At 44.9% G+C, this 72,089-nt stretch overlaps 2 protein-coding genes across 3 annotated transcripts; both read left to right on the plus strand.

Moving 5' to 3' along the window:
* Positions 1-41,074: 41,074 nt before the first annotated feature.
* Positions 41,075-43,460, plus strand: LOC125547055 (E3 ubiquitin-protein ligase WAV3-like). The gene has a single exon (XM_087516977.1). It carries the CDS (start codon positions 41,834-41,836, stop codon positions 43,202-43,204), a length of 1,371 nt encoding a protein of 456 aa, XP_087373103.1. The 5' UTR covers positions 41,075-41,833; the 3' UTR covers positions 43,205-43,460.
* Positions 43,461-49,850: 6,390 nt separating this feature from the next.
* On the plus strand, positions 49,851-51,945 carry LOC125547056 (tyrosine decarboxylase 1-like). Of its 2 annotated transcripts, XM_087516978.1 has the most exons (2): positions 49,851-51,345; positions 51,901-51,945. In XM_087516978.1, the coding sequence occupies exons 1-2, from the start codon at positions 49,882-49,884 to the stop codon at positions 51,943-51,945; spliced, it is 1,509 nt and encodes a 502-aa protein (XP_087373104.1). In that variant the 5' UTR covers positions 49,851-49,881. The 2 variants fall into 2 exon arrangements, with proteins under 2 accessions (XP_087373104.1, XP_048567046.1); XM_048711089.2 differs by lacking the exon at positions 51,901-51,945 and having other exon boundaries at positions 49,851-51,412.
* Positions 51,946-72,089: the final 20,144 nt, after the last annotated feature.

Consider the following 72,089-nt stretch of genomic DNA (forward strand, 5'->3'; position numbering starts at 1 on the left):
CTGTCTGAGTCCAAGTCCAAGTTGCAGGCGGCCATCCCAAGATCGACCTAGTCCTCCTCTTGTCGGTTTAACCCACGTACGCCCATATCTTAAGTTGTTCCAAAAAAGTCTGGATATCACGCGGAGCAGTAATCAATTCTTGTTCTCTCATGCGGGTCATGTAGTAGCACTACGGTGCTTCATGTCATAGTATTTGCTGTCGGTGGATATGTCCAAAGAGTAAAAAAATTGATTTGGATGCTTTAGCACTAGCTTCTTCCCTTAAATAATTCCTTGATCTCTGTTTGAATACTCCACGTGAGGCAATTTCTGCAACGACTCACCATGTGATATCTTCACCCGGTTCAGTAGGGGCGCCATGTTTCCAAGTGTCGATTTGGCGACATAGTTTGATCAAATTCATGTTGGTCTCGGCCGATCATAGAACGGCGGGCGGCAGGAAAACTACAAACCGGGGTGGTCCCGCACCGGATTACCCTGTATGCTTCCATGCTGGCGCTTTTCATCTAACAAATCGCGAGCTTCTCGAACCTTGAAGAAGATCCCTTCAAGAACTCATCATCACCGTGTGCAGGCCCCACGGTGGGCACCAACTGTCGTGGAATTGTCACGGCAGATGTCCTAGTGTGAGGACTTAGTCATGAGGCCAACGCATCTTTGTAGTAGCTTGAGAGGGGTTGAGCGGAATCGACAGGCGCAACATAAGACAAGGATTTAGATAGCTTCGGGCCCTGGGAAACATCATCCGGAATAGCCCTACATGATGTTTGTGGCTAGGTCTCATTATGCTCATGAGGGAGTCGCCGTAAACCGGCTCTCCTAGTTATGTCTAGCCCTAGAGATTATTTCTTCTTTCTTGTCCCTATTTGGGGAGCCCTGCCCCTCGTTATATATGTTGAAGGGGCAGTTTACATGACTAGTCCTAGTTGGATTAGGATTACTCTATTACAAGTGGAGTCCTAGTCGTGCTTCCTTTGTAGGGGAATATTCCTTGTGCTTTCCTCATAAACCGGCCCACCATTAACATGAACCAGCCTTCTGGGCCTTGGGCCTTGTCATCCGTCTGACCCGTCCACCGGGTCACCAGTGTGTCATAATGTTCCGGCGGTTTTCTTGTAAACTGCCAGGTGATAACCCACAAGTATAGGGGATCGCGGCAGCTTTCGAGGGTAGAGTATTCAACCCAAATTTATTGATTCGACACAAGGGGAGCCAAAGAATATTCTCAAGTATTAGCAGTTGAGTTGTCAATTCAACCACACCTGGAAACTAAGTATCTGCAGCAAAGTGATTAGTAGCAAAGTAATATGATAGTGGTGGTAGCGGCAACAAAAGTAAAGACAACAAAATTAATGTTTTTGGTATTTTGTAGTGATTGTAACAGTAGCAGCGGAAAAGTAAATAAGCGTAAACCAGTATATGGAAAACTCGTAGGCACCGGATCAGTGATGGATAATTATGCCGGATGCGGTTCATCATGTAACAGACATAACATAGGGTGACATAGAACTAGCTCCAATTCATCAATGTAATGTAGGCATGTATTCTGTATATAGTCATACGTGCTTATGGAAAAGAACTTGCATGCCATCTTTTGTCCTACCCTCCCGTGGCAGCGGGGTCCTATTGGAAACTAAGGGATATTAAGGCCTCCTTTTAATAGAGAACCGGAACAAAGCATTAGCACATAGTGAATACATGAACTCCTCAAACTATGGTCATCACCGGGAGTGGTCCCGATTATTGTCACTTCGGGGTTGCCGGATCATAACACATAGTAGGTGACTATAGACTTGCAAGATAGGATCTAGAACTCACATACATTCATGAAAACATAATAGGTTCAAATCTGAAATCATGGCACTCGGGCCCTAGTGACAAGCATTAAGCATAGCAAAGTCATAGCAACATCAATCTCACAACATAATGGATACTAGGGATCAAACCCTAACAAAACTAACTCGATTACATGATAAATCTCATCCAACCCATCATCGTCCAGCAAGCCTACGATGGAATTACTCACGCACGACGGTGAGCATCATGAAATTGGTGATGGAGGATGGTTGATGATGATGACGGCGACGAATCCCCCTCTTCGGAGCCCCGAACGGACTCCAGATCAGCCCTCCCGAGAGGTTTTAGGGCTTGGCGGCGGCTCCGTATCATAAAACGTGATGATTTCTTCTCTCTGATTTTTTTTCTTATCGAAACTCAATATATAGAGGTGGAGTTGGAGTCGGAGATGCAACAGGGGGCCCACGAGGCAGGGGGCGCGCCCTAGGGGGGGCGCCCCCCACCCTCGTGAGAAGGGTGTGGGCCCCCTGGTCTTCATCTTTGGGGAGGATTTTTTATTGTTTTTTCTAAGATGTTCCGTGGAGTTTCAGGTCATTCCGAGAATATTTGTTTTCTGCACATAAAACAACACCATGGTAATTCTGCTGAAAACAGCGTCAGTCCGGGTTAGTTCCATTCAAATCATACAAGTTAGAGTCCAAAACATGGGCAAAAGTGTTTGGAAAAGTAGATACGACGGAGACGTATCAACTCCCCCAAGCTTAAACCCTTGCTTGTCCTTAAGCAATTCAGTTGACAAACTGAAAGAAAGAAAGAAAAACTTTTACAAACCCCGTTTGCTCTTGTTGTTGTAACTATGTCAAGCCAGCATTCAAGTTTTCAGCATAGATCATAACTTTTGCAATAATTCTCAAGTCTCACAATTACTCATATCAATAGCATAATCAACTAGCAAGTCATAATAATAAATCTCGGATGACAACACTTTCTCAAAACAATCATAATATGATATAACAAGATGGTATCTCGCTAGCCCTTTCTGAGACCGCAAAACATAAATGCAGAGCACCTTTAAAGATCAAGGACTGACTAGACATTGTAATTCATGGTAAAAGAGATCCAATCATAGTCATACCCAATATAAATTAATAGTGATGAATGCAAATGACGGCTGTGCTCTCCAGCTAGTGCTTTTTAATAAGAGGGTGATGACTCAACATAAAAGTAAATGGATAGGCCCTTCGCAGAGGGAAGCAGGGATTTGTAGAGGTGCTAGAGCTCGGTTTTGAAATAGAGATAAATTGTATTTTGAGCGGTACACTTTCATTGTCAACGTAACAACTAAGAGATGGCGATATCTTCCATGCTAAACACATTATAGGCGGTTCCCAAAAAGAATGGTAAAGTTTATACTCCCCCTCCACCAACAAGCATCAATCCATGGCTTGCTCGAAATAACGAGTGCCTCCAACATACATCAGGTCCCAGGGGGAGTTTTGTTTGCAATTAATTTTGATTTAGTTTGCATAAAGCATGGGACTGGGCATCCCGGTGACCAGCCATTTTCTCGTGAGTGAGGAGCGGAGTCCACTCCTCTTGAGAATAACCCGCCTAACACGGAAGATAAGGAAAACCTTTGTTGATACATGAGCTATTCGAGCATACAAAACAGAATGTTTATTTGAAGGTTTAGAGTTTGGCACATACAAATTTACTTGAAACGGCAGGTAGATACCGCATATTGGAAGATATGGTGGACTCATCTGGAATAACTTTGGGGTTTAAGGGATTGGATGCACAAGCAGTATTCCCGCTTAGTACAAGTGAAGGCTAGCAAAAGACTGGGAAGCGACCAACTAGAGAGCGACAACAGCCATGTACATGCATTAAAATTAATAAACATTGGATGCAAGCATGAGTAGGATATAATTCACCATGAGCATAAATATCGTGAAGGCTATGTTGATTTTGTTTCAACTACATGCATGAACATGTGCCAAGTCAAGTCACTTAAATCATTCAAAGGAGGATACCAGCCCATCATACCACATCATGATCATCTCAATAGCATGTTGGCATACAAGGTAAATCATTATAACTCATAGCTAATCAAGCATGGCACAAGCAACTATAATCTCTAATTGTCATTGCAAACATGTTTATTCATAATAAGCTGAATCAAGAACGACGGGCTCATCATATTTACAAAAACAAAAGAGGTCGAGTTCATACCAGCTTTTCTCATCTCAGTCATTCCATCATATATCATCATAATTGCCTTTCACTTGCACGACCGAACGGTGTGAGTAATAATAAGAGTGCACATGCATTGGACTGAGCTGGAATCTGCGAGCATTCAATAAACAGGAGAAGACAAGGAAATATGGGCTCTGGGTTAAATCAACAATAATGCATATAAGAGCCACTTGAACAATTTAATTATGGTCTTCTCCTACTGACCCCCAAAGAAAAGAAAAGAAATAAAACTATTTACACGGGAAAGCTCCCAACAAGCAAAAGAAGAACGGGAAACATTTTTGGGTTTTCTTTTTAATTATTACTACTACAGCAGAAAAATAAACTACTACTAATTTTTTTGGTTTTTTTAAGGTTTAACAAACACACAAGAAGAAAGCAGGAAAAATAAAATAAACTAGCATGGATATTACAGTGAAAAAGTATGAGCACCGACATCTAGCAATGAGTGTGTGTGAACATAAATATAATGTCGGTGAGAAATACGTACTCCCCCAAGCTTAGGCTTTTGGCCTAAGTTGGTCTATGGCCACGGCTGGCCTGGCGGATATCCATAATAATAGTTGTTAGGGTCGTACTGTGATGAGGAGGAATAGTTGGGATCATACTGATGTGCAGCGGTTATCGCCTGCTGAGCTGCAGCGTGGAGTCGGGCTGCCTCCGCTCTCCTCTCGTACTCTTCTGCCTCCTCTCTAGTAATAACATATCTTCCTTTTGTCTGTGAATCAAAGAAGGAAGGAGCAGGAAGAGTAATACGGAAAACACGTCGTTTATCAAAAATTAAGTGATATAAGAGAGGTGATTCAGGCCTCTCGACAAACTGGTGTGAAGCCATAGAGTTATAATCTAAATATGCAGGAGGCAACTCCATATCACCCTCATGAATGTCTATTTCAAGAAAATGAGCTAAGCGGGTTGCATAAATTCCTCCAAAGAAATCTCCATTATGTCTATTATGATGCAACCTACGAGCTACAATGGCTCCCATATGATAAGATTGGTCCCCTAACACAGCACTCCTAAGAATGCTAAGATCAGGGACACATATGTGACATGCTTCATCCTTAGCATTTATGCATCTACCGATAAAGAGAGCAAAATAATGTATAGCAGGAAAGTGAATGCTCCCTATGGTAGCCTGCATTATGTCTCTGGATTTCCCCACAGTTATACTAGCAAGAAAGTTTCTAAATTCAGATTTAGGGGGATCCCTAATACTGCCCCATGATGGAAGTTCGCAAGCAGAAGTGAAATCCTCTAAGTCCACGGTATAAGATTTATCATAAAGGTCAAACATGACTGAAGGATAATTACACGAAGATGAATACTCAAACCTCCTCACAAATGAACTTGTGAGATCATAATACTGGGGCATTTGTTAGCCTCAAAATCCTCAAGACCGGCATTGCGCAATTATGCTTTGAATTCTTCTTTAATTCCTGCATGGTCCATAAAATTTTCTGACGGCCATTCGCAAGGCCGTACTGGAGCGTCTTTTGGTGGATCCTCGTCAGCATCGCGCATAGCAATCCTGGGTCCTTGCTTCTTAGAGGAACCACCTTGGAACATCTTCCTAAACATATTGTTTTTCTCTGAAAAAATTCTGAAATTTTTAGTAACTTCAAACAAAAGTAAACCAACTTCAATTAAACTGATAGCAACTACTCCTACAAGTGCCTAGAGCCTATATCAAGCATGAGAACTACTTGGAACCATATAAATTTGACATGCAATCTCAAGAACATGGTCACCTATGCAGCACAAATTTGCAAATAATAAAGCACTGGAACAAAAACAAATTGGGCCAATGGAGGAGTCACATACCAAGGAACAATCTCCCCAAGCAGTTTTGCGAGAGGTGCTTTGAGCAAGGAGATCGAAAATCACAGCAAAAGTGGCTGGAACTCGTGCTTGAGTTGGTTTTTCGGATTTGTGTGAGATAGAGGAAGAAGATGGGTGCTGGGATAAGTGGAGGAGGGCCACCGTGGGCCCACGAGGCAGGGGGCGCGCCCACCACCCTCGTGACCAGGTGGCAGCTCCTCCCGCGGTAACTTTTGCACAGTAAATCCTCAAATATTCCAGAAAAAATCATATTAAATTGGCATGGCATTCTGAGGACTTTTATTTTCGGGATATTTTTATATTGCACGGGTAAGTCAGGAGACAGACAGAAAATACTATTTTTACTTTATTTAATATAAATAACAGAAAGTATAAAGAGGGTACAGAAGTTTGTGCTTCTAGTTTCATCCATCTCATGCTCATCAAAAAGAATCCACTAACAATGTTGATCAAGTCTTGTTAACAAACTCATTCCGATAATCATGAAACCGGAGAAATTTCGAATAACATTAAGTTACCTCAACGGGGATATGCACATGCCCTATAATAATAATATCATATTTCTTCTTGACAGTAGGAAGAGGAAATTCGAAACCTCCAAATATAATCGATGGATTTTTTCCAATAGAATTGATACTATGAACTTGAGGTTGTTTCCTCGGAAAGTGTACCGTATGCTCATTACCATTAACATGAAAAGTGACATTGCCTTTGTTGCAACCAATAACAGCCCCTGCAGTATTAAGAAAAGGTCTTCCAAGAATAATATACATACTATCATCCTTGGGAATATAAAGTATAACAAAGTCCGTTAAAATAGTAATGTTCGCAACCACAACAGGCACATCCTCACAAATACTGACAGGTATAGCGGTTGATTTATCAGCCATTTGCAAAGATATTTCAGTAGGTGTCAACTTATTCAAGTCAAGTCTACGATATAAAGAGAGAGGCATAACACTAACACCGGCTCCAAGATCACATAAAGCAGTTTTAATATAATTCTTTTTAATGGAGCAAGGTATAGTAGGTACTCCGGGGTCTCCAAGTTTCTTTGGTATTCCACCCTTAAAAGTGTAATTAGCAAGCATGGTGGAAATTTCAGCTTCCGGTATCTTTCTTTTATTAGTAATGATATCCTTCATATATTTAGCATAAGGATTTGTTTTGATCACATCAGTTAATCTCATACGCAAAAAGATAGGCCTAATCATTTCAGCAAAGCGCTCAAAATCCTCGTCATCCTTTTTCTTGGATGGTTTCGGAGGAAAAGGCATGGGTTTCTGAACCCAAGGTTCCCTTTCTTTACCATGTTTCCTAGCAACAAAGTCTCTTTTATCATAACGTTGATTCTTTGATTGTGGGTTATCAAGATCAATAGCAGGTTCAATTTCTACATCATTATCATTACTAGGCTGAGCATCATCATGAACATCATCATTAAAATTTTTACTAGGTTCATGTTCATTACCAGATTGTGTTTCAGCATCAGACATAGAAATATCATTTGGATTATCAGGTGGTTCAGCAATAGGTTCACTAGAAGTTTGCACAGTTCTATCATTTTTCTTCTTCTTCTTTTTAGAAGAACTAGGAACATCAATATTATTTCTTTGAGAATCTTGCTCGATTCTCTTAGGGTGGCCTTCAGGATACAAAGGTTCCTGAGTCATTCTACCAGTTCTAGTAGCCACTCTAACAGCATAATCATTTTTCTTTCTATTCATTTCATCAAGCACTTCTTTTTGAGCCTTAAGTACTTGTTCTACTTGAGTGGTAACCATAGAAGCATGTTTGCTAACAAGTTTAAGTTCACCTCTAATATCAGCCATATAATCACCCAAGCGTCTAATCATATAAGCATTTTCTTTTAATTGTCTACCAAAATAAGCATTGAAGTCGTCTTGCTTATACATAAAGTTATCAAACTCATCCAAGCATTGACTGGCAATTTTAGTAGGAGGGACTTCAGCTTTATCATATCTATAGAGAGAATTTACCTTTACTACCTGTGTTGGGATATCGGGATCAGGAGGTTCTTCAGTAAATAAATAATTGAGATCATAGGTTTCTTCAACAGGCGGTATATTAAGACCATGTATTTCTTCAATAGGAGGTAAATTCTTAACGTCTTCAGCTTTAATACCTTTTTCTTTCATAGATTTCTTTGCCTCTTGCATATCTTCGGGACTAAGAAATAGAACACCTCTATTCTTCGGAGTTGGTTTAGGAATAGGTTCAATAATTGGAGCAGGAGATGGCTCAGGAGGTGCCCAATTATTTTCATTTGTCAACATATTATTCAATAGAATTTCAGCTTCATCCTGTGTTCTTTCCCTGAAAAGAGAACCAGCACAACTATCCAGGTAATCTCTGGAAGCATCGGTTAGTCCATTATAAAATATATCAAGTATTTCAGGTTTCTTAAGAGGATGATCAGGCAAAGCATTAAGTAACTTGAGAATCCTCCCCCAAGCTTGTGGGAGACTCTCTTCTTTAATTTGCACAAAGTTGTATATTTCCCTCAAAGCAGCCTGTTTCTTATGAGCAGGGAAATATTTAGCAGAGAAGTAATAAATCATATCCTGGGGACTACGCACACAACCAGGATCAAGAGAATTAAACCATATCTTAGCATCACCCTTCAACGAGAACGGAGATATTTTGAGTATATAAAAGTAATGCGAACTCTCATCATTAGTGAACACGGCAGCTATATCATCTAACTTGGTAAGATGTGCCACAACAGTTTTAGATTCATAGCCATAAAACGGATCTGATTCAACCAAAGTAATTATATCAGGATCAACAGAGAATTCATAATACTTATCGGGAACACATATAGGTGAAGTAGCAAAAGCAGGGTCAGGTCTCATTTTATCTCTAAGTGATTCTTTGTTCCATTTAATTAATAACCTCTTAAGCTCATATCTATCTTTGCAAGCACAAATAGCAGCAGAAGATTCCATATCAAAAAGATAACCCTCGGGAATAATAGGCATATTTTCATCATCACTATCATCATCGTATTCAGATTCAATAATTTCTTTTTCTCTAGCCCTAGCAATTTGTTCATCAAGAAATGCACTAAGGGGCACAGTAGTATCAGGCATAGAAGCAGTTTCATCATAAGTATCATGCATAGCAGAAGTGGCATCATCAATAACATGCGACATATCAGAACGAATAGTAGAAGCAGATGCAGGTGTCGCAAACTTACTCATAACAGAAGGTGAATCAAGTGCAAAGCTAGATGGCAGTTCCTTACCTCCCCTCGTAGTTGAGGGATAGATCTTGGTTTTTGGATCTCTCAAGTTCTTCATAGTGATAAGCAGATATAACTCCCAAGTGACTCAAAGAATAGAGCTATGCTCCCCAGCAACGGCGCCAGAAAAAGGTCTTGATAACCCACAAGTATAGGGGATCGCGGCAGCTTTTGAGGGTAGAGTATTCAACCCAAATTTATTGATTCGACACAAGGGGAGCCAAAGAATATTCTCAAGTATTAGCAGCTGAGTTGTCAATTCAACCACACCTGGAAACTTAGTATCTGCAGCAAAGTGTTTAGTAGCAAAGTAATATGATAGTGGTGGTAGCGGCAACAAAAGTAAAGACAGCAAAATTAATGTTTTTGGTATTTTGTAGTGATTGTAACAGTAGCAGCAGAAAAGTAAATAATCGTAAACCAATATATGGAAAACTCGTAGGCACCGGATCAGTGATGGATAATTATGCCGGATGCGGTTCATCATGTAACAGTCATAACATAGGGTGACACAGAACTAGCTCCAATTCATCAATGTAATGTAGGCATGTATTCTGTATATAGTCATACGTGCTTATGGAAAAGAACTTGCATGACATCTTTTGTCCTACCCTCCCGTGGCAGCGGGGTCCTATTGGAAACTAAGGGATATTAAGGCCTCCTTTTAATAGAGAACCGGAACAAAGCATTAGCACATAGTGAATACATGAACTCCTCAAACTATGGTCATCACCGGGAGTGGTCCCGATTATTGTCACTTCGGGGTTGCTGGATCATAACACATAATAGGTGACTATAGACTTGCAAGATAGGATCAAGAACACACATATATTCATGAAAACATAATAGGTTCAGATCTGAAATCATGGCACTCGGGCCCTAGTGACAAGCATTAAGCATAGCAAAGTCATAGCAACATCAATCTCAGAACATAATGGATACTAGGGATCAAACCCTAACAAAACTAACTCGATTACGTGATAAATCTCATCCAACCCATCACCGTCCAGCAAGCCTACGATGGAATTACTCACGCACGATGGTGAGCATCATGAAATTGGTGATGGAGGATGGTTGATGATGACGACGGCGACGAATCCCCCTCTCCGAAGCCCCGAACGGACTCCAGATCAGCCCTCCCGAGAGGTTTTAGGGCTTGGCGGCGGCTCCGTATCGTAAAACGTGATGATTTCTTCTCTCTGATTTTTTTTCTCATTGAAACTCAATATATGGAGGTGGAGTTGGAGTCGGAGACGCAACAGGGGGCCCACGAGGTAGGGGGCGCCCTAGGGGGGCGCCCCCCACCCTCGTGAGAAGGGTGTGGGCCCCCTGGTCTTCATCTTTGGCGAGGATTTTTTATTATTTTTTCTAAGATGTTCCGTGGAGTTTCAGGTCATTCCAAGAATATTTGTTTTCTGCACATAAAACAACTCCATGGTAATTCTGCTGAAAACAGCGTCAGTCCAGGTTAGTTCCATTCAAATCATACAAGTTAGAGTCCAAAACAAGGGCAAAAGTGTTTGGAAAAGTAGATACGACGGAGACGTATCATCGGTTGAGCCACGAGGGGCCCACGAGGGGGGAGGGCGCGCCCCCTTGCCTCGTGTACTCCTCGCTTGTTTCTTGACGTCCACTCCAAGTCCTCTGGATCACGTTTGTTCCAAAACTCACGTTCCCAAAGGTTTCATTCCGTTTGGATTCCATTTGATATTCCTTTTCTGCGAAACACTGAAATAGGCAAAAAAAACAGCAATTTGCACTGGGCCTTGGGTTAATAGGTTAGTCCCAAAAATAATATAAAAGTTGAAAATAAAACCCATTAACATCCAAAATAGATAATATAATAGCATGGAACAATCAAAATTTATAGATACATTGGAGATGTATCAATCACCAACAACTCTCCCATCTTGGGGAGGGTAATCTCCATCAACATCTTCAACTGCACCATCTCCTCTCAAACCCTAGTTCATTTCTTGTGTTCAATCTCGTTACCGGAACTATAGATTCGTACTTGTGGGGGACTAGTAGTGTTGATTACATCTTGTAGTTGATTACTATATGGTTTATTTGGAGGAAGATTATATGTTCAGATCCAATATGCTATTTAATACCCCTCTGATCATGAGCATGTTTATCGTTTGTGAGTAGTTACCATTGTTCTTGAGGTCACGGGAGAAATCATGTTGCAAGTAATCATGTGAATTTGATATGTGTTCGATATTTTGATAGTATGTATGTTGTGATTCCCTTAGCGGTGTCATGTGAATGTCGACTACATGACACTTCACCATATTTGGGCCTAAGGGAATGCATTGTGGAGTAGCAATTAGATGATGGGTTGCGAGAGTGACAGAAGCTTAAACCCCAGTTTATGCGCTATTCCTTAGGGGACCGATTGGATCCAAAAGTTTAATGCTATGGTTAGAATTTATTCTTAATACTTTTCTCGTAGTTGCGGATGCTTGCGGGAGGGTTAATCATAAGTAGGAGGTTTGTTCAAGTAAGAACAACACCTAAGCACTGGTCCACCCACATATCAAATTATCAAAGTAGCGAACACGAATTAAACCAACATGATGAAAGTGACTAGATGAAATTCCCGTGTACCCTCAAGAACGCTTTGCTTATCATAAGAGATCGTTTTGGCCTGCCCTTTGCCTCAAAAGGATTGGGCTACTTTGCTGCAATTTTGTTACTACTATCATTACCTGCTCGTTACAAATTCTCTTGCTATCAAACTACTCTGCTACTTACAATTTCAGCACTTGCAGACATTACCTTAATGAAAACTACTTGTCATTTCCTTCTGCTCCTCGTTGGGTTCGACACTCTTACTTATCGAAAAGAGCTACAATTGATCCCCTATACTCGTGGGTCATCATGGCATGATAAAACTTGATTCTTTCGATTACTCATTATGGAAACCCATAATGGAAGACATCCTTCATTGCAAGGATTTTTATGAGCCAATTGCCAAAGACAAGTTGCCCACCAGTGTCATGGAAGAAGTGTTGGGGAGCGTAGTAATTTCAAAAAAATTCCTACGCACACGCAAGATCATGGTGATGCATAGCAACGAGAGGGGAGAGTATTGTCCACATACCCTCGTAGACCGAAAGCGGAAGCGTTAGCACAACGCGGTTGATGTAGTCGTACGTCTTCACGGTCTGACCGATCAAGTACCAAACGCACGGCACCTCCGAGTTCAGCACACGTTCATCCCGATGACGTCCCTCGAACTCCGATCCAGCCGAGTGTTGAGGGAGAGTTTCTTCAGCACGCCGGCGTGGTGACGATGATGATGTTCTACCGACGCAGGGCTTCGCCTAAGCACCGCTACAGTATTATTGAGGTGGACTATGGTGGAGGGGGGCACCGCACACGGCTAAAAGATCAAACGATCAATTGTTGTGGCTCTAGGGTGCCCCCTGCCCCCATATATAAAGGAGCAAGGGGGCGCGGCCGGCTAGGAGGGGCGCGCTAGGAGGAGTCCTACTCCCACCGGGAGTAGGACTCCCTCCCTTTTCCTTGTTGGATTAGGAGAAGAAGGGGAAAGAGGTGGAGGAGAAGAAGGAAAGGGGGGGCGCCGCCCCCCTCTCCTTGTCCTATTCGGACTAGGGGGAAGGGGTGCGCGGCCCTTGCCCTGGCCACCTCTCCTCTTCTCCACTAAGGCCCACTATGGCCCATTAACCCCCGAGGGGTTCCGGTAACCCCTCCGGTACTCCGGTAAAATCCCGATTTCACCCAGAACACTTCTGATATCCAAATATAGGCTTCCAATATATCAATCTTCATGTCTCGACCATTTCGAGACTCCTCGTCATGTCCGTGATCATATCCGGGACTCCGAACAACCTTCGGTACATCAAAACATATAAACTCATAATATAACTGTCATTGAAACGTTAAGCGTGCGGACCCTACGGGTTCGAGAACTATGTAGACATGACTGATACACGTCTTCGGTCAATAACCAATAGCAGAACCTGGATGCTCATATTGGCTCCCACATATTCTACGAAGATCTTTATCGGTCAAACCGCATAACAACATACATTGTTCCCTTTGTCATCGGCATGTTACTTGCCCGAGATTTGATCGTCGGTATCTCAATACCTAGTTCAATCTCATTACCGGCAAGTCTCTTTACTTGTTCTGTAATACATCATCTCGCAACTAACTCATTAGTTTCAATGCTTTCAAGGCTTAAGTGATGTGCATTACCGAGTGGGCCCAGAGATACCTCTCCGACAATCGGAGTGACAAATCCTAATCTCGAAATACTCCAACCCAACAAGTACCTTCGAAGACACCTGTAGAGCACCTTTATAATCACCCGGTTACATTGTGACATTTGGTAGCACACAAAGTGTTCCTCCGGTAAACGGGAGTTGCATAATCTCATAGTCATAGGAACATGTATAAGTCATGAAGAAAGCAATAGCAACATACTTAACGATCGAGTGCTAAGCTAATGGAATGGGTCAAGTCAATCACATCATTCTCCTAATGATGTGATCCCGTTAATCAAATGACAACTCATGTCAATGGCTAGGAAACATAACCATCTTTGATCAACGAGCTAGTCAAGTAGAGGCATACTAGTGACATTTTGTTTGTCTATGTATTCACACAAGTATTATGTTTTCGGTTAATACAATTCTAGCATGAATAATAAACATTTATCATGAAATAAGGAAACAAATAATAACTTTATTATTGCCTCTAGGGCATATTTCCTTCAGTCTCCCACTTGCACTAGAGTCAATAATCTAGATTACACAGTAATGAATCTAACACCCATGGAGCCTTGGTGCTGATCATGTTTTGCTTGTGAGAAAAGTTTAGTCTACGGGTCTTCCACATTCAGATCCGTATGTATCTTGCAAATTTCTATGTCTCCCACCTGGACTAGATCCCCGATGGAATTGAAGCGTCTCTTGATGTGCTTGGTTCTCTTGTGAAATCTGGATTCCTTCGCCAAGGCAATTGCACCAGTATTGTCACAAAAGATTTTCATTGGACCCGATGCACTAGGTATGACACCTAGATCGGATATGAACTCGTTCATCCAGACTCCTTCATTTGTTGCTTCCGAAGCAGCTATGTACTCCCCTTCACATGTAGATCCCGCCACGACGCTTTGTTTAGAACTGCACCAACTGGCAGTTCCACCGTTCAATGTAAACACGTATCCAGTTTGTGATTTAGAATCGTCCGGATCAGTGTCAAAGCTTGCATTGACGTAACCATTTACGACTAGCTCTTTGTCACCTCCATAAACGAGAAACATATCCTTAGTCCTTTTCGGGTATTTTAGGATGTTCTTGACCGTTGTCCAGTGATCCACTCCTAGATTACTTTGGTACCTCCCTGCTAGACTTATAGCAAGGCACACATCAGGTCTGGTACACAGCATTGCATACATGATAGAGCCTATGGCTGAAGCATAGGGAACATCTTTCATCTTCTCTCTATCTTCTGCAGTGGTCGGGCATTGAGTCTTACTCAACTTCACACCTTGTAACACAAGCAAGAACCCTTTCTTTGCTTGATCCATTTTGAACTTCTTCAAAACTTTGTCAAGGTATGTGCTTTGTGAAAGTCCAGTTAAGCGTCTTGATCTATATCTATAGATCTTGATGCCCAATATATAAGCAGCTTCACCGAGGTCTTTCATTGAAAAACTCTTATTCAAGTATCCCTTTATGCTATCCAGAAATTCTATATCATTTCCAATGAACAATATGTCATCCACATATAATATCAGAAATGCTACAGAGCTCCCACTCACATTCTTGTAAATACAGGCTTCTCCAGAAGTTTGTATAAAACCAAATGCTTTGATCACACTATCAAAGCGTTTATTCCAACTCCGAGAGGCTTGCACCAGTCCATTAATGGATCATTGGAGCTTGCATACTTTGTTAGCTCCCTTTGGATCAACAAAACCTTGTGGTTGCATCATATACAACTATTCTTCCAGAAAACCATTCAGGAACGCAGTTTTGACATCCATTTGCCAAATTTCATAATCATAAAATGCGGCAATTGCTAACATGATTTGGACAGACTTAAGCATCGCTACGGGTGAGAAAGTCTAATTGTAGTCAATCCCTTGAACTTGTCGAAGACCTTTTGCAACAAGTCAAGCTTTATAGACAGTAACATTATCGTCAGCGTCAGTCTTCTTCTTGAAGATCCATTTATTCTCAATGGCTTGCCGATCATCGGGCAAGTCAACCAAAGTCCACACTTTGTTCTCATACATGGATCCCATCTCAAATTTCATGGCCTCAAGCCATTTTGCGGAATCTGGGCTCACCATTGCTTCGTCATAGTTCGTAGGTTCGTTATGGTCTAGTAACATAAGCTCTAGAACAGGATTACCGTACCACTCTGGTGCGGATCTTACTCTGGTTGACCTACGAGGTTCAGTAACCACTTGATCTGAAGTTCCATGATCATCATCATTAACTTCCTCACTAATTGGTGTAGGTGTCACAGGAACCGGTTTCTATGATGAACTACTTTCCAATAAGGGAGCAGGTACTGTTACCTCATCAAGTTCTACTTTCGTCCCACTCACTTCTTTCAAGAGAAACTCCTTCTCTAGAAAAGATCCATTCTTAGCAACGGATGTCTTGCCTTCGGATCTGCGATAGAAGGTGTACCCAACAGTCTCCTTTGGGTATCCTATGAAGACACATTTCTCCGATTTGGGTTCGAGCTTATCAGGTTGAAGCTTTTTCACATAAGCATCGCAGCCCCAAACTTCAAGAAATGACAACTTTTGTTTCTTGCCAAACCACAGTTCATAAGGCGTCGTCTCAACGGATTTTGATGGTGCCCTATTTAATGTGAATGCAGTCGTCTCTAAAGCATAACCCCAAAACGATAGCGGCAAATCAGTAAGAGACATCATAGATCACACCATATCTAGTAAAGTACGATTACAACGTTCGGACACACCATTACACTATGGTGTTCCGGGTGGCATGAGTTGCGAAACTATTCCGCATTGTTTCAAATGTAGACCAAAATCGTAACTCAAATATTCTCCTCCATGATCTGATCACAGAAACTTTATTTTCTTGTTACGATGATTTTCAACTTCACTCTGAAATTCTTTGAACTTTTCAAATGTCTCAGACTTATGTTTCATTAAGTAGATATACCCATATCTGCTCAAATCATCTATGAAGGTGAGAAAATAATGATATCCGCCACGAGCCTCAATATTCATCGGACCACATACATCTGTATGTATGATTTCCAACAAATCTATTGCTCTCTCCATAGTTTCGGAGAACGGCGTTTTAGTCATCTTGCCCATGAGGCACGGTTCGCAAGTACCAAGTGATTCATAATCAAGTGGTTCCAAAAGTCCATCAGTATGGAGTTTCTTCATGCGTTTCACACCGATATGACCTAAACGACAGTGCCACAAATAAGTTGCACTATCATTATCAACTCTGCATCTTTTGGCTTCAACATTATGAATATGTGTATCACTACCATTGAGATTCAACAAAAATAGACCACTCTTCAAGGGTGCATGACCATAAAAGATATTACTCATATAAATAGAACAACCATTATTCTCTGATTTAAATGAATAACCGTCTCGCATCAAACAAGATCCAGATATAATGTTCATGTTCAACGCTGGCACCAAATAACAATTATTTAGGTCTAATACTAATCCCGAAGGTAGATGTAGAGGTAGCGTGCCAACGGCGATCACATCGACTTTGGAACCGTTTCCCACGCGCATCGTCACCTCGTCCTTGGCCAGTGTTCGCTTAATCCGTAGTCCCTGTTTTGAGTTGCAAATATTAGCAACATAACCAGTATCAAATACCCAGGTGCTACTGCGAGCTCTGGTAAGGTACACATCAATAACATGTATATCACATATACCTTTGTTCACCTTGACATCCTTCTTATCCGCCAAATACTTGGGGTAGTTCCGCTTCCAGTGACCAGTCTGCTTACAGTAGAAGCACTCAGTCTCAGGCTTAGGTCCAGACTTGGGTTTCTTCTCTTGAGCAGCAACTTGCTTGTTGTTCTTCTTGAAGTTCCCCTTCTTCCTCCCTTTGCCCCTTTTCTTGAAACTGGTGGTCTTATTGACCATCAACACTTGATGCTCCTTCTTGATTTCTACCTCTGCAGCCTTTAGAATTGCGAAAAGCTCGGGAATCGTATTATCCATCCCTTGCATGTTATAGTTCATCACGAAACTCTTGTAGCTTGGTGGCAGTGATTGAAGAATTCTGTCAATGACGCTATCATCCGGAAGATTAACTCCTAGTTGAATCAAGTGATTGCAGTACCCAGACATCTTGAGTATATGCTCACTGACAGAACTATTCTCCTTCATCTTGCAGCTGTAGAACTTATTGGAGACTTCATATCTCTCAATCTGGGCATTCTTTTGAAATATTAACTTCAATTCCTGGAACATCTCATATGCTCCATGACGTTCAAAACATCGTTGAAGTCCCGGTTCTAAGCCGTAAAGCATGGCACACTGAACTATCGAGTAGTCATCAACACGTGACTGCCAGGCATTCACAATGTCTGTAGTTGCTGGCGCAGGTGGTACACCTAGCGGTGCTTCTAGGACATAACTCTTCTGTGCAGCAATGAGGATAATCCTCAAGTTACGGACTCAGTCAGTGTAATTTCTACCATCATCTTTCAACTTTGCTTTCTCAAGGAACGCATTAAAATTCAACGGAACAATAGCACGGGCCATCTATCTAAAATCAACATAGACAAGCAAGATACTATCAGGTACTAAGTTCATGATAAATTTAAGTTCAATTAATCATATTACTTAAGAACTCCCACTTAGATAGACATCCCTCTAATCCTCTAAGTGATCACGTGATCCAAATCAACTAAACCATAACCGATCATCACGTGAAATGGAGTAGCTTTCAATGGTGAACATCACTATGTTGATCATATCTTCTATATGATTCACGCTCGACCTTTCGGTCTCAGTGTTCCGAGGCCATATCTGCATATGCTAGGCTCGTCAAGTTTAACCTGAGTATTATGCGTGTGCAAAACTGGCTTGCACCCGTTGTAGATGGACGTAGAGCTTATCACACCCGATCATCACGTGGTGTCTGGGCACAACGAACTTTGGCAACGGTGCATACTCAGGGAGAACACTTTTACCTTGAAATTTAGTGAGAGATCATCTTATAATGCTACCGTCAAACAAAGCAAGATAAGATGCATAAAAGATAAACATCACATGCAATCAATAAAAGTGATATGATATGGCCATCATCATCTTGTGCTTGTGATCTCCATCTCCGAAGCACCGTCATGATCACCATCGTCACCGGCGTGACACCTTGATCTCCATCGTAGCATCATTGTCGTCTCGCCAATCTTATGCTTCTACGACTATCGCTACCGCTTAGTGATAAAGTAAAGCATTACAAGGCGACTGCATTGCATACAATAAAGCGACAACCATATGGCTCCTGCCAGTTGCCGATAACTCGGTTATAAAACATGATCATCTCATACAATAAGATTTAGCATCATGTCTTGACCATATCACATCACAACATGCCCTGCAAAAATAAGTTAGACGTCCTCTACTTTGTTGTTGCAAGTTTTACGTGGCTGCTACTGGGCTTAGCAAGAACCGTTGTTACCTACGCATCAAAACCACAACGATAATTTGTCAAGTTGGTGTTGTTTTAACCTTCGCAAGGACCGGGCGTAGCCACACTCGGTTCAACTAAAGTTGGAGAAACTGACACCCGCCAGCCACCTGTGTGCAAAGCACGTCGGTAGAACCAGTCTCGCGTAAGCGTACGCGTAATGTCGGTCCGGGCCGCTTCATCCAACAATACCACCGAACCAAAGTATGACATGCTGGTAAGCAGTATGACTTATATCGCCCACAACTCACTTGTGTTCTAATCATGCATATAACATCAACGCATAAAACCTGGCTCTGATACCACTGTTGGGGAACGTAGTAATTTCAAAAAATTTCCTACGCACACGCAAGATCATGGTGATGCATAGCAATGAGAGGGGAGAGTATAGTCCACGTACCCTCGTAGACCGAAAGCGGAAGTGTTAGCACAACGCGGTTGATGTAGTCGTACGTCTTCACGGTCCGATCGATCAAGTACCGAACGCACGGCACCTCCGAGTTCAGCACACGTTCAGCCCAATGACATCCCTCGAACTCCGATCCAGCCGAGTGTTGAGGGAGAGTTTCGTCAGCACGACGGCGTGGTGACGATGATGATGTTCTACCGACGCAGGGCTTCGCCTAAGCACCGCTACAGTATTATCGAGGTGGACTATGGTGGAGGGGGCACCACACACGGCTAAAAGATCAAACGATCAATTGTTGTGTCTCTAGGGTGCCCCCTGCCCCCGTATATAAAGGAGCAAGGGGAGGTGCGGCCGGCCAGGAGGGGCGCGCTAGGAGGAGTCCTACTCCCACCGGGAGTAGGACTCCCTCCCTTTTCCTTGTTGGATTAGGAGAAGAAGGGGAAAGAGGTGGAGGAGAAGAAGGAAAGGGGGGGCGCCGCCCTCCTCTCCTTGTCCTATTCGGACTAGGGGGAGGGGCGCGCGGCCCTTGCCCTGGCCGCCTCTCCTCTTCTCCACTAAGGCCCACTATGGCCCATTAACCCCCGAGGGGTTCCGGTAACCCCTCCGGTACTCGGGTAAAATCCCGATTTCACCCGGAACACCTTCGATATCCAAATATAGGCTTCCAATATATCAATCTTCATGTCTCGACCATTTTGAGACTCCTCTTCATGTCCGTGATCACATTCGGGACTCCGAAAAACCTTCGGTACATCAAAACATATAAACTCGTAATATAACTGTCATCGAAACGTTAAGCGTGCGGACCCTACGGGTTCGAGAACTATGTAGACATGACCGAGACACGTCTTCAGTCAATAACCAATAGCGGAACCTAGATGCTCATATTGGCTCCCACATATTCTACAAAGATCTTTATCGGTCAAACCACATAACAACATACGTTGTTCCCGTTGTCATCGGTATGTTACTTGCCCGAGATTCGATCGTCGGTATCTCAATACCTAGTTCAATCTCGTTACTGGCAAGTCTCTTTACTCGTTCCGTAGTACATCATCCCGCAACTAACTCATTAGTTGCAATTATTGCAAGGCTTAAGTGATGTGCATTACCGAGTGGGACCAGAGATACCTCTCCGACAATCAGAGTGACAAATCCTAATCTCGAAATACGCCAACCCAACAAGTACCTTCGAAGACACCTATAGAGCACCTGTATAATCACCCATTTACGTTGTGACGTTTGGTAGAACATAAAGTGTTCCTCCGGTAGACGGGAGTTGCATAATCTCATAGTCATAGGAACATGTATAAGTCATGAAGAAAGCAATAGCAACATACTAAACGATCGAGTGCTAAGCTAATGGAATGGTTCAAGTCAATCACATCATTCTCCTAATGATGTGATCCCGTTAATCAAATCACAACTCATGTCAATGGCTAGGAAACATAACCATCTTTGATCAACGAGCTAGTCAAGTAGAGGCATACTAGTAACATTATGTTTGTCTATGTATTCACACAAGTATTATGTTTCTGGTTAATACAATTCTAGCATGAATAATAAACATTTATCATGATATAAGGAAATAAATAATAACTTTATTATTGCCTCTAGGGCATATTTCCTTCAAGAAGAATGGAGAGTGTTGCACAGAAATGCAGTACATATGATTTGGTTATACATCAACCAAAATGTATTTCACCATGTTGCAAATGATACAAGTGCGTATGAGATGTGGCAGAAGTCGAAGTCTATGTATAAGAGGAAGACATCAATGAACAAGGCCTCGATGATCAAAAGACTTGCAAAGCTTGAGTACCGAGATGGCACAAGTGCGATTAAGCACTTGAATGTCTTCCAATGCCATATAAATCAACTTTTAGCCATGAAGATAAACTTTGAGGATGAGGTGCAAGCATTGTTGCTACTGAGTTCCATGCCTCATAGTTGGAATACCCTTGTTCTATCGCTTAATCTTTCAGCTCTGGATGGGAAGCTGACTTTGGAGATGGTGAAGAACATTGCACTACTAGGAAAGGGGCTATAGATAGGATTGATACTAATGGCGCACCATGGAAGCAGTGCGCCACTACTATATACTAATGGCGCACCGGTTGGTGATGCGCCATTAGTGTGGAAGACACTAATGGCGCACCAGAAACAGGGTGCGCCACTAGTATTAATTTTTTTTCCATATTTCCATACAAACTAATGGCGCATCAGGTCGAAGTGCGCCATTACTAGTTCTAACTAGTAATGGCGCACCAGGCAGACAGTGCGCCATTACTGTAAAAAAAATTATTCTTTTTTTTGCAAAACTACTAATGGCGCACCGTTTCACAGTGCGCCATTACTAGTTTAAACTAGTAATGGTGCACTATTACCCGGTGTACCATTAGTATATATATTTATTTATTTTTTACTTTTTTGCAAAACTACTAATGGCGCACCACCTGCAGGTGCGCCATTAGTAACCAGGGTTACTAATGGCGCATTTGTTGGTGGTGCGCCATTAGTAACCTGGGACCCCAACAAGATATTTTGGACAGCCCCACACCTACCCACTCACTTTCCCCACTTCATTCCCTCCACCTCCTTCTCCAAGCTTTCGGCTGCCTCCTCCTCCTCACCTCATTTCCACCATAGATTCATCAAAATTAAGTGGTGAAATTACCTTTTTTTGATAGGTAAGTAAGGGGAAAGCTATCTTCATGATGTAGATCTACTTTTTTTCTCCCTAGCTCGCTCCAACAACGTGCACATGCACTTTTTGTGGCCTAGCTAGATCTATGTATGTTTGTGGTGTTGCATGTGTTTGTGGTGTTGCATATATGTTTGTGTTTGAAGGTACCGGTATTTGAAATGCGATAGTTGCCAATATTTTGCCGGAATGTTTTGATTCATTTCCGTTTCGGCGAGAATTTTGGCACTATGCATTCTTTTTGGTCCTATTTTTAGGGAAGGTCATGCCAAATTTTTTCTTGGTTCTAAAATATCGTTTTGCTCTACCCCGCAGGCGACCATGGTCCGCACGATGACTGAAGGCATCGTGAATAGGTTTTTGAGCTCCGCGAAGGCCGAGATGCTTCAAAAGAACGAGACAGAGATAAGATGTCCGTGTTGAAGATGCAAGTTGAAGAGCCTTATTGCGGACCCGGATTCCGGGCAGGTGCGGGACCACCTGCTCTTGTGTGGTTTCATGGATGGCTATCGGTGGCAAGGTGATGAAGATGATTATGAAGTCGTCCATGGGGGCCGGGAAAGAAATGAGGAAGGGCAACAAGACAAGTACCACCACAGCGAGGGCGGGCGAGAAGACGAAGAATCTCCAGGACATGATCACGACGGTGATGCTGTACACAGTCATCATGTAGAAGATGTCGTACATGATGATGAGGAAGATCAAGACGAAGGGCATGATCATGAAGATGAAGATGCCGGAGCAGACGACGATGGAGGCTGGGTGTAGGACCCTCATATTCAAGAGCTGCTTCTCAAGCAGACGGATAACGCAAGAGCTGCCGCCCGAGAGAAAGCCAAGCTGGATCAACTGGAGATAGACGCGGTTACTCCATTGTATGAAGGATGCAGGCCCGAGGATACCCGCCTAAAAGTAACGCTCATGGCTCTGGAGATGAAGGTAAAACACAAAATGACCGACGCATGCTTCGACGAGAACATGTCATTCTGGCACGAACGTCTTCCCAAGGGGAACAAGTGCCCGACCAGTTTTGAGGAGGTGAAGAAAATCGTGTGTCCTCTGGATTTATCGCACGTGAAATACCATGTGTGCATGAACAATTGTATCATTTATCGGGACGAGCACACGGAGTCTACCATATGTCCAGTGTGCGGCGTCACTCGATACAAGAAGAGGAAGAAAGCTCCTCGAAAATCGATGTGGTACTTTCCGATCACTCCTCGTCTGCAGCGGTATTTTGCGGACCCTAAGGTAGCAAAGCTCCTGCGTTGGCACGCGGATAGGGAGGAGAAGAAGCGAGAAGATGACGGAAATGATCCGGAGATAAATAAAAAAGACAAGATGCTGAGTCACCCTAAGGATGCGAGCCAGTAGCAAGCGTTGAACTTCGAATACCCAAAATTTGGGATGGATCCAAGGAACATCGTGCTGGGCGCAAGCACCGATGGAGTCAATCCGTTTGGCAGCCAGAGAAGCACACATAGCACCTGGCCTGTGTTTGTGTGGATGTACAACCTTCCCCCCTGGTTGTGCATGAAGAGGAAGTACATTCACATGAGTATGCTAATTGAAGGGCCGAAACAACCAGGGAACGACATCAATCTGTATCTGGGGCTGCTGAAGGAGGAGCTAGACACGCTGTGGAAAACGCCAGCCAATACGTGGGACGCCGCAGAGAAAGAATATTTCCCTATGAGAGCCGCACTGCTCACGACGGTGCACGACTATCTCGGTTACGGATATCTCGCGGGGCAGGTAGTCCACGGATTTTCTGGATGCGTAAGGTGCATGGATGACACAACGTATCGCCAGCTAGATAGAGATCCCGGGTCTTCGAAAACCGTGTTCATGGGACATCGAAGGTGGCTTCGCGATGATGACCCGTGGAGGAAACGCAAGGATCTGTTCGATGGTGAAACCGAACCCCGAAAACGCCCGTGTACGAGGAGCGGCGAGGAAATAGACGAGCTATTGAAAAATTGGAAAGACTGCCCACTACCGGGAAAGAAGCAAAAGGCGCCAGAGCCGGGAAAGAAGCGAAAGGCGCCAGAGCCGCTGCTGAAGGTATGGAAAACGAGGTCTGTTTTCTAGGACTTGTCGTACTGGAAGATTCACCGTGTGCCTCACAGCCTTGATGTCATGCATATCACAAAGAACGTGTGCGAGAGTCTGCTTGGTACCCTGCTAAACATGCCAGAGAGGACCAAAGATGGGCCGAAAGCAAGGGCAGACTTGAAATCAATGGGCATCAGGCAGGAGCTTCACGCTAATGATGATGATGATGATGATGATGATGATGATGATGATGATGATGATGATGATGATGATGAGGCGAAGCAGGACACAGAAAGTCGTTGCAAAGGCAAAAAGGCCAAGAAGACCGGAAATGACTACCCTCCCGCGTGCTTCACTCTAAGTCAGGAGGAGATCGAGCAGTTTTTCACCTGCCTCCTAGGAGTAAAACTTCCTTACGGTTACGCGGGGAAGATAAGCAGATACCTAGACCCAGCGAAGCAAAAGTTCAGCGGGATGAAGTCTCACGACTGTCATGTGCTGATGATGTAGATACTTCCAGTTGCAATCCGTGGGATCATGGACGCGCACGTCCGTGAAACGCTATTTGGCCTATGCAACTTTTTCGACGTCATCTCTCAGAAGTCGATTGGCGTGAGGCAACTCAGAAGGCTACAGGAAGAGATCGTGGTGATACTATGCGAGCTTGAGATGTACTTCCCGCCCGCATTCTTCGATGTTATGGTGCATCTGCTGGTCCATATCATGGAGGATATCATCCAACTCGGGCCGGCGTTCCTGCACAGCATGATGTCGTTCGAAAGGATGAATGGTGTCATCAAAGGATACGTTCGCAACATGTCACGTCCAGAGGGAAGTATAGCCAGGGGCTTTCTGACCGAAGAGTGCATCTCCTACTGCATGAATTATCTAGGCATCGAGAACCCCGTTGGTCTGCCCGTCAACAGGCACCTCGGCAGGCTCGCTGGATGGGGTCACCATGAGGGTCGCCGCGAAATGCATGTCGACTTCGAGGGTCGACTTGCTGACTTTGAAAGAGCAAACCTAGTCGCGCTACAACACATAGACGTGGTCGATCCTTGGGTGGTAGAGCACAAAACCTTTATTGAGAAGACGTACAATGACCGAGGCCAACAGAGGACGGACGGAGATATACTCAAAGAGCACAACTCATGTTTCACGCATTGGTTCAAGCAGAAGCTTCTGCCGTACCCTTTACATGAGGATTCTTCCGCGGAAGAACAACTCATATTCGCCTTGTCACAGGGCGCCGAGCACAACCTGATGACCTATGAGGCGTACGATATCAACGGCTACACATTCTACACCGAGGACAAGGACATGAAGAGCGATGGTTATCAGAACTCCGGGGTAACGATGGAATCCTACACCGGTAACGACAAGGACAGATACTACGGAAGGATCGAGGAGATCTGGGAGCTGAGCTACGCTGGAGAGAAGGTCCCGATGTTCCGTGTCAGATGGGCCAAGAGCGTCCTAAAAGAAGACCGGTATTTCACCACCATGGTTATACCCGAAGCCAAATCCAAGACCACGGGCGCAAACGTCACCGCGAAAAATGAGCCATGGGTACTGGCTTCCCAAGTGGACCAATGCTTCTTCATTACCGACCCGTCAAAGCCCAGTCGTGTTGTCGTGAGGATAGGCAAAAGGAAGATCATCGGAATGGATGGAGTAGCCAATGAGCAAGACTTCGACAAGTACGGCGACCCGAAGATCGAACATGACGACGACGATGAAGTAGCAGCACACACCACAAGAAGAAGTAGGACCACCCTACCTAAAGGACGTCCGTTCCACAGAAGAACTCCATTTGCGAAAAAGAAGGACAAGAAGATTGTGAACAGATAGCTAGCTAAGATCGATTGTATTTAAATCGTAGTCTTCATTTCTCGATTGTATTTCATGGGCACTTTTTGATATCATGAATATTTTCAAATTTCATGGGCACTTTTTGAATTCATGAGGACACTTGATCTCGATCCCCCTCCATCTCGATCTCGATTCCCCCTCCATCTCGATCTCGATCCCCCTCCATCTCGATCCCACCCGCACCCTCCCCCGCTAGCTCCACCGCCACCGACAACCCACCGCAACCCTCCCCCGCTCCACCGCCGCCGACGAGCACCCGGCCCCCCGCACCCTCCCCTGCTCCACCGCCGCCGCCGATGATATTTTCAAGTAACAAATTTGAACATATTTTTAAAAAAATTATTACTGTTTTTTTTAAAAAATATTACTGTTATGATTTAAACAAGTTTGAACATATTTAAACACAAATAAATATAAAAACAGCATTTAAAATGCATAAAAAATATTAGGGAGCCTGGGAATCGAACCCAGAAAAACAGGACCACCCTACCTAAAGGACGTCCGTTCCACAGAAGAACTCCATTTGCGAAAAAGAAGGGCAAGAAGATTATGAACAGATAGCTAGCTAAGATCGATTGTATTTAAATCGTAGTCTTCATTTCTCGATTGTATTTCATGGGCACTTTTTGATATCATGAATATTTTTAAATTTCATGGGCACTTTTTGAATTCATGAGGACACTTGATCTCGATCCCCCTCCATCTCGATCCCACCCGCACCCTCCCCCGCTAGCTCCACCGCCGCCGACAACCCACCGCAACCCTCCCCCGCTCCACCGCCGCCGACGAGCACCCGGCCCCCGGCACCCTCCCTTGCTCCACCGCCGCCGCCGATGATATTTTCAAGTAACAAATTTGAACATATTTTTTAAAAAATTATTACTGTTTTTATAAAAAAGTATTACTGTTATGATTTAAACAAGTTTGAACATATTTAAACACAAATAAATATAAAAACAGCATTTAAAATGCATAAAAAAATATTAGGGAGCCTGGGAATCGAACCCAGGACCTCCTAGTGTGTGTGCTAGGTGCTGACCAGTCGGGCTAGTGGGTGGGTTCTGTTGTAGATAGGATTAGGTTGTAGATATGGCTAGTGGGCTAGATTAAAACAAAATTCTAATGGCGCACCGAGGGATGGTGCGCCATTAGAATAGTCGTACTTATGGTGCACGAGGGGGTGGTGCGCCATTAGAAAGCTTCCCCCACACTAAATCCCCAATCTCTCTAATCTCTCCCCTGCCTCATCGATCTCACTCGCTGCCCCCCGTGTTCGCCGTCCCCCTCGCCGCCCCCTCGCCTCCTTCGCCATCCCCGAGCAGCGTGGCCAGTCCGGACCAGGGAGGAGTGCCCCGACGGGCTGGGAAGCTGCTGCTGCCAAGTGACTCTCGGGCCGGGAGGACCGCCGCCGCAGATCGAGGAGGACCGCCACCGTAGATCGAGGACTGCCGCATCGACCAACCTCCTTGCTCACGCCACCCGAACCCGCCCGCCTCTCCCTGATGCCGGCGCGCTAGCCAGCAGGTGAGTGAGGCGACCCTACCCCAATCCCATCTCCTCCCACCGGCAATCCCCATATCCTCGGCACCAGCCGGCGGCATGGTTCTTAGTGGAGCGCCACCGATGGTTCTTTATACAGATAGTGGAACTGCATGACCCATATTTGATTCTCATATTTGATTCCCTGAGATTGAACTGTACTAAGAATTTTTCCCATTGAAATTCAGTACTGTGAAATCTGAAGAAAATTTCAGTGACAAGTATCTTGTTGTCTCTTAATAAGAAATCTGAAGAGAATTGTATTGTGAAAGCATGGAACTACATTTTCTTTGTTTAGCTGTGTTGGATGGATGCCCATGGCCTCTTTTGCTTCATGCAACAATATTCCAGTGAATTTGGATTCATGCAACAATATGAAACATGTAAGAAGTCCATAATGATAGATGTAACATGTAAGAGGTCCTTAATTGATTAATGGATCTGTTAGTTTGATAGTTTTTTTAGTGTTGCACCTTTTCCTTCTACAACTTGCAGATGTGCACACAGTTTTTTGTGTTCAGTTTAGGAGTTGGTCCTTGGGAAGCATAAATAAAACATTATTGGCAAGTGCAGTCTTGTTACTCCTAGGTATCTACAAATGAGTAGATGAATATTTGTTACTCCAAGAATGTGAACACTTGGTCCATATTCATTTGCAGTGAACATACATTTTCACTGTTCTTATATTATTTGCTTGATGTCAGATTATGCTATGAGGATATTAGTCTAAGCCCAGTCTTGGATGCATTGTTTTATCCTGCAGTGGTTAAACCAGTTCTGAAAATTATCTAGTTTGACTTGTACTTGTCCAGCTATCATAATCTATTCTTTGACCATGGCAGTAGCTGGCATTTTGTTATGATAATTTCAGTATATATCTTACTGTCCTTTGCTGATCTCGTTGTATTTTCAATTCACAGGCAACTCTCCGACGAAGTCTCCTCCAGGTAATATATGTCTCATACTTTCTAAAGAGTACTAGTATACTGACTAAACTATCCACTTGCTATGCTTAGCTGCTCTGTTGTCTGAATCGTGACACTTTGCCAGCTGAAACTTTCCTATCACACTGTCGCTGCATTGCTCAACTAAAAACACAAATATTTGTAGTTTTTGCCTGTCATAATGCAACTAAGCATACTAGTCTCAACTAAGCATACTATTTTTTTGTAGTGAGACAGTAAGATAGTGAGACAGTAAGAAGGAAACTTCCCAGATTATGTAGAAAGAAAATACTTGGTTTGACAGCAAGTACCATGACATGAATCAAAAAACATATACGGTGGGAAAAATAAAATGGCAGAAACCTGGGAGGTTCTGGTTTGCTGTATCTCCACCAGTTTGGGTTGGTGAATGTGGATGATTTTTTTATCCTGTGAACTCATTGTACTGCTACAAGAATTTGGTGTCATCATGGTGTAATTTTGTTAACATTCTGGTTTTGTTAGATAGTGGCTACACTAATCTAGAGTGATCAATTTTCCTTCCCATTTGGTATCATCATGTTCAGTGTATACAGTTATAACATCATGTGGGTTTTTTAAGTCTGTTTACAGCTCATGTGGGTTTTAACATCATGTGGGTTGGTGAATGTGGATGATTTTTTTGTCCTGTGAACTTGAATGTTGCAACGATGTTTTCTTCAGAGGCTACTGTTAAAAACTTGAGCTACTATCTTGCAAAGATGATGATCATCTTGCTAGTTTGCTGGGTTTTGTCTCCGACCATTGTGTCGTGATGAATTTGCAGGTACCCCGAGTTGCCCTTGAGTTTGCCGGAATGTCGATTAACTTCTGTTCCGGCAAATTCGGGTACTCCATATGTCCTATTTTCAGCAAAGGTCATGCTAAAATTTTCCGTGAATTTTAGCATGACTTTGCTAAAAATAGGACATATGGGGTACTTGCGACTAATGCATGGGCCGGGGTATCTTAGTACTTAGTCAAGTAGGATCAACTGCCCTGCCATTCTTGCTGCATTAAACCATAGGTGGCAATAGAGCCAAGTTATTAGGCCCAACTTAGAATTCTCCTTAGCATCGATAAACCCTAGATGATAAACCCAACATAGGTGGCAATAGAGCCAAGTGATTAGTGCCAAGTGATTAGGCCCAACCTAGGGTGCCTCGGCATCGATAAACCCTAAATGATGAAAACTTAACTTGGCTGCCCCAGATGCCTCGGTGTCGATGAGAACCTAAATGATGTACGCTTAGGCTTTTAGGGTGCCTCGGCGTCGACAAACCCTAAATGATGAGACCATGATCTTGTTCCTTGACAATAACCAACTTTTTGACCAAACTTTTTTCCTATTTAGAGCGAAACATGGCCCACAACAATGAGGCCGGTGGTTCGGGCGGCAAGCAATTCTGGGAGTTGTCCCAGGAGATGGAGGAACAACCTCACCGCTATAAGGACGCCGCGGAAGATACCGATCCTGATTACACAACCCCTAGTGGCGTCGGGGATGACACCACTGATGGTGCCGCCGAGGATGCCACCACTGATGATGGTGGCGCACACACAGATGGCAGCCAACCGAAGAAGCAAAGGAAGGACTGACGCCTGAATGCGCTCCGCACCCTCAAGGAGGAATTCACTCAAGTGGACTCCGACGGGAATCCAACGGAGCCCAAACATATAGTCAAGGGGTACTCGGTTCAGCTCGGGTGCATTCTCCGGAGCACCGTCTCGATCAACACCGAGAACCTTAGGCATAAGGACCGAGGGAATTTGCGCAACCTCCTCTTCACGAAGCTGCACGAACGATACAAGTTCCCCGCCGAATTTGAAAACACACGCCTCTCAGGGAATAAAGTGAACAGTGCCGCCCTCACGAAGATGAGCACGGCCCTGTCTACTTGGAGAAGCGCGGTGAAGAGAATGATTGATAAAGGTGATAGTTATGAGAAGATCAAGGCGAAATATCCTTTGATGAGCGAAGATGAGTACAAGGAGTTCAAGATCAAGTGTGAGAGCAGTGCAACCTCCAAATCAAGTCAGTGGGGGAAAGAAATGCGGGAATTGAACTTAGGGGAACACAAACTCGGTCCCGGCGGTTACAGAGTGGCGGAGCCTATATGGGACAAGGAGGACGCGGAGCGTGCCGAGCAAGGCCTACCGCCCCGCTTCGAGAAATACAGCGGTGACAAGCAGACCAGGAACTATGTCAGGGCCCGGTACAAGGAGGACCCGATAACAAAGGAGCTTACCACGGATCCGAAGACCAGGGCGCTTGAGCTTCTTCTGGTAAGGAATACACCCCCGCGTAATTAGCTCCATATGGTTGCACTCTAATTAATCCCCAATATTTCTAAATGGTTCACGTTCCTTTCGCAAGACACTGAAAGCAGTAGCGCGGGGTCGTCTAAGAGCTCCCCTTTCGACACCCCTTTAAATAGGGCGTTGAACGTAATGAAAAACAAGGATAAGCTCACTAAGCCGACGTCAGCTGGTCGTGTGGCCGGCAAAGGCTTGTCCACAAAATGGGGGTCATACTATACCGATGGTGTGCGGAAGGAGAAAAAGACCAGCTCGGAAAGCCAGACGCGCGAGGTTGAAGAACTCAAGGCACAAGTGGCGCGGATTCCGGTGCTTGTCCAAGAGCAAGTGCAACAACAACTTGGAACGACGCTCAACACCATGGTGCCTACGTTGATTCATGGGCTGACGACGTGGATTGCGGGCGGCCAACAGGGGCCTCCCCCAGTTCCCAGCTTCACGGCCAGCAACTCGCACAGCACGCAGGCGGCGCCATTCGTGTCTCCGGCGGCGGCGCCATTCGTGTCTCCGGCGGAGGCGGTATTCGTGTCTCCGGCGCCAGCACGGGCATTGGAGCTTAATGCACCCGGGTGTACGCCGGCCGGCACCTCGCCAACAAGCGCCCCCCTCCGTCAGTTGCACGCCCGCCGTTGGCGGTGCCTCGACATTAGCTGAGCTCGACGGCATCACGGTAACTAAGCCTCTCGGCCGATGACTTCATCTCCTTGCCTTTGACTGGGCATCCCTGACGCCATGTACATGTTTTCGCAGGGCACCGCTGACGTTCCTTGCACTCTTCTGCACTTCGTGGGCGCCGAGTTGGTCGATGTCGCCAAGGGCAGAATCGTTCAACCGGGAAACCCCATGTTCCACAGTAATCCGATGCCACCCACAATGTATAGGGTTGAAGTGGTTCGGGTGCTGCCAGGCTGCGACGAGCTGTTACCTCCGATTCGACCCGCTGGGGCCGACGAAGAAGATGAGATGACCCTCAGCGCCTGCGTAAACTGGCCCCTGCTTTGGCCGAAGAGCCAGATTCGTTTGGGGGCGGGGGACACCACCCCACAGACAAGACCGCCAGTCGTGCCGGCGCCAAGCCATGGCAAGAACGCCGCAACGCTACCGGACCTGCCGGACATCCCTATGGCACAGGATCCGGACAGCCCTATGGCACAGGATCCGGACGGCGATGACAACGACGATGGTACATTTACCAACGTTGATAAGTACTTTGCCGAACATGGGTACACTGACGAGTTCTGCGGGCCTCTTTCTCAAGAACCCAACCAAGACCACCGCGATCTAGCTGGTACGGCGGAGAAATCCAATTGCAACAGGCGTCGTCTGGCATTCAGTTCTCAAGACACGCCTCCAGCTCCCGCCTTCACCGAGCCTCAGATAGCTGAGGTGCGAAATATTATCAGCCCCAACACGCTCAAGAAGGCGGTCTGTGAGCAGAACTCGGTCCCATTACAGGAGATCAAGAAGAAGGGACAGAAACGAAAGACTAACAAGGGCGCCGGTGCGAGCCAGCCGGCACCGAGTTTGATCCGTGCTCAGGATGGGCCACCTTCACCTAAGTATATCTCGAGGAGGGTGCATGTGGAGGGTAGGGCGATGCTACCGCCAAATATGCTGAATGCTGCAACCGGTGCTATGCGGAGTCTGCACGAAAGTGTTCTTTCTTTGGAGAAGAGGCGTCTCAGAGAGAAGGATGTGGCATAACCGGTTTTCGTGGCCAAGGTGCCAGAGGGCAAGGGCTTTGTGGATGGCGACATCGGGGGTACGATCGTCCTGCGGTTTGATGACATCTTTGCTATGTTTAACCTTCATCCGCTGCACTACACCTTCGTTCGGCTGTTTTCGCTGAGTATGGAGATGCGGATCATTAGAGACAAGACCCCGGACATCGTGATAGTCGACCCCTTCTACATGCGTGCCAAGCACTTGAGCAGCGCTGGGGACCGCCAAGTTGCAAGTTCACACCTCGAAGGCGTCATTCTGGCAAACCCAGATAAGGATAACTTCCTTGTGGCTTACTTTCCCGAGTAAGTCATCCCTTAACCGCCCCGTAACATATGATTTCTTAGATTTCGATCGTTCTTTTTTTTTCTAACATTCCGTGTTCTGTGCAGTGACACACATTGCACACTCATCCTCTTAAGCCCGAAATATTCCATGGCCACGTATTTCGACCCGAACCGTAACTCCAACATAGACTACACAAATGTCAAGAAAGTTCTTGATGATGTTCTCCCCGGCTACACCAAATCTGGAGGCACCTTCACCAGGGCAGTTCGTAAGTATAGCAAGCACATGTTCTCACACAATATGAAGTTTTGCTGTGTCAAGTAGCCGCTTGGCAGTCAGAAGGATGCCTACTATGCCCTCCATCACATGCGGGCGATCGTAAGGGACCATCATCAACTTCTGCTACCAGATAATCTCAAAGATTGGGCCGCGAGCTTGTCGGCAGTCCAGGACGCGGACCTCAGACAAGAATTCTTTCACATCCAGTCAGAGTTTGCGGACATCATCCATCAAGATGTCCTTCATACCTCGGGGCAGTTCTTCCTCAGATATCAACCGTCCAACAGTGAGATAGATGAAACGCTACAAATGCAGGGTGACAACGACCGCGATTTCATGACCATCACGACAGACGGCGGCTTCATCCACGCTCCTGTCCGATGAGTCGAGTCGAAAGTAGTGATGTGTAGTTCTGAAACATTGATTGGCTCATGTTGTAATTATACTTTAATGAATTCGTATATCTCTTTGGTTTGGACAGTCGTTCAACTTAGATGTAATCGATGCTATTTATTAGTAGGACCATGAATCGTGCTATTAATGTCTTGCTTTTCTCTTCCGATCCTTTTGTTGCATACTTACATATTGCTTATGTATTGTCTGTTGTTTGGCTTGTGCATAGAGATGCCGTCGTATGTCGTGTACAAGGGTAAGGTTCTCGGAGTCTACGACGACTGGGAGGAGTGTCGGAGACAGGTTCACCGTTTCAGCGGTAACAGTTACAAAGGGTACACCACTAGGGCGGAGGCCGAATGTAGATACGCCCGCTATCTAGCGGGAGAGAGGAGGGAGCGTTGGAGGAACCGGATGAAGACCAGTTTGATCGCGATGATGCTCATCGTGATGACCATAGCTCTCTTCTATGTGATGGTAGTTTAGATGATCGATATCGACTTGTAATGTGAAGGCAAACTCGATACTCGCGGTCTTGAGACTTGTAATGTTTTATCTTTGTTCGGTCTTTTGAATTCGGAGACTAATATGATGAATTGTATTCGGAGACTAATCTTCTATTGTATTTGATGAATCTGATGTTGCTGTGTGCTGCTGTCTATATTCTGTCCAATAATATATTTTGTAACCTGTGCAAAAATCAGAAAAGCAAAAAAAACCCTAATATTCATACTAATGGCGTACCACACAAGACACTAATGGCGCACTGTGATCATCACACTAATGGCGCATTAACTGCTGGTGCGCCATTAGAATGCCAAAGCACATGGGTACATATGGCCCCCTGGGAGGCATTCTAATGGCGCACTGCAGGCTATACTAATGGCGCACTACGTGGTGCACCATTAGAACACCAGATACTAATGGCGCACCGGTGGTGTGCCATTAGAATTTAATTCTAATGGCGTGATGCCAGTGGTGCACCGGTAGTGCGCCATTAGAAGGCAAATTTGGTGCGCCACTAGCATGCCTTTTCCTAGTAGTGTTGTGCTGAATGAAGAAGACAGAAAGAAGGAAAAAGATGATGCCCCTTCTTCAGATGCATATGTGGCTGAAACCCATGGGAAGAATGAGAACCGTGGATGCAGCAATACAAGATTTCAGCAAGGCATAAGTAAGTCCATGGGGAGATCAAAGTCAAAACAAAGAAAATATATTACTTGCTTTCATTGTGGCAGTTCAGGACACATAAAGAGCGAGTGTAGAAGTACAAAAGATAGCTTGCAGAGGGGAAACTTGCAAAGAAAACTAAGCAAAAGTCTGAGAGCGGCTCAACCATGACCGCAACAGATGAGGAATGTCTAGTCATTGAAGATGAAGCATAGTATAGTGTTGTTCATGATGATGCCATGAGTTCGGTTGTGGATTCAGGTGCGTCCTTCCACATTACATCAGACAAGAGTATTTCATATCTTACACTAATGGTGTTACTGGCCAAGTGAGGATGGGAAATAGTGGTTCATCAACAATTGTTGGCAAGGGCTTTATATGCATTGCAACACACAGGTTACAGATTGGTGCTCAACGATGTGAGGCATGTTCCCGACATAAGGATTAATTTATTGTCAGTGGGCAAGCTTGTGTAGGGGAACACGGCAGAAAACAAAATTTTCCGACCTACGCACCAGCCCAGGACCACTATGGAGATTGCATACATGGTTTGATCTTTTTCGTTACCGACTCGTAGCGCAGCGGGAAGTAGAGTCGATGACGATCGGCGGTGCAGATCCCCGCGGCTAGGATTTACAACCTCCCAACCACGAGGATGTATACCCTCATCTGCTCCTCGGACAGCCCTCCGGGAGGCGGTCGAACAGCCCCCCAGACGGTGTCGCGGACAGCCCTTCGGGAGGACCTTCGAAACTCGAACGGTCACTCGGACAGCCTTCGAAAGGACCTTCAAAACTCGGACGGTCACACGGACAGCCCTTCGGGAGGCACTCACGAACTAAGACCGAAACTAGGATCTCTCTACAGAGTTGCACACATACGGTGTCATCTATCCGGCAGGGCTTTGCCGTCCAGAACTAGTTCCTGTCGGAACCCAGACAGCCTTACGGCTCTAAGAAACTCTTTTCGTGGGAGGGAGAGAAGAAGCCAGATCATTGCATGGCACTTGTATGTGAGAAGGGATGAGGTTTGGGAAGCCCCCTCACCTCCTATTTATAGGGAAACCAAGGGGTAGTATGGGTATTCTGAAATACCAAAAGTGCCCCCACTTTATGTCACACACAAAGGGTATAAAAGGCATAAAGGGATGACAAGTGGAGCCCCATGGAGGAGCTGCACGCTCCAACGTCCCACCTTCATGGGGGCCCCCCAAAGGGGGTTCCTTGATCCCCAAGTCCTTCTAGAAGCCTTTTGGGAAAAGCCCCAAAAGGTGGCTTTCCATAAATATCCCAAAAAGTACTTTCACTATTCATGATGACATTTTTCAGCGTCCGTTCAAACTGAAAATATTTATGTGGGCTTAGAACATTTCCAGTACCCACCAAAATGATTTTCAACGTGTTCCGAAACAATTTCCGGTTTAGTGATTTTCATCTGCGAAAAGCATCTGAAGTGGTTCCGGCAGCTCCGGAGCATATCCGGTTATTATCCCGGAAAATTCTAGAAAGCTTCCAGAATGATTCTGGCACCCTCCAAGAATTATCAGGCATGTGCCGAAACCAATTTGACTTAATGGTATCCCCTGAAACAACTTTTTAGTTTCATCGAAACTCATCCGATGACCTCTCTCTGCGGAACCTTTTCCGCTGTCCGAAACTTTTCCGGTGTCCGAAACTTTTTCGATGATTTTCTCTCAGACTCCTTGTCTATTATTCAGCAGATAGATGACCCTTAAGCATGTGACCCTATTGGTTCGGTGAAGTATAGACATGACCCGGAACCCCTTCCGATCAATGATCAACATCGGAGCCGTGGACACCCATATTGACCCCTATACCCACACGAATAAATATTCGAGTGAACCTCCAGTTGCAGTGAGCTATTCCTGTTGCTTCGCGATATGTCACAAACACCCGAGGTGAGATCTATTGCATCCCCATGGACAAACAATTTGTCCACCATGCAAGTTACCTCGTTACCGGTTTTGTTCTCTTTTCTCGTTTCCGTGTTTCGGCATCCCAGTGATCAAATCACAATGTGTCTGGCCATACGATGATGGATACCGTAATACCGAGAGGGCCCGAGAATATATCTCCATCGTCGGAGGAGCAAATCCCAATCTTGAGCTATCAAGTTACTTGACACACTTTTCCATGAACCCGTAAGCCGCCGTAATAGCCACCCATTTACGGATGACGTTTAACAAACCCCAAAGTTCATGAAGCAAGCATGAAGAAACTCGATACTCTCATGGTCTAAGGAATCATGCAAACGTTAACCATCTCTGTGTTATGTACCATTAACTTGTGACGAATGAATCTTTTAGCATAACATCAATCCGGGTCGATTCAACACAAATGTTCTCTTAACATTGTGCCCTCAAGGTTGCTGGCATAGACATGCCCATGATCAGGAAAACAGAACCATCATGCAACACTTGAGCTAGTCTTAGAGGCCAGACTAGGAATACATTTTACCGTTTATTATTCCACATGTGCATATGAGTCTTCCTCTGAGCCTCGTGGTTATTGCAGACTCGAGAGCCATAGCAGTTATAGCATAGAACATAAACATAATTATGAACTCGGAGATAAATAATATCATTTATTATTGCCTCTAGGGCATATCTCCTACAGCTTGATGATATTAAACATCCTAATTATTTTGGTGAAGGAAAATGGAAGCTCACCAAAGGCTCCCTGATTGTGGCTCAAGGAAGTAGGAAATGTAATCTCTATGTGACTAAAACCAAGCTGTGCAATGAGGTGTTGAACATTGCTGAAAAAGAGACTTCGGTTGAATTGTGGCACAAGAAGCTTGGGATATGAGTGAGAAGGGTGTGCATGCTCTTGCTCGCATGGATTACCTCCCTGAGTTGAAAGGGATATCCTTGAAACCCTATGCACATTGTTTTGCTGGCAAACAACGTAGGGTTGCATTTTATACACTCCCTCCACATCATGCATAAAGTGTTCTTGATATTTTGCACACTGATGTTTGCTCCATCACTGAAAAATCCCATGGTGGAGCATTATGCTTTGTGAGTTTTATTGATGACCATTTCAGAAAGGTTTTTGTGTATGTGCTAAAACACAAAGACCAGATGCTTGAAGCCTTCAAAAAGTTCCATGCCAAAGTTGAGAGAGAAACTGGCAGGAAATTGAAGTGTGTGAGATAAGAAAATGATGGTGAATATCGAGGTCCTTTTGAAAGGTATTGTAGGAAGTTTGGCATCGAGCTTGAGAAGTGTCCAAGAAAGACACCTCGGCTCAATGTTCTTGCAGAGAGAATGAAAGGACACTCACAGAGAGGGTCATAGTTATGCTTTCTCATCCTCATTTACCTAATTCTTTTTGGGCTGAAGCATTGATGAGTGCTATGTATGTGGTTAACCTATCTCCCTCAGTTCCTCTTGCGGGTGATATTTCTCAAGGAGTTTGGTCGGGGAAGGAGGTATCATACAAGCATTTGAAGGTCCTTGGTTGCAGGGCAATTGTACATGTTCCAATGGACGAGAGATCCAAGCTTGATAGCAAGACAAAGTAGCGCATCTACCTCAACCAACCAAAGTGAAGAGTTCGGCTACAGGTTGTGGGATCCAGCCAATAGGAAGATTGTGCGGAGCTGAGATGTGGTGTTCATTGAAGATGAAACAATAAAAGATATTGGGAAACCAAAGAAACCAATGACCTACACACCTCAGATTGACATGGACCTGATCCGTCCTTCTCTCGTGCTTGACAATCATGGGGGAGATGATGACACTAGGGCAGTGAAGGTGCAACTGATCAAGGAAGTACAAGTCAAAGTGATGAGCAGCCATGAAGTGATGATAATGATGAAGTTGGTGATGATGATGCCAACGAAAATCCACATGATTCACCACCAATGCAATTAAAAAGGAGAAGTGAAAGAGATCACATTCCTTCTAAGTATCCAGCACATCAATATGTGTTGATGACTGATGTAGGTGAGCCCTCATGCTATGAGGAGGTAATGTCTGATGAGAACAAGAATGAATGGTCAAAAGCCATGCAGGATGAGATGAATTCCCTGTATGAGAATGATACTTTTGAGTTGGTGAATCTGCCAAAGGGCAAGAAAGCACTCAAGAACAAGTGGGTGTACAGAGTGAAGACCGAAGAAAATACCTCACGTCCAAGGTACAGGGCCAGATTGATTGTGAAAGGTTTCAGTCAGAAAAAGGGTATCTATTATGATGAGATATTCTCTCCGGTGGTCAAGATGTCTTCGATCCGAGTTGTGCTTGGCATGGCTGTCACCATGGACTTGAAAAATGAACAACTTGATGAGAAGACTACATTCTTGCATGATGAACTAGAGGATGAGATATACATGGAGCAGCCAGAGGGGTTCATGGTTGCAGACAAGGAGCACTTAGTTTGCAAGAAGAACTTGTATGGCCTGAAACAAACTCCTCGGCAGTGGTATAAGAAGTTTGAGTCTTTTAGGACTGGGCTTGGTTACCATAAAGCACAATCAGATTTACTTGTGTCCTCAAGCGAGTGAGTTTGAAATCCGACCATTGGAAACATGTCAGTTCGCCATTGGCTGGACCGTAGACCCTTATTGGTCATTTACCCTTGGGATTACTCTGGCTATAAATAGCCACCCGCACCAACCGAGATGGCTGGCTGCTTACTTTTCATGCAAATCTGTATGTGAAGATGTGTTATATATTTGCATTTTTTGTTCTTAAGATTGTATGTTTGTATGTTCGTCTGATTACATCTGGTGCTACTTAATTATGCAGCTAAGTCTTGCTCTCATGAACATCTCTCGATAGTGTGCGTGTTTTTTATCTGAGTTTCGGCAATTATCTTTCTTAGGGTCATATTCTACCTATCTTGACATGTTTTCTTTTACCTGTATTTGTCTATCATGGTCTAGCATTAACTTAGTTTCATTTTGATTGTAGTTTTCTTTTGTAGCCCCGCATATGTTGAGATTTATTTCCATTGTGTTGTAGTGAGAGATATGTTTCGAAATAAATTTCAAATCTCCCATTCACCTCCTCTGTGGTCGATATACTCCGATCATACAAGCATTGACTGGGATAATATGTGTTTGTTTGTAATTTGCATGTCCTAGTAGTTAAGTTGGCATGCCATAGTTTAAGTTTGCATCAGAAATTCGCTTTGGCACATGGGAGCGCGCGCTCCTGCCACCGAAAAAAGAAAATTCGAAGTGTGAAGAGTTTTCAAACAAAAATTTAGTGCATACATCTCGACATTATATGTGTCCACGTCAAGTTTCGGAGAAAACCGACATTTTTTGTGGCTTGTGTAAAAAGACAAAAAGATGTCTTGTGAAAAGCACTTTTTAACACCGAATTTTGTCTTTTTCATTCGCAACACATAACTTGTCGATTTTTCGCGAAACAACTTTGTAAGCACGTACAATATCGAGATGCACACGCCAAATTTTTGTTTGGAATTTTTTGACATTTCAAAATACGTTTAAAACACATTTTAAAAACCTGAAGCGCGTGCTCCCGTGTGCCAAAACGCTACTCTCTGCATATACTACTTTAAGTTTGTAGTTGAACTATGTCACATGTATGAACTTTGAATGTGGTCCAAGTAGTTATGAAGTATTAAATATGGTCTAGGTGTTCAAATGCTCGCTTAAAAAGAAAATTTATTTTGCTGATTTGGGTGCCCTATTTTAGGACAACTGTTGGAGACGGCACTTTGTCATGCCCCAAAAAATAATTAATGCCCCATTCTTTTTTTAAACCCCCTCTTTCTGTGCCTTGAAATAGGGCATCTATTGGAGATGCTCTAATGTTATTTTTTTTGTTTTATTTTTAAATTTCTAAATGAATTAATAATCCAAAGTCATTGTGTTCATCTGGATGAATTAACTCGGGATAATATCCCATGTCCCAAAGAGTTGTAGCTCAAACGGTTCACCGGTTTTCTCATGAGCCCTTATCTCGAGATATAGTTCCTCTCCCCGGCCATCCATGATTTAAGGCGACTCACATTTTCCTGTTGCAACGTATGGCCAATTTTTGCTAGTTTGTGCATAAGTATAGAATTTTTCCAACTGATAAGTGTCACATATGTGGCACGAAGCTGCTTTCGGTCCTGACGTTTTTTACAACTAAAGTTGTCATCAAAAAGAAAAAACAAACAAAAAAACCTGAGACTTTCCATCCGAAAAGAAGTTGCCCTACTTACAACTAAAGTTATCATCCTCGTGTCACTGAATTTACCATAGAAAACATCTAAAATTGTCATATGTTCGTGTGACACGTGTAACATTTATCAGGTCCTAGAAATTTCTAAAAGTAGAAAGATATTATACCAAAACGAACACCGATCGACATGTATGTATATAAAGTAACAAAAGGGAAACATCCATGGAGTCGGTGGCGATTTCCTTGTGTGACGATCTCCTCCTCCTATTCCGCTCCCTATATATAAATGCCCAATCTATAGGGCTACACCACGATCGACTTCCACCATCTAGTGCGTCGTAACAAAACCGATGATCTGATCTCATGGCGACCCCAGGCCAGCGGTGCGCCGCCTGCTACAACACCATGACGTGTCAGGATGGCGCCTTCACGGCCGAGTGCGCCCATGTCTTCCACCCTCGCTGCGCCTCCGGCGCCCCCGCGTGCCCCTCCTGCTACGCGACGTGGCGCGCGACGCCCACCTTCACGCCGCTCCCGCTCTCCTACTCCCCCCTGCAGCCGCAGCCCGGCCGGATGCCGCTGCCCTTCCACGGCACCCGGTCGCGGTCCACGTGCGATATCTGCAAGGGCGCCGTCGCCGGCGCCACCTTCACCTCTGAGTGCGAGCACACGTTCCACCTCTCGTGCGTCATGGGGAGCGTGTGCCCGGTCTGCAACACGCGCTGGCCTTACCAGGTTTCTTCGTACCCCACCTTCCACCACTACGCTCCGCCGCCGGGGCCGGCGCTGTTCCCTCCCTTCATGCACCAGCCATCGCCCATGTATCTCCCTGACCGCGCCGTGTACGACGACGACGAGCCGGTGGAGCCTCCGGCGCAGGGGGCGCCGCTGGACGACTGGGATCTCGTCCACGACGCGGCCAACGGCGGAGGCAAGCTCGTCCTCGATGCCCACTGCGAGCACCCGGCCGTCGCCAGAGGCAAGCCGCACGAAAACTTCGTGGTGCTGGTCCATGCCAAGGCCCCTGTGCCGTCACCGCAGCGGCGGCGCAGACACGCGCGCCGCTCGACCTCGTCACCGTGCTCGACGTCAGCGGCAGCATGGCGGGACACAAGATCGCGCTGCTGAAGAAGGCTATGGAGTTCATCGTCGACCAGCTCGGCCCTGCTGACCGCCTCAGCGTCGTGGCATTCTCGACGGCCGCGCATCGGGTCATCCCGCTGACGCGCATGTCGGACGCCGGGAAGGTCAAGGCCAAGGACGCCGTGCAGTTACTCGAGGCTGAAGGTGGAACGAACATCCTCAAGGGCCTCACCGAGGCTGCCAAAGTGCTCGACGGCCGCCGGCACAAGAACGCCGTAGTCAGCGTCATCCTTCTCTCGGACGGCCAGGACACGTACAATCTCGATCTTGGAGGTTACGGTTACGGCTCATACCAGACAAATAACTACCGTAGTCTCGTGCCAAGCTCCTTGCTAAGCGGTGCCGGCCACCGATCGACGCCGATACACACCTTCGGCTTCGGCGTCGACCACGACTCGTCAGCCATGCACACGATCGCCGAGGAGACCGGCGGCACGTTCTCCTTCATCGAGGACGAGAAGGTGGTGCAAGACTCGTTCGCGCAGTGCATCGGCGGGCTCCTCTCCGTGGTCGTGCAGGAGGCGCTGATCAGCGTCAAGTGCGTGCACCCGGTGCGCGTCCGTGCAGTCAAGTCCGGCCGCTACGACGCCAGCATCGACGCGTACGGGCGCTCCGCCTCGGTGGACGTCGGCGAGCTCTACGCGGACGAGGAAAGGCGCTTTCTGCTCCTGGTGGACGTGCCGAGGGCCGGCGACGCGGACGACGTGACGCGGCTCGTGAAGGTGACATGCACCTACCGCGACACGGCGACCGGGCAGGTGCTGGACGTGGCCGGCGAGGACATAGCGGTGCAGAGGCCGGTGGAGCTGGCCAAGGACCAGCAGCCGTCCATGGACGTGGCGCGGAAGAAATTCCGCGTGGAAGCGACGGAGGACATCGCGGCGGCGCGCGCGGCCGCGGAGCGCGGCGAGTACGCGGAGGCCGCGAGGATACTGGAGCGCAGGCGGGAGGCGCTGGTGCCGGCGCTGGCGGACGACGCAAGGTGCAAGGCGCTGGTGGAGGAGCTGCGGGAGCTGAGCACCCGCGTGGCGAGCCGGCGGGAGTACGAGCAGTCGGGGTGCGCGTGCATCCTGACCGGCTACAGCTCCCACGCGCAGCAGCGCGCCGCGTCGGCCTTCGTGGCCGGTGCCGAGGGGTACGGCTGTCGCCAGCCGGGCGGGGCGGCTCCGGGCGCGGCGCCGTCGATTCTAGGTTTTGGCGCGGCCGGGGCGTATGCGACGCCGGCGATGCAGAGGATGGTTGGCGCGTCGAGGCAAATACGTGAGCAGCAGCAGCAGCAGCCGGCGACGTCCAAGAGGAAGAGCGGAAGCAATGGCGGTGCATACTAAAATCAGTGGATCCAAGTTTCGCCACTCAGTCTTCGACCTTCAGTATAGACTTATGTTCGGTGCACTTTTACTTACGTCTCATATTTATCGGATAGAAATATTTCGGTAGTCCAGTTATTGAGAACATAAATTGCAGACTTACAGTACTATATCGTCGAGTTATATTGTAGTTGAACTCGTATAATTTCGTGTAATGTGTGGCGTTAATATGTTGCACTTCTTTTTAGGGGAATATATATTTTGCAGTTAAGTACTATTGCTGGATATGCCTATTTTGGACTAGCTAAAACGATTTTCATAGAGTTTTGTAATTGTTTTTGTCTCTGGAATTGCACTCTCCATTCTTTTGTAATCGTTTTTGACCGAGAATGCAGAGGTCGGGGAATACCCTCCTTTCAAAAAAACTGAAAATTTAACTTACCGATGCAAGATCACCGTTACCATTATCAATGAGCATGCTCTTCGGCCGTCGAGGACAAAGCACATCTGTTCTTCACCTGCCCTCGTTTTGCGCCCATCTTTCACTCCGATCAGCGCTCTTCGGACATCTCCAATGGGCAATAGGCTGCCCGTCAACCCTTGCCTTTCATCCTCCTTCTAAGAGCTTTGCTACACCTGCAGGCAAAATCTAGAACTGTTATACATAAAAAACAGTAGAAAGCAGCAACCAACACTGATTAATATGTTAGTTCAAAAAAAATGTATCTAGAGTTGTACTTCCTCCGAAAAGTACTAAATCAGCAACATTTATTTTGGGATGAAGAAAGTATAAATGATAAATATAGCATGAACACTTAAAAATTTATAGATATGTTGAAAATCTATCTGCCACCGAATCTTGATTGACTCGTCCCCGTTCGCACAACACGTAGGCGCACCCCCTTGCACCCAAACCAACCGCTCTATTCGTTGACTCGGGGATTCGCCACATGCGTGAAGTCGAGCCTTGAAGCCATCCTAAATGTTCGAGTGAATAGCCCGGATACCGCATGGACATGAGAGAAAAAGCATCCAACACCCTCAAACTTAGCTCATATATGGATGGCCATATAGGTGTGTCTAGACGGGAGCTCCTATTTAGCGACCTATGTGGTGGAAATCAAACAATCGTGCACCCCCCGCCAGCGTGCTACACCTAAGTGGGCCGGGCATTGCATGTACCTTCTTTTTTCCCTATTGTTCCTTCTCTTTTTAATAAAATTCATAGAATGTCCAAGAATTGAAAATGGTTAATAAATTTCAAATAATGTTAATTTTTTTTGAAAAATGTTCGCAGATTCAAAAAAATCGTGACTTCCTAAAATGTTCATGATTTCAAAATTGTTTGCGATTTAAAAAACGTTCACAAATTCAAAAAAATCATCGAGTCTAAACAAATGTCCACGAATTTAAACAAAATGAGTTAAAAAATGTTCACAACTTTCAAAAAACATTTGTGAATTCAAATAATGTGCACTAATTTCAAAAACAAATCCTGAGATTGTAAAATGTTCACTAATTTCAAAAAAATGTTTACGGATTTAAAAATTCTTCATAAATTTCATTAAAAAATTGTCTCATTGAAAAATATTCACGACTTTCAAAAAATATTTGTGATTTTTTAAAAAGTGTTCACAATTTTTTTCAAAAAAATCTAAATTCGAAAATAATTCACAATATTTAATATTTTTTCACGGTTTCAAAACAGTACATGAATTCAAAAATTGTTTCATGATTTTAGTTAGTGATTTTTAAAAAGGAATAACCAGGGAAGAAAAATGAAAAATACAAAAGGGGAAAAGGAAAAACATAAAACATAAAAATTCCCCAAAAAGACTTGTTCGGGGACCAAAATCGGTGAGAAAAAACCGGAATGGGCCGGCCCATACAGAGGACAAGGCACACGGGGGGTAAGCGTTTGGTCGCCATTCCCTGTCATATGCGGGAAATAGGATTGTCTGGATAGGCATAGGCACGTCCACCATGTCGGCCCAGCCCATCTTGACCCACATGTCAACCACTCCCTTATCTACTTCAAAGGAAAAATGCCCGACCACATCGTCTCCCTTTACCCGTTGTTGACCATGTCCCACCCGCCCTACCCTTGTCCCCAACCTCGTCAGCCCGTTGTCGACTTGCCGCCTCCCGCCCACGCTGCTCTTGGCTGCCGCCTCCTTGGCCGAAAACGCCGCGTGGGAGGTCACCTCGGAGGGCCTCGTGTCTACCATCCGAGGTCACACCCGTGGCCGGTGTGAAATGGCGGACGAGGCCCAGGTTTTGTGTGTGTGCGTGTGGCCATGGATTGGCTGGAGATACTATTGTCTCTCTAACCATCCAACCACAGGTTGGTTCGCCACGCCTAACCCTTCTAGCAGCAATAGTAATTCTCATTTAGATGGTGACTGCAGGAAACAAGAAGAAAAATACTCGGTTGCAGTTAGACTAAATCTTCAAAAATGCATGAGCCGGCATATCATCTTTTTTTCGAGAGTACACAAATTGCATACCATAGCTTTATAGAAGAAGAGAATTGCAATACAAGACGACTACTGCTCGCTGCGAATAATGAGTGTAGCATGAACTCCACACCGGAGCTAGTCTGAAGACAACCACCAACGACAACACGACTACAAAGCAAAAGAGCTTTCCCAAAACCAAAAAAAACCTCGCTGCGTCTCGGGCGCCATCGGCCACCTTCGAAGAACAGCATCTTCATCGAGCATGCCTTGTCGACGCACCATCCCCCTTTTATGCCTAAAAGGAGGTGGCAAGAGCATGGCAGGACTCGATCCGCCCCGAGAAAGGCATCGTCTTGAATTCACATGCAATGGCCGTACATTGCCCCTCGGAAGATCAATCATGGACAACGGCGAACACCGGAGGAGTGCAACGTGGGACCTCCAAATCATATCTCCGAGCACGATGCTCCCAACAGAGGAACGACGTCGATGACGCCGCCATCGTGTTGATCCTGCACCGAATCTAGGCTTTCGCCCGGAGACACCTGCCATCACCAAGCGAGTGAGGGAGATGACGACACTTCTCGGCGACGCCTCCAAGGAGGGGATAACACCCGTGGGCGCCATCACCACCGGCCCGGTAAGAACCGGGCATGATTTTCATCCGTATCACCGCCCATTTCCACCCCTCCAAGGCTTTGGGGCAGCACCGTCCATGAAGCCTCACACCGCCGCCACCGCAACACCTTGCCAAAGAAGCCGCACCGCCGTGGTCCACCAACACTTTGCACAGCAGAGAGAGCCCGACACAAACATCACCACTAGCGCAGACTAGGATAGCAGCAACAACCTCGCTTCACCTCGGGCACGGGCAAGACCACCGCGCCGGCCGTCACCCACTGCAGGGACAACCACGCGAGGGAACCAACCCCTCCCCCAGATCGAGCCAGACTCATATCTGAGCCGCCCCATCTCACCCAACTCCAGCGCCAACTCTGTCGGAAGAGCACTATCGCCCGTCCACGGACGCGGAGGTGGCCAGCCGGTCGCTGTCCGCCAGGAACTCCTTCCTGGTTGGGCCTCCTCAGCGCCACGGACTCCATGGCTGTGGACACGCGCCGCCGCCACCAGCTTTGCTCCGGCACACACCTGCATCGCCTCCCTGCTGCCTATCTCGTCGGGATCCGCCGCTCCACCACGCCAGCGGGTTCGCCGAGCTCTTGCGCCGCCTGCCACACCACCACCACCGCAGCCCCGGAAACAGCCCGCCTCCGCGTGAAGATGGCCCATCGAGGAGCACCGCGAGCACCCGCCAGCTTCGACGGCCGGGGGGGGGGGGTTAGATCGAGGGCCTCTGGTTCTAGGGTTAGGGATCCTCCGGAGCTGCACGTGTGTGTGACCCGGGAGGAGAGTGAGCCGACATATCATCTTGAAATTGACGAAGTCGATACAGATGTCTTCGTTGACAGGAACGTTCCGTCCCGCTAAACACATATCGCCAAAAGACCTAAAATAAATCTAGAAAAAATGTGAGCGCCGATGTCAAGTCTATGACTTAAACCTGTTGGGAATATCACTGTGCTCGTAACCATCCAACCAGTTTCTGATTCGCATTAAGATTGTTTAACTTGTCTGTTAGCCATGCTGAGCTTGTTTATCATTTTTGTGTCATCACGTGTCAGTTCTAGCCTCTATTTTCTTGCATTATTGGTGAACTACATCTTTTCACGCGGATGATGCGTTGTATTTTGTGTTCTGCAAACATTTCCCGGCCCTGGACAATGCTTCGGTGCCTTAAGGCACCTGCCTTTGTGTCTATAACATGTGGACCCAACAGGTGGCTGGTCCACATGTCAGTGACCCAAAGGCAGGTGCCTTTAAGGCACCGAAGCTGCGTCCCCCGGCCCTGCTTCTTAGCTGAAAGTTGAGCCCTACATGACTACAAGTTACAACACCAGATTACAAGGGAAACCAAGAGAAGATATGATTATACTGATGTACTCCCTCCGATCCTTTTTAGTTCGCATATAAGATTTGTCTAAAGTCAAACCTCGTAAACTTTGACCAAATTTATAGAAAAAAATACAAACATTTAGAATGTGAAATGAATAACATTAGATGCATCATGACTTTATTTTTCATATTATATAAATTTAGCATTATAGATGTTAATATTTTTTTCATATAACTATGGTCAAACTTTACGAAGTTTGACTTCAGACAATCCTTATATGCACAGTAAAAAGGACCGGAGGGAGTAACAAGACAAGACACCGGAGCATAATAAAGTACACATGTGCGATGTGTCACACCAATTGTTCATGGTCACCACGCATCCCGTTGTCTCCACCGCCATGGCCGAAGAGGCGGCCGGCAGCAAACAATAGCAACTTCAGGACCACATGCTATAGTCGTCCGCCCCGTACATTATTGTACAGTGACCCGCAAACCACACCCCCCTCTCGCCCCTGCGTAGTATATGCAAGGGTTTGCGGCTGAAATACGGGTCGAAACCATATCTGCCCGCCGCCGCAATTCCCAATCCCCCCCTCTTGATTTCTCGCCGTCGGCTACTTCAATTCCCCCTCTCCTCTCTCGATGTGGCACGGAATGTGGTCGGCGGGTCGCGGTGCCAGCGGTGGCGACGGCCCCGAGCGGAGGCGGACGTCACGGAGGCCGCCATCGTCGTGCGCTCTGCGCAAGAGGAGAAGGAGGCAGAGCAGCACCGTCCACGGGACGCCGACATCGACACAATCTTCCTCGAGCAGGGGATGGCAGCGGTGCAGGAGTTCACGACCAACATGGAAGAGTGGCGCCGCGTAGCCAAGAAGCAGGACGAGGTCTACGTTGACCTCGTCTCCGACGACGAGGACTGAGCTCCTCCGCCGCTGCAGGATCGCCGCCGCAATCCCCCCGGCTCCGGTGAGCCCAATTTTGTAATTAGGGTTACGGTGGCGCCTGCTACTATAAATATTAGTTGAAAAAAAATTCTACTTTGTATGACTTTTTAAGATGATCAAGTGCTAGTAGTTCTACTGAACTGGTTCAATTTCTTGCGCGAATGTGTGATTTCAAGTTTTGCGGGTTCATATTCGGTTCTTGTTCTATCACGGCTGTTTTCGGCCCCTATAAGAGTTCGTGATATAAAAGATCCACTAGAGATGCTCTAAGGAGATGGATCCTTGCAGTATGAATTTAGGTGAACCGTTTGATGGATACTTGCAGAGCAGCCGAACAGATTACAATGAAGATGATCTGGTGATTTGTGCTCGCTCTAGCTGTACGACAAGTAGAGCATCTGTACAGCCACCAGATCAGGCTGATCAGCGGCCTTTTGGGTGATTGCTCGGCGTATGCATTTCTTGAATACGCCTAACACACGCATGCAGGAGTACGTATAATGCGCACACACGCCTAACACACCCGACGTAGTACGTCTTTTGACGAGCAATGGTACATCCCCTACTGAAGCTTACGTTAAGTTTTACTACGTAGATAACCAGGCGCCAACCTGTGATTGGGAAATTGGGAATAGGGGACTCGGGGCCCACACCCCTAGAAATCAGAAATCAGAGGTGGGTGGGGGGGAGGGGGGGATGTGGTGAAGAAAAGTTAGATACGGCTTCGTAACTCGTTCGTACATGTAGAATTACTGCTTTCTAGAGAGTACAATATGGACTTTGCTAGACGTACGGAGTTTTACGGCGATTTACAGGTTGCTTAACATTGATTGGCTGGCACATACATACGGGTACATTCTACTACCTCTCTTTCAGTTTACAGGGCGTGAGCGTACCCTTAGATCGTCAATTTGACCAACCTAATACAAATTATATATTACAAAAAATATACCAACATAAACTTCAGAGTTTCTATTTTCAAATGGTATAATTTTTATGTTATATAGTTTATATTAGGATGATAAAATTGACAACCTAAATATACGCGTAGGACTTGTAAACTGAAACGAAGATAGTACAGGTTTTTACATGTTGAGGACTGCGCGTTCTTCTAATTGGCCCTCTCTGATTTCCATCAATGGACCCGTGCGTCTTAATCAATTCCCGACCAATCAATGTTAAGCAACCTGTAAATCCCCCGTAAAACTCCGTACGTCTAGCAAAGTCCTAATATATAAACACGACGCGCACACTTGCCAGAAGACCGAGCCCAATCACAAAGTACTCCAGCCCGTTTCCTTCTCACGTGTACGAGAACCAGCAAGCGTAGATACATACCATGGCGACGGGTGGAGCACCATTTGACGTGCTATCGTCACTGGACCCCGAGACCTTCGCCGGGGAGTCGCGCGCCGTGATCAACTTCCTCGCCGAGTACTACCCTGACGTCGAGACGTATCCGGTCCAGCCCCAGTCCTTGCCAGGGTGCCTCCGTGCGCTTCTACCCGACGCGCCGCCCGAGAACGGCGAGCCCATCGACGTGATACTGGAGGAGGTACGGTCTCACATCGTCCCGGCACTGACCCACTGGCAGAGCCCCAAGTTCTTCGGCTACTTCTCCATGAACGCCAGCACGGCCGGGTTCGCCGGCGAGATGCTCTCCACCGGGCTCAACGTTGTGCCACTCATGCGGGCCGCCTCGCCGGCCGCGACCGAGCTCGAGAGCGCCGTGGTGGACTGGATGGGCAAGCTGGTGGGCCTCCCGGACCGTCTCCTCTTCTCCGGCGGCGGCGGCGGCGTGCTGCACGGGAGCACCTGCGAGGCCGTGGTGTGCACGCTCGCGGCCGCGCGCGATCGCGCGCTGAGCAGGCTCGGCCACGAGGGCATCCTGAGGCTGGTGGTCTACGCCTCGGACCAGAGCCACTCCACGTTCCAGAAGGGCGCGAGGATCGTGGGGATCCCGCGGTCTAACTTCCGCGTAATCCGGACGTCGGCAGCGTCGGGCTACGGCCTCACCACGGACAGCGTCCGCGACGCGGTGGAGGCCGACGTGGCCAGCGGGCTCGTGCCGCTGTACCTGTGCGCCACGGTCGGCACGACCGGGCTCGGCGCGGTCGATCCGGTGCGGGACCTCGGCGAGCTGGCGCGGAGGCACGGCATGTGGCTGCACGTCGACGCCGCGTACGCCGGCAGCGCCCTGATCTGCCCCGAGTTCCAGCATCACATCGACGGCGCCGAGCTCGCGGACTCGGTGAGCATCAACCCGCACAAGTGGTTCCTCACCAACATGGAGTGCTGCTGCCTGTGGGTGGCAAGCCCGGTCGCGCTCACCTCCGCGCTGTCCACCAACCCAGAGTACCTCAGCAACGTCACAGAAGAAAGTGCAGGCGCGGGCGTGGTGGACTACAAGGACTGGCAGATCGCGCTGTCGCGGCCGTTCCGCGCCATGAAGCTGTGGGTGGTCCTGCGCCGCTACGGCGGGGCGGGCATGCGGGCGTACGTACGGCGGCACGTCGAGATGGCCAGGTGGTTCGAGCAGGAGCTGAAGGCCGACGGGCGGTTCGAGGTGGTAGCGCCGACGAGGTTCTCCCTCGTGATCTTCCGCCTCCGTCCAGGGCACGACGGCGACGGTGATGCCGTTGATGGCTTGAACCGTAAGCTCCTCGTGGCGGTGAACGCTAGCGGGAGGGCGTTCATGACGCACTTCGTGGTGGACGACAAGTTTGTTATCCGTATGGTTGTGGGCGGAGCCATGACGGAGATGCAGCACGTCCAAGACACGTGGGAGCTTGTCCGGGAGAAGGCCGAGGAGGTCGGCGCCCTCCCTTAGGACTCCGGGCATGACTAGGAACCGAACGTGCGCTGAGATAAATACCGAGAATATGGGATTCGGTAAGCATGAATTGCAACATATGCACAACCAAAAAAAATCCATGTCCTTTCAAAAAAAAAATCCATGTACTCACCCAGTCCCATAATATAAGAGCATTCTAGTGCATATGAAGCATCAAGAATGCAATAAAGATTATCTTTTGAGAAGTTTGAGGGAGTGTCTATTCCACATTTGACTGAAAAGGGGTTGAGCTTCATTCAAATTGCACAACTATAATAGGTTGGCAACTCCCAATTCATAGTATTTGACGCTTACAGGCTATACTGTACGTCTGTACGAACCGGCGAACACCACCCCACCTCCTCTGTCCTGGGCTCGGCCTATAAATTCTTTTTCAACTTTCAAAAAATAGGTGCGTGTGAAGACTTGAACCCTCAAACGAACCTCACAGTTTCAGTGCCGAATGCGACAACCAAAACGGAGATGCGGCATGTCCAAGACACGTTGGAGTTTGTCAGGGAGAAGGCCGAGGAAGTCGGCGCACTCCAAAACGAACGGAACGTGCGCTAAATAAAATACTGAGAACATGCAATTCATGAAGAACCCAATGAAGATTGTCACAGAGTATCCGGTGTAAATCTTTGCTCCTACATGACCATCATGAAAGATAGTATCAAATCTGGATCTCCTTTCTATTTATTCATTTCCACAAAAATACATTTTACTACCTCTAAGAAATGTGACTTTAGTTGCTTAGTAAATAGGAATTTCTTGATTAAATTAATCCAGGAAACGATCATGATCATGACATTAACAAAATTACTGACATACTAATTACAAACCAGGCTAGCATGTACTACGCATATAATAGAAACATCTACGCACATAACTAGTACTGTTAAGACGGAAATTAACAGGAGAGGGATACACGTGTTTACTAATTCTTTCTAACACGTAGGTCTCATGTATCATTCACTAAAAGGAAAAAAAAACTAGCAGCTTTACCCTAGCTAATGCAACCGCTAGCCTCGACCCAAAATCCCCTTCCCTTGTTTATGTGCATGATCTTGTTTAAATGCGTTGATTTTATTTTTTGAACTCATGATTTTTTCTTTGATTTTGTTGATCTTATTATGTAGTCTCTTTTTTTGATCATTTCGAAGTAGGGGTTGCAGAAGTATCTTCAATAAAAGAAGAAAATGGTCCCCGTTGGTTTGTGTTGTAATTGAAAAAAACAAGAAAGAACAATTGTGAATGTTCGTCTAAAAAAATCACTTAGACTACTCATCCATGAATGTAACTGGACACACACATACACACATGTAAGCGTAGTAAGTAGTATATAAGAATGTTTAGGTAGTATATACAGTATTTTTTAGGTAGTATGCATCATATTTTCAGTATGCTTCATTTTACATACAAATATATACGTATTTCACAAATATAATAAAAATCATGGATCAATTTGCAATTTTTTCATGTTACCCACTTTAGATTATCTTATATATAATATATGAACATACTTATAATGAAAAACTAGTATATAGAATATCATATAGTAGTATATGAGACATGTGGGGTATCTATCATCAGGTGGTAGGATGTATTCTTCACCCTCATCTACTTTACCATCAATGCATCGTAATTTTACGTTTCATAAGTTTTGTCTTATTTCCGATGTAAAAATAGAGCGTAAGAAAATATATAATCGCCGTAAAATATACATAAACTGCAAATTTTCTTGTCTTATGCCCTATATTTTTATTTTTTATGTCAAATTTTACGTAGTGAATCAATAGGAATGTAACTATTCAAATTTCAAATGTAATTTAATTATGAAGTGATCGTAAGATTACCTCGGTTGAAGAATAATTTATTCTGCACCCTGGGTGATGAATATTATCACTATATGTGTGTGTGTGTGTGTTTGTGTGTGTGTGTTTGTGTGTGTGTGTGTGTGTGTGTGTGTGTGTGTGTGTGTGTGTGTGAAATGTTAAAGTATACATGCTGAAATATTGCGCATATATGCGAAAATGCTGAAAAACACATGGTGAAGTATGAAATAGGTAAGATGGCTGAGATGGGTATTTTTACCCGCGGGTATTACCCGCATCTAGCCGGGAACCGTTTGAAACCTGAGGTGCGGGTACTGGTACGAGTTTAGACAAGAAATATTTAGACGAATACAGGTGTGGACGGCCATTACCCGCGCCCAAAATCGATGCATGGGGATGTATCTGGTGCACCAGAGCAATTGGTGCTACCCGTGCACAGGTTCCCCATTGCACATTCAATTGTGTATGCGTTGTGTGCGTGTGCAGCGTATGTGTGTGTTGCACTGCATACATGCGGTCATGGCACTCATGCCCGCGCTGGTGACCTCCATCGGAGGTCGCACTCGTGCCCGCAGACGCTGCTGGTTGTGAGCTGGAGAGACAGACGCCATCATGTTTGTCGTTGTTGTATGCTCTAGGGGGAATATCAAGTGATACTTAGACTTAGTGATACTGTGATACGACTTCTTGGGAGTCGTTGGATCTCAGATCCAATGGTTCCGGGAGCTCTAGAAAATGTTGCAAAGAAGTTTCCAGAGTGTATTAAAATTGAGCGTTGCTACTTGTGAGCTGCGTTGGGATTTTCTCGAAGAGGAAAGGATGATGCAGTACAGTAGAGATAAGTAGTTCCCTCAGTTATGAAACCAAGGTTATCAATTCAGTAGGAGAACCAAGCAACACTATGTAAACAACACCTACACACAAACAACAAATACTTGCAACCCAACGTGTAGATGAGTTGTCAATCCCTCAACTGTTATGAGCAAGATTAAAAAACAGATTTTTGGATAGATAGATCTGACAAAAATACAAATAAAAAATTACAACAAGATATTTTTGGTTTTAATATATGATAGAAAATAGTCACGAGGCATAGTTTTCACTAGAGGCTTCTCTCAAGAAAATAACATACGGCGAGTAGACAAATTACTGTTAGGCAACTGACAGAAAAGCAAATAATTATGATGATATCCAAGGCAATGATCGTGTATATAGGCATCATGTCCGAGACAAGTAGACCGAAACGATTTTGCTTTCACTACTATTGCTCCACACATCGACCGTTATCCAGCATGCATCTAGTGTATTAAGTTCATGAAAGAACGGAGTAACGCCTTAAGCAAGATGACATGATGTAGACAAGAGAAAATCACATATGAAATAAATCCCATCTTGTTACCCTTAATAGCAACGATAATGTGTGCCACGTCTCTTTCTGTCACTGAGATTGAGCACCGCAAGATCGAAGCCATCACAAAGTCCCATGGCAAGATAAATCAATCTAGCTGGCCAAACCAAATCAATAAATAAGAGAAGAAATATGAGGCTATAATAATCATGCATAAAAGAGTTTAGGGAAAACTCAAATAATATTCATGGATAGATCTGACCATAAACTCACATTTCATCGGATCCCGACAAACACACCGCAAAAAGTCATTACATCAAATAGATCTCCAAGAACACCGAGGAGAACATTGTATTGAAGATAAAAAAGAGAGAATAAACCATCTAGCTATTAACTATGGACCCATAGGTCCGTGGTAAACTATCCACGCATCATCAAAGGGGCAGCAAAGATGATGAAGAACCCCTCTGTGATCGTTTCCCCCTCTGGCAGAGTGCCGGAAAAGGCCTCTAGATGGGATCTCGTGGTTCTGGAACTTGCGATGGCGGGAAAAATATTTCGTGGACTCCCCGGTAGGTTTTGTGATTTTATGGTATTTATACAGGTGGAGGTAGGTCAAACAGAGGCTCGTGGGCCCCACTACCCACCAGGGCACGCCAGAAGCCCCTGGCGCGCCCTGGTGCTTAGTGGGCCACTCCTTTGTCTTCTCGTTCCCTCCAGAAGCTTCCAGGGTCTCTTATTGCCAGAAAAATCTCCAAAAAGTTTCGTGGCATTTGGACTTCGCTTGGTACTGATATTCTGCGAAGTCAAAAACAAGCAAAAAATATCGATTGGCACTGGGCACTAAGTTAATAGGTTAGTCCCGAAAAATGACATAAAGTTACTTGTAAATGTATATAAAACATCCAAGATTGATAATATAATAGCATGGAACAATTAAAAATTATTTATACATTGGAGACGTATCACGCGCAGGTACATCAGCTCCTCGGATACTGTCGGATTTGAGATCCAATGGTATAGGAGTCCGTATGACGGTAGCATGTGAAGCTTGATATCACCTGAAACTTTCTCCATGCTCTAGAGGTCTTGGTGGCTGAGCCTTGTCGATCAATTAGTCGCTTGGCAGTGACGTGGAGGCGACAACTTCAGTTTCGGGTCTCCGGAGATAGAGGTTAGGGAGGCAAAGTTGGAGAAGGCGAAGGTTCATTTTTCGGGGTTCCTGGCCGAAGATGGGGAACGGGCATTGGCGATCTTTTAGTTTAGGTCTTATACCTCTAGAGTAAGACGAGCACCGCTTTTAGTTGAACTGTATATGTCTGAGATGTAATGAATTCCGTCATGTTTATATGAAATCTAACGAAAAGCCGCTGTGTTTGCATTAATATTGTTTGGTTTGTATGAAAATCCGACCATGTTTGCATCAATTTTTTCCGGTTGTTCAGATGGTGATTGCAATGTATGCGGGCAGCGTTGGATGGCGGCCTCCCACATCCGTGTCGGCGGACTGGTCCCCTCTATCCGCAGATGGATGCGGGGGGGGGGGGTGGATTTGTAGGTTGCCGTTGGAGATGCCCTAAGGGAATCTCAACGTCGACCCACAAAACGGACACCGCATATGCCTGCGGACAGGGAACCAGTCCGTGGACACGAATGCGAAATCCGACCATTCAATACTACCCACATATATTTCAAAACAAGATTAAATGAACTGGTTGATTTATATGCAAACCAGATGATTTTCATACAAATTGGAGCACATTAATTACATTTTGATCCATTTTAATTAAAAAGGGGGATGACCATGCTACCTCTTGAGCATGCGTTGGTTTTCCCTTGAAGAGGAAAGGGTGATGCAGCAAAGTAGCGTAAGTATTTCCCTCAGTTTTTGAGAACCAAGGTATCAATCCAGTAGGAGGTAACACGCAAGTCCCTAGTACCTGCACAAACAAACAAGAACCTCGCAACCAACGCGAAAAAGGGGTTGTCAATCCCTTCACAGTCACTTACGAAAGTGAGATCTGATAGAGATAATAAGATAAATATTTTTGGTATTTTTATTGTATAGATTGGAAAATAAAGATTGCAAAATAAACAACGAGAGAAATAGCAAGTTGATAGGAAAATAATATGATGGAAGATAGACCCGGGGGCCATAGGTTTCACTAGTGGCTTCTCTCAAGATAGCAAATTCTACGGTGGATGAACAAATTACTGTCGAGCAATTGATAGAAAAGCGCATAGTTATGAGAATATTTAGGCATGATCACGTATATAGGCATCACGTCCGTGACAAGTAGACCGAAACGATTCTGCATCTACTACTATTACTCCACACATCGACCGCTATCCAGCATGCATCTAGAGTATTAAGTTCATAAGAACAGAGTAATGCATTACGCAAGATGACATGATGTAGAGGGATAAACTCAAGCAATATGGTATAAACCCCATCTTTTTATCCTCGATGGCAACAATACAATACAATACAATACGTGCCTTCCCGCCCCTGCTGTCACTGGGAAAGGACACCGCAAGATTGAACCCAAAGCTAAGCCTCCCATTGCAAGAAAGATCAATCTAGTAGGCCAAATCAAACTGATAATTTGAAGAGACTTGCAAAGATATTAAATCATGCATAAAAGAATTCAGAGAAGAATCAAATATTGTTCATAGATAATCTTGATCATAAACCCACAATTCATCGGATCTCGACAAACACACCGCAAAAACAATCACATCGAATATATCTCCAAGAGAATCGAGGAGAACTTTGTATTGAGATCCAAAGAGAGAGAAGAAGCCATTTAGCTAATAACTATGGACCCGAAGGTCTGCGGTAAACTACTCACACATCATCGGAGAGGCTATGGTGTTGATATAGAAGCCCTCCGTGATCTATTCCCCCTTCGGCAGAGCGCCGGAAAAGGCCCCAAGATGGGATCTCATGGGTATAGAAGGTTGTGGCAGTGGAAATAGGGTTTTGTTGTGCTCCTGGATGTTTTCAGGGTATATGGGTATATATAGGAGGAAGAAGTAGGTCGTTGGAGCTGTGAGGGGCCCACGAAGGTGGGGGCGCGCCCTCCTGCCTCATGGCCTCCTCACTTCTTTCTTGACATCCACTCCAAGTCTCCTTGATCACGTTTGTTCCAAAAATAACTCTCCCGAAGGTTTCATTCCGTTTGGATTCCGTTTGATATTCCTTTTCCGCGAAACACTGAAATAGGCAAAAAAACAACAATTTGCACTGGGCCTTTGGTTAGTAGGTTAGTCCCAAAAATAATATAAAAAGGTATAGTAAAGCCCATTAAACATCCAAAACAGATAAGATAATAGCATGGAACAATCAAAAATTATAGATACGTTCGAGACGTATCAAGCATCCCCAAGGTGAATTCCTGCTCGTCCTCGAGTAGGTAAATGATAAAAACAGAATTTTTGATCTGGAATGCTACCTAGCATAATTCTCAATGTAATTTTCTTTATTGTGGCATGAATATTCACATCCGAAATATTCAAGACAAAAGTTTAATATTGACATAAAAATAATAATACTTCAACCATACTAACAAAGCAATCATGTCTTCTCAAAATGACATGGCCAAAGAAAGTTATCCCTACAAAATCATATAGTCTGGCTATGCTCTATCTTCATCAGAAAAAGTATTTAATCATGCACAACCTCGATGACAAGCCAAGCAATTGTTTCATACTTTTGATGTTCTCAAACTTTTTCAATCTTCACGCAATACATGAGCGTGAGCCATGAATATAGCACTATATGTGGAATAGAATGGTGGTTGTGGAGAAGACAAGAAGGAGAAGATAGTCTCACATCAACTAGGCGTATCAACGGGCTATGGAGATGCCCATCAATAGATATCAATGTGAGTGAGTAGGGATTGCCATGCAACAGATGCACTAGAGCTATAAGTGTATGAAAGCTCAACAAAAGAAACTAAGTGGGTGCGCATCCAACTCGCTTTCTCACGAAGACCTAGGGCATTTTGAGGAAGCCCACCACTGGAATATACAAGCCAAGTTCTATAATGTAAAATTCCCACTAGTATATGAAAGTGACAACATAGGAGACTCTCTATCATGAAGATCATGGTGCTACTTTGAAGCACAAGTGTGGTAAAAGGATAGTAACATTGTCCCTTCTCACTTTTTCTCTCATTTCTTTTTTTTATTTGGGCCTTTTCCTCCCTTTTTTATGGACACTTTTTTCTCTCTTTTTTTCTTTTCGTCTGGAGTCTCATCCCGACTTGTCGGGGAATCATAGTCTCCATCATCCTTTCCTCACTTGGGACAATGCTCTAATAATGATGATCATCACACTTTTTTTTACTTACAACTCAAAAATTACAACTCGATACTAGAACAAAATATGACTCTATGTGAATGCCTCCGGCGGTGTACTGGGATATGCAATGAATCAAGGGTGACATCTATGAAAGAATTATAAAGGTGGCTTTGCCACAAATACGATGTCAACTACATGATCATGCAAAGCAATATGACAATGATGTAACGTGTCATAACAAATGGAACAGTGGTAAGTTGCATGGCAATATATATTAGAATGGCTATGGAAATGCCATAATAGGTAGGTATGGTGGCTGTTTTGAGGAAGGTATATGGTGGGTGTATGGTACCGGCGAAATTTGCGCGGTACTAGAGAGGCTAGCAACGGTGGAAGGGTGAGAGTGCGTATAATCCATTGACTCAACATTAGTCATAAAGAACTCACATATTTATTGCAAAAATCTATTAGTTATCGAAACAAAGTACTACGTGCGTGCTCCTAAGGGGATAGATTGGTAGGAGAAGATCATCGCTCATCCCTGACCGCCACTCATAAGGAAGACAATCAATAAATAAATCATGCCCCGACTTCATCACATAACGGTTCACCATACGTGCATGCTACGAGAATCACAAACTTTAGAACAAGTATTTATCAAATTCACAACTACTCAACTAGCATGACTCTAATATCACCATCTTCATATCTCAAAACAATCATCAAGTATCAAACTTCTCATAGTATTCAATCCACTTTTTATGAAAGTTTTTATTATACCCATCTTGGATGCCTATCATATTAGGACTAATTTTATAGCCAAAGCAAATTACCATGCTGTTCAAAAAGACTCTCAAAATAATATAATTGAAGCATGAGAGATCAATAATTTCTATAGAATAAAACCACCACTGTGCTCTTAAAGATATAAGTGAAACACTAGAGCAAAATTGTCTAGCTCAAAAGACATAAGTGAAGCACATAGAGTATTCTAATAAATTCCGATTCATGTGTGTCTCTCCAAAAGGTGTGTACATCAAGGATGATTGTGGTAAACTAAAAAGCAAATAATCAAATCATACAAGACGCTCCAAGAAAAACACATATCATGTGGTGAATAAAAATATAGCCTCAAGTAAAGTTACCTATGGACGAAGACGAAAGAGGGGATGCCTTCCAGGGCATCCCCAAGCTTAGGCATTTGGTTGTCCTTAAATTTTACCTTGGGGTGCCTTGGGCATCCCCAAGCTTAGTCTCTTGCCACTCCTTATTCCAAAATCCATCAAATCTTTACCCAAAACTTGAAAACTTCACAACACAAAACTCAACAGAAAATCTCATGAGCTCCGTTAGTATAAGAAAACAAACCACCACTTCAAGGTATTGTAATGAACTCATTATTTATTTATATTGGTGTTAAACCTACTGTATTCCAACTTGTCTATGGTTCATACCCCCCGATACTAGCCATAGATTCATCAAAATAAGCAAACAACACACGGAAAACAGAATTTGTCAAAAACAGAACAGTCTGTAGTAATATGTAGGTTTCGAATACTTCTGTAACCCCAAAAATTCTGAAATAGCTTGGTGTACGTGAGGAATTTATCTATTAATCATCTTCATAAATAATCAACCTAAACGCACTCTCCAGTAAAAAATGGCAGCAAATCTCGTGAGCGCCAAAGTTTCTGTTTTTTACAGCAAGATCGCAAAGACTTCCGCCAAGTCTTCCCAAAGGTTCTACTTGACACAGACACTAATTAAAAATATAAAACCACATCTAAACAGAATATAGATGATTTATTTATTACTAAACAGGAACAAAAAAGAAGAAACAAAAATAAAATTGGGTTGCCTCCCAACAAGCGCTATCGTTTAACACCCCTAGCTAGGCATTGATAATTTCAATGATGCTCACATGAAAGACAAGAATTGAAGCACAAAGAGAGCATCATGAAACACGTGACAAACACATATAAGTCTAACATACTTCATATGCATAGGAATCTTATAAGCAAACAAATTGTCAAGACAAGCAAAAACTAGCATATGCAAGGAAGGAGAAAGAAACAATAGCAATCTCAACATAACGAGAGGTAATTTAGTAACATGAAAATTTTCACAACCGTATTTTCCTCTCTCATAATAATTACATGTAGTATCATAAGAAAATTCAACAAAATATCTATCACATAACATATTCTCAACACGATCCACATGCATACTAAGTTGACACTCTTCCAAAATAGTGGGATTGTCATTAACTAAAGTCATGACCTCTCCAAACCCACTTTTATCCAAAATACCATAAGATTGAACATTCTCAAAATATGTGGGATCTAATGTTGACACTCTTCCAAACCCACTTTCAATATTATTGCAAACACTATTATCAATCTCATATTCATCATGGGGCTTAAATAAATTTTCAAGATCATAAGAAGAATCACCCCAATCATGATCATTGCAATAAGTAGTAGACATAGAAAAACTAGCATCCCCAAGCTTAGGGTTTTGCAGATTATTAGCACAATTGAAATCAATAGAATTTATACTAAAATCATTGCAACCATGCTTTTGATTCAAGGAACTATCAAGTATGGGTGGAATAGCAATAATCTCGTGTTTAACATAAGGAACTATAGCAAATTCATGTCCATAAATATGGGCATCATGGCTATAAGAATAGCAAGCATCATGTTCATCAAGGGATATTTCAATCAAATCATAGGAATCATAATTATCTATAGATTCGTGCATATCATTATTTTCTTCCAAAGAAACGGTCATTCTCTCAATAAATTCCTTAACATAGGCATTGTGAGCATAGTTTTCATAGCAATATTTAAGTATGTCAGAATTTTTAGATTTGTAGAGAGTAATATCATACTTTTCAATCAAAGAAGAAACTTCATGAGCACCCTTAAAAACGACAAATTCTTCAATTTGTTCGATATCATAGTAACTATAAACACCCTTTCCATAACAAGATAAGATTTCATTATAATTAAACTCACATAGGTAGGGAAGGTGTTTTTTAGGGTTCTTAGAGCAACAAGTAAAGTCATAAATTTCACAAAGATTCCAAGCATAGCATAGCAAACTATTTATTTGATACCATAAGAGCTTCCCCTTTTCAGACAAATGATGACGCACAAAATGAGCATGCTCATCTAAAGATTTCCCATCAACTAGGCTAGTTGGGGTTTCAGCAAGAGCGCATAAGGATTGAAGATGATACAAGTAGAACACTTTAAGTGGATCCACATCACTAGATTTTTAGCAAGCAAAGATGCAAGCAAATATAAGGCACATGAAAACACAAACAAAGATACATACGGGAAGAAGGCGAAGAAAAGGCAAAGGTTTTTGAAAATCGTTTTAGAAGTGGGGGAGAGGAAAATGAGAGGCAAATGGCAAATAATGTAATGCGAGGGATAATAGTTGGCGATGGGTACTTGGTATGTCTTGACTTGTGCGTAGGTATCCCCGGCAACGGAGCGAGAAATGGCTTGTTGACGGGAGATCAAATCTTGAGTTGACTTGGTGCAACCTCCCCGGCAACGGCGCCAGAAATCCTTCTTGCTACCTCTTGAGCATGCGTTGGTTTTCCCTTGAAGAGGAAAGGGTGATGCAGCAAAGTAGAGTAAGTATTTACCTCAGTTTTTGAGAACCAAGGTACCAATCCAATAGGAGGTAACATGCAAGTCCCTAGTACCTGCACAAACAAACAAGAACCTCGCAACCAACGTGAAAAAGGGCTTGTGTAGGATCGAAAGTATGTCTAGAGGGGGGTGATTAGACTACTTGACCAAATAAAAACTTAACCTTTTCCCCAATTTTAGTTCTTGGCAGATTTTAGCTATTTTAGGACAAGTCAAGCAATCATCACACAATTCAAGCAAGCATGCAAAGAGTATATTGGCAGCGGAAAGTAAAGCATGTAACTTGCAAGAATGTAAAGGGAAGGGTTTGGAGAATTCAAACGCAATTGGAGACACGGATGTTTTTCCCGTGGTTCGGATAGGTGGTGCTATCCTACATCCACGTTGATGGAGACTTCAACCCACAAAGGGTAACGGTTGCGAGAGTCCACGGAGGGCTCCACCCACAAAGGGTAACGGTTGCGCGAGTCCACACAGGGCTCCACCCACGAAGGGTCCACGAAGAAGCTACCACCCACAAAGGGTCCACGAAGAAGCAACCTTGTCTATCCCACCATGGCCATCGCCCACACAGGACTTGCCTCACTAGCGGTAGATCTTCACGAAGTAGGCGATCTCCTTGCCCTTACAAACTTCCTTGGTTCAACTCCACAATCTTGTCGGAGGCTCCCAAGTGACACCTAGCCAATCTAGTAGACACCACTCTCCAAGAAGTAACAAATGGTGTGTAGGTAATGAACTCCTTGCTCTTGTGCTTCAAATGATAGTCTCCCCAACACTCAACTCTCTCTCATAGGATTTGGATTTTGTGGAAAGAAGATTTGAGTGGAAAGCAACTTGGAGAGGCTAGAGATCAAGATTCATATGGTAGGAATGGAATATCTTGGTCTCAACACATGAGTAGGTGGTTCTCTCTCAGAACATATGAGTTGGAATGGTGTATGTGTTCTGATGGCTGTCTCTTCAAATGAAGAGGAGGTGGAGGGGTATATATAGCCTCCACACAAAATCCAACCGTTACACACAGTTTTCCAATCTCGGTGGGACCGAATCAACAAACTCGGTCGGACCGAAAATGTAAACCTAGTGACCGTTAGAGATTTTCGGTGGGACTGACATGCAACTCGGTAGGACCGATATGGTTAGGGTTTGGGCATAACATAATCTCGGTGAGACCGATTACACAAACTCGGTGAGACCGAATTTGGTAATTAGCTAACCAGAGAGTTGGTCAGGCAAACTCGGTGGGACCGATTTGCTTTTTCGGTGAGACCGAAAAGTTACCAAGGGGAAACACTGAATTTACATTGCAATCTCGGTGGGACCGATTCGCTCTTTTGGTGAGACCGAAAAGTTACGAAAGGGAAACAGAGAGTTTGCAATCCCATCTCGGTGGGACCGAGATCCCTATCGGTAGAACCGAATTGCTAGGGTTTGGCAGTGGCTTATGACAAGTGAAACTCGATGGCGCCGGATAGGAAGAATCGGTAGGACCGAGTTTGGCTTAGGGTCTAGGTCATATGTGGATATGGGAAAGTAGTTGAGGGTTTTGGAGCATATCACTAAGCACATGAAGCAAGAGGCTCATTAAGCAACACCTCATCCCTCCTTGATAGTATTGGCTTTTCCTAAAGACTCAATGTGATCTTGGATCACTAAAATATAAAATGAAGAGTCTTGAGCTTTTGAGCTTGAGCCAATCCTTTGTCCTTAGCATTTTGAGGGTTCCACTTTCACATCCATGCCATGCCAATCATTGAGCTTTCCTGAAATAATCATCTTGGAATAGCATTAGCTCAATGAGCTATATGTTGTTATGAATTACCAAAACCACCTAGGGATAGTTGCACTTTAAATCTCCCCCTTTTTGGTAATTGATGACAACATATAGATCAAAGCTTCGACAAATGATAATAAGCATGAAATATATCGTTGCTTTGAGAAGTATGTGATAAGTAAGAGCTCCCCCTAAGTTTGTGCATATTTAAAATTTGCTTTGGACTGCAAATGCACAAGGAGTTAGAGTCATGGGTTACTCTTCCATGTCACATACATCTTGGTGGAGCGCTTAAAATGATAAGAATGAAATACATGCACTCATCACCAAGAATAGTGAATGATCACTAGCATTAAGCAAGCATTAAGTGTAGCTTATGATCAAACACATGATCATCAATGTCTCACAAGCAATGACATAGTATCTCAAGCACCCAAAAGCAAACAAGTTCGAAAAACCACCAAATAAAGCAAGAGAGAAAAAAACAACACTCTCTCTCTCTCTCGAAGCCTATGATCTATACATCTTCTCCCCCTTTGACAACAAGTTACCAAAAAGTTCCTAGAAAATGCATAGTGCTAGATAGACGCTCAGGCTTGATCTTCTGGTGGTGGTGGAGTCCGGATCACTCCAAGGACGAAGGCTTCTGTAGACGCTGAAGTAGACGCTGGAGTTGGAGCTGAAGTAGATGCTGGAGCTGGTGGAACTGAAGCTGTAGCTGGTGCTGAGGTGGTGGCTCTTGTGTCAGCAACTAGCACGGCAGACGACCTCGGACCTGGTGGCACTCTGGCAAAGGCATGAGTGGTAGTCCTGCCTCTCCTCTCCTGCATGTCATCCTGGAGCTGCTCCACTGCAGTCTGAATCTCTGTCACCTTGACATCCAAGTCATAGAACTTTTGTTCCATGATTCTCTCTAGGCTTGCCTGGTTTTGAGTTAGGGTGGCTAGTCCTTTCTCAATCCGCAGGGTGGATGTAATCAGGTAACCAAGCTGCTCTTGTTTGGTCTTCAAGAAATACTCAGATGCCTCCTCTTGAGTTGGCATCTTGGCAGCTTTCTCCTTCCTTGCCTTCTCCTTCTTTGCTTGTGCTTGGGCAGACGATGGCTCATTCTCAGTCATGACAACTTGATTGTCCTCAAAATCTGGACGGATGCGCAGGTGTTCCTTGTCCAATAAATATATGCCCGTGCCCATCTTAGAGTTGATGAGCTCCTGAATTTGAGGTGCATATCCACAGCTCCTCTTCTGATCTGCTGCAGTCCTCTTGATAGTCTCTACTATGAGGCTCATGACCTTGAACTTCTGTGGCACATCAAAGATGTGAAGCAAGTTGATTGCATGGCCTCTGATCATCTTGTGATCTCCAGACTTGGGCAAGAGAGTGTGCCTCAATATCCAATTGATTGTTGGCAGCCCTGACAGAAGATAGTGCACTGAGCCAAAGTGTCAAGAGCTTCATTTGGAATTTCCTTGTACATGTTGGACATTGAGTTGTGGTCCATCTTCTTCTTGGCATAAATGTCCAAGTCATCTGCTTGCTCCTCTGGGGCATTGATCAACTTTGCCCATTCCTCAACAGTTGATTGGTACCTCATACCTTCAGACATCCATGTGATCCTTCCATCTGGGTAGAAGTGTGCTGTGGAGTAGAATTGCATGATAAGCTCCTCGTTCCACTTTGTGAGCTTCTGCCCAACAAAGTATGCAACTCCACACGCACTAAAGCTGTCATACACTCCAGGGTAGTGTTCCTCATTTTCCTTCATGTAGGTCCAGTCGACCCATCTCATGTCACAAACAATGGGCTTCTTATCTAGCAGCACTGTCTCATAGAAGTCCTGCTGTTCCTTGGTGTGAAATCTGTAATCCACAGCAGTCCTTCTCCTTGAAGCATACGGGTCTGCTTCTCTCCACTTCCTCAACCCTGAATCTCTCCTGAGCTTCATGTCCTCAGCCACAGGATGAGCATCGTTGTGGTCTGGGATCTTGGGCTTGAGCTTTCTAAGAACTTGCTCTTCATCCTCTTCTTCAGCAACAGTCTCATGCACTGGGGCCTTGTTCTTCTCAGCTGCAGGAATGCTCCTTGTATTCCTCTTTGGTTTTGGCTTGGAGACAGCTTTGGGCTTAGATGCAGTAGCCCCTGATCTTATGGCATCACCCATCAGCTTGGGTGCCTTAGGTGCTGGTGCAGCTACCTCTTCTTCCTCTTCCTCTTCCATGATGGAAGCCTTTCCTAGCACTCTGGCTACGGTCTTCTTGACCCTTTCCTTCCTCTTCTTGCCTTCTGCAGCAACTGGCTCTTTGGGAGTGGGCTTCTCAGTTGAGGCTCTAGCCTTTGACATAGGCTGCCTGCCTGCTGGCCTTTTGATCTTTAGACCTGGCTTTGTGCCTTGAGCTGGCTCAACTCTCTTTGATGTGGCCTCTTCCTCTGCCACATAATCTTCATCTTCGGAGTCTGAAGTTCTCTTCTTCCTCTGTCTGGTGGCAGCTTTTGGCAGATTGCTTGGGGTACTTCTGCTGCCATCATCTAAAGAGCTGGAGGGACTAGTGCCCTCACTCATCTGCACTTGCTGCTCTGACAAGTTCTGGCTGTCACTCTGATCAGACATGCTGCAAGCTCTGACTGCTGACCCTGTGAATAGTTTATAGATGAGGGAAAATAGATGAGCATCACAAAATGCAGAGATTTTTGCACAAGAATGATCCAAAAACTTAGTTTTAGTTTCCCACTGAAATCATCTCGGATCTACCGATTTTTAAACTCGGTGATACCGAAGCAGTTTTGGAACCTAAACTAGTGAACTCGGTTGGACCGAGTCACAGTTCGGTGGCACCGAGACTGCTAGGGTTTCACAGAGTTCCAAAATCGGTCACACCGATAAGTAATTCTCGGTCAGACCGAGTCTCACTTGTGCAATGGCATAAGCCAAATCGGTGGGACCGAGTTTTTCAACTCGGTGGGTCCGAGATGGTTTCGGCGGAAACCTAACCCTAAAATTTTCGAATCAAAGCTAATCTACGGGCGTATTGACTGGATAGGAGTGTTTCAATCGTGGCAAGAATCATGATGATCACAATGTGCTGAGAATTGGATTGGAGAATAGCACAAAGATCGAGTCCATACCCTAGCTCGGCGGAGACTCTCTACGGCGGCAACGGCGGGGCAGAATTCCCGTTGACGGCGACGGAGACCAGCGACTGGAGGCGGCTGGCGGCGAGAAGACGATCCGGAGACCACGTTGGCAGAGCAGGCTATCGCACGGGCGAAGGGGTTCGGAGAAATTTCCAAATTTTTCCCGTGACTATATATAGCCCGACCCTGTCGGTGTGACCGAGTGGAACAACTCGGTGGCACCGAGATTCATAACTGCATGCAGTTACTGAAACTCGGTGTGACCGAAATGTTCAAATCGGTTGCACCGAGATCGAAAACCTAGATCAACTTAATGATCTCGGTAGGACCGAAAGTGGGGTATCGGTCAGACCGAGAATCATAAAGAGGTTTTGGAAGTTTAAGTCTATGACGAATCGGGGACTCCGAGCGCTCCTCACACAGAGTGGTTCGAATCTGACTTGATCAAATTTTGTGATGCAGCATGAATAGAGTTTGAGACGAGAAAAACATAGATAGCTAGAGGAGGTTCTTAGGCATTCTTGTCCATCCACTTGGCAAAGGAAATAAACCCAAACGATCAAAACAACAAGTGGATGTCCTCGAATGAGTAAAATATGCAACTAGCATGCTCACACAATAAGATGGCAAATGAAATATGTGGCAAGGCATGCACAACCAATTCTAGCATCTATCAAGCAATTTGCGATGACAAGGTCATCTATCTATGAGTATATTGACTTAGGAGTCAAGTGAGAACACTTGATCATAGGTCATACTCATCGTTTAAGCTCAAGTGGGGTTACCACTTTTACATAAAGCATTGTTGTGTTCACATCTTTAGAGTTGCTTTAGCTCAAGTCTTAGATTAAAGCTCCCCCTAGATGTGATATCCCCCCTTGGAGGGATGAACTAACCTTGGGTTTCGTCGATGATGACTTCATGTAGATGTTGAAGATGTGGATGCTCAATGTTGATGTAGATCACTTGGAGCTATCCATTTGAGTGAATTGCACTTTCAATACCTACATGGGTTAGTCCCACAAGGAACAAACAAGGATATCCATAGACATAGAGTGATGCACACACAATATGATGTCCATGAAAACTTTTAGGTTACCTTGTCCCTTGTCTTATCAACAAGAGGGTTTGTGACTCCTTGAACTAGTGCAAGATGTGGAAGTTGATTGCACTTGTTCTTGCCAAAATGATAAGAGTGAAGTATGTTGGCGGAGTCACCCTCAAGAACTCTCTAGTTCTTCTTCTTTTGGATCCACACCATCTTGATGGGAATCCTTGAAGTTGTAGTCGTACTTGATGAAGTGGAACTTGAAGTAGTCTTGGGAATCCACTTGACTAAGGTCTTAGGAGCTTCTTCAAATGCGTCAATTTCCTCTTGAAGCTTGTCCTTGCCTTTTTGCTTGTAGTCTTGTGGTGGAAGATCATCTTGAGCTTGTGTCCCCTTGAAAGAAGTATCATACTTCTCTTGTTGAGGGACAAACTTTGTCTTGGGGTATTGATCTTCTTCCCACTCAACTCCATTGACATTGAACTTTCGTTCAAAACCAACGCCTTGATTCTTCCGGTGCATTCCTTGCTTGCGCACAATTTCCTCGAGTTGCTTGCTCCCGGCAAGGCTTTTGTACACTCCTTTCTCTATAATTCCCTTCAATAAGCTATTTTCTTGCTCAAGTGTAACTTGGCTAAGAGAGTCATTAGTGGAATCAAGAGAACTACTAGAAGCAACAATATTGGATTTAGCATGATCATTGTTACTGCTAGAGGAAGAATCTTTCTTGTTCTTGTTACTAGACTTGACTTGAGGCATGTAATTGGATAAGAGTAAACGCTTGGCAATGTAAGAAGAACTTTTCTTGCGGAGATCATCATTGATTGCTTTTAAGAACTCATGCTCTTGCTCAAGGTTGAGCTTTTCAAAGCGTAATTTCTCATGAGCTCTTAAAAGTTCTCGATGATCTTCGAAGATAGTTTCATGAGCTAACTTAAGAGTGTTTAGTTCTTTAGTTAGAGCCTCAATCTTTTCCTTACCATTGTCATTCGTTTTATCTTGATTAGCATGATTAATTGACATTTCATCATAGTATTCATCACTAGAGTTGTCAACAAGCAAATCATCACCTAACAAGTCATCTTCATCACTATTGAAATCAACATACTCGGGGTGTGTTACCTTAGGACCTTTGGCCATGAAGCATCTTCCAATTCCTTCATTTGGTGAGTCAAATATGTCGTAGGAGTTGGTTGACACAAGTGCTAGACCGGCAACACCTTCATCTTGAGTATCTTCGGAGTCGGAGTGATAACTTCTCTCGGAGTGGCTGTCGGAGTCGGAGCCGGATACCCATTCACCAACATGAGCTTGATGTCTTCGTCTTGTGTAGCTCCTTGATGATTTTTCCTTCCTTTCCGAATCCTTGCTTCTCCGTGAGTATCTTCGTTCATAACGATCATCTCTACTCCTTCTCTCTCTTGGTGGTGATTCTTTGCTTCTTCTTTTTGGAGAATCTTCTCTTCTCTTGTAGGGAGTCGTACACTCATTGGAATAGTGTCCGGGTCTTCCACAATTGTAGCAGTTTTGCTCTCGACTAGAAGATCTTTTGTCATTGTAGGACCTTGACTTGAAGCTTCTACCTTTGCTTCTACTCTTGTAGAACTTGTTGAAGTTTTTCACCATTAAGCTCAATTCTTCATTGAAGTCTTGTTTCTCACTTGATGATGTAGGGGCTTCACATGAGGCTTTATAGGCACCACTTGATTTGCTGTGAAGTTCCTCTTTATCCTTAAGTGACATCTCATGAGCAACAATTCTTCCAATCACCTCCGTTGGCTTGAGATCTTTGTAATTGGGCATCATTTGGATCAATGTGCACACGGTATCATATTTTCCATCCAAGGCTCTTAGAATCTTCTTGATGACGAATCTATCGGTCATCTCTTCACTTCCTAAGCCGGCAATCTCATTTGTGATGAGAGCAAGCCTAGAGTACATTTCAGCGACACCTTCACCATCCTTCATCTTGAACTTGTCAAGTTGGCTTTGAAGCACATCCAACTTGGATTCCTTGACGGAGTCGGTACCTTCGTGCATATCAATCAAAGTGTCCCAAATTTCCTTCGCATTCTCAAGACGGCTGATTTTGTTGAATTCTTCGGGGCACAATCCGTTGAAGAGAATATCACAAGCTTGAGCATTGTATTGCAACATCTTCAACTCATCCGCGGTAGCTTCACGGTTTGGTTCTCTCCCATCAAAGAAGTCACCTTGCAAACCAACACACACAATAGCCCAAACGGCGGGGTTATGTCCAAGAATATGCATTTTCATTTTATGCTTCCAACTAGCAAAATTAGTACCATCAAAGTAGGGACCTCTACAGTGATAATTTCCCTCGCTAGACGCCATACTCTCCTAGGTTGTGAAACCAAGGCTATGACCACCAAAAGCTATGGAGATCAAAGCAAATGGAGACCAAAGCTCTGATACCACTTGTAGGATCGAAAGTATGTCTAGAGGGGGGTGATTAGACTACTTGACCAAATAAAAACTTAACCTTTTCCCCAATTTTAGTTCTTGGCAGATTTTAGCTATTTTAGGACAAGTCAAGCAATCATCACACAATTCAAGCAAGCATGCAAAGAGTATATTGGCAGCGGAAAGTAAAGCATGTAACTTGCAAGAATGTAAAGGGAAGGGTTTGGAGAATTCAAACGCAATTGGAGACACGGATGTTTTTCCCGTGGTTCGGATAGGTGGTGCTATCCTACATCCACGTTGATGGAGACTTCAACCCACAAAGGGTAACGGTTGCGAGAGTCCACGGAGGGCTCCACCCACAAAGGGTAACGGTTGCGCAAGTCCACACAGGGCTCCACCCACGAAGGGTCCACGAAGAAGCAACCACCCACAAAGGGTCCACGAAGAAGCAACCTTGTCTATCCCACCATGGCCATCGCCCACACAGGACTTGCCTCACTAGCGGTAGATCTTCACGAAGTAGGCGATCTCCTTGCCCTTACAAACTTCCTTGGTTCAACTCCACAATCTTGTCGGAGGCTCCCAAGTGACACCTAGCCAATCTAGGAGACACCACTCTCCAAGAAGTAACAAATGGTGTGTAGGTAATGAACTCCTTGCTCTTGTGCTTCAAATGATAGTCTCCCCAACACTCAACTCTCTCTCATAGGATTTGGATTTTGTGGAAAGAAGATTTGAGTGGAAAGCAACTTGGAGAGGCTAGAGATCAAGATTCATATGGTAGGAATGGAATATCTTGGTCTCAACACATGAGTAGGTGGTTCTCTCTCAGAACATATGAGTTGGAATGGTGTATGTGTTCTGATGGCTCTCTCTTCGAATGAAGAGGAGGTGGAGGGGTATATATAGCCTCCACACAAAATCCAACCGTTACACACAGTTTTCCAATCTCGGTGGGACCGAATCAACAAACTCGGTCGGACCGAAAATGTAAACCTAGTGACCGTTAGAGATTTTCGGTGGGACTGACATGCAACTCGGTAGGACCGATATGGTTAGGGTTTGGGCATAACGTAATCTCGGTGAGACCGATTACACAAACTCGGTGAGAACGAATTTGGTAATTAGCTAACCAGAGAGTTGGTCAGGCAAACTCGGTGGGACCGATTTGCT

Source organism: Triticum urartu, chromosome 3A (assembly GCF_056163025.1).
Source record: "Triticum urartu cultivar PI428250 chromosome 3A, HENAU_Tu73, whole genome shotgun sequence".
In the NCBI taxonomy this organism is placed as follows: Eukaryota; Viridiplantae; Streptophyta; class Magnoliopsida; order Poales; family Poaceae; genus Triticum; species Triticum urartu.

What these genes read in the sequence shown, in the direction of transcription:
- LOC125547055 (XM_087516977.1), top strand. Translation starts at nt 41,834, where the DNA reads ATGGCGGGACACAAGATCGCGCTGCTGAAGAAGGCTATGGAGTTCATC.
- LOC125547056 (XM_087516978.1), top strand. Translation starts at nt 49,882, where the DNA reads ATGGCGACGGGTGGAGCACCATTTGACGTGCTATCGTCACTGGACCCC. An exon ending in GGGAGCTTGTCCGGGAGAAG is followed by an intron (nt 51,346 to 51,900) that starts GCCGAGGAGGTC and finishes GTCAGGGAGAAG; the next exon opens with GCCGAGGAAGTCGGCGCACT.